Below are 52,110 nucleotides of genomic sequence, written 5' to 3' on the forward strand. Positions count from 1 at the left end.
CTACCTCCACTTCATAGTATGCCCTAACCTCACACTTACAGTTAACTGAAATAAATAAATTTTCCAAAAGCAAAGTGAAGCTTGACGAACAAAGAGGCAGCTTTTTTTTATTGATTATTGTTTGGAATTGAGCATAAAGCAAAACAGCGGGTTATCTGCGCTCTGCCCATCACGGGTATCGAAACCCGGTTTCTATCGGTATGAGTTTGCATACATACCGCTGTGTCACCGGGGGACAAAGAGGCAGTAAAACGTCGATAAATTCCTTACTGAACGAATCAAATTTGTCATTCATTTATGAAATGAATTAGTGGTGTATTTATACAATAATTATTGGTAAAACAAACAGGTTAACAGCTGATACATAGAAACGCGAGTGCGTTTTGATAACACTAAGTTCCAACAATGTAGATTAGCAACAAAATTATAACCTAATATTGTTGTTAGAAATCAAGGTAGTGGTAAAAAAATCTCCCCAAATAAAAAATATATATAAATAAAACTAAATTTTTTTCGGGCAATAGCTTTTCATTGGGTTACAAGTGACAATGAAGCTGTTCTTTTTATAGTTATCTGGATTATAAAGGTCGTTTATTTTCTAACCTTATCAAAATGTGTGAATTCCTACATTACATACTACATTTTTTGAAACACAGATTTAACAGAAAGTTACAACATGTCAAACATTTTTGTCATAGGTCGGTAACTATATTATTGCACTACTTGCTACTGTAATACTTATACTTTCTCTCTGAAGGTGGGTTATGCATATAGTACTTCCTGTAAATGACCACAGCTGGGTTGTACTGTTTGTCTAGCAAACGTAACTGATAAGGAAGCGCCTCTTTCTCATCATATTCAGCTTGCAATTAAGATCTTTAATTTCGTATAAAGGAAGCGTTGGTCATTAAAGGCCTCACGTTGGATATTTCAACGTTCTTTGAAGAATGTCAGCTACTTTGGTGAGAAAAACTCTCGACCTTGACCTTTGTACTAGCAATGAAAAATCAGGTAAGTCTAATAATCATTTTTATACCTAATTCACTGAACAGAGAAATCCTGAATTTGTGGTTGAAAAATGAATCTTTAATTTGAAAACTAAAAGGCATTGATCAAGCCCCAGAATGGCAAAAATCTTAACAAATTAATTAAATCAGTCATAGCGGAATGCGTATCATTTTAGTAAAAATAAGTAAGCTTGTGTCTATATATATGAAGCACATATAGATAAACCATGTCCTACGTATTTAATTTTGAGAGATTGACGGTGTTAGTCATACTATTACTACTAGTAGTGATAGGCCTATCAATGAACCGTGGGCAATCATTACCATAAAATTGAAACAACGTGCTTATTACACATCGTTTGCAATCGCAGCACTTTTCTTTAATTCTGCAATGATGTGCTGATGCTGTAAGTTTTAATTCATGCCGTGATCTCGCAAAGCATTAACGTAAAACTGAAATATTACTGTCAATTAGGTTTGAGTATAATTTTGACAAAACACGAATACGATAGGAATTTTATTATGACGACTTTTATTCAACATACTGTATCGTATGTTAATTATTTCATAATTACGTAAGGCCTAAATCAAATGTAGAACCTGCTGCTCAGTTCACTTTTGCACAAATATCCATGTAGACATTTCATTTGCAGTTGAATGTAAAATGTCAAAACAGCATAAAGTATTTCCAAACAGGCCATAAAATATTTATTCGAAACATTAAATTTCAAGCTAATTTAGTCCCCCACTGAGACAGCAGTAGGTCTTTGGATTTACAATGCTAAAATCAGAGGTTCGATTCCCCTCGGTGAACACAGCAGATAGCCCAATGTGGCTTTGTGATAAAAAAAAATGCAACACACACGTGTGCACAAGCTGGTCCAGCATGGCTAGGTGGTTAAGGCATTTGACTCATAATTTGCGGGTTGTGGATTCGAATCCCTGTTACACCAAACATACTCGTCCTTTCAGCCATGGGGGCATTATAATTCTACAATCATTCCCACTATTTCTTGTTAAAAGAGTAGCTCAACAGTTGGCACGGTGTGGTGATGACTAGCTGCCTTCCCTCTAGTCTTGCACTGCTAAATTAGGGACAGCTAGTGAGATAGCCCTGGAGTAGCTTTGCATGAAATTCAAAACCAAACTCAAGCTAATTTAAACATCAAAATTCATGTGTAGCCACCTGGCATGTTGTCCTCTCCTTTTTAAAAGTAAAAATAACATAATAAGAAGCATTCAAATGAATCATTTAATGATGGTTTATTGATCCCTTTCTGAACTTGTTGAAGTCCATATGGGATATGCTTAGGTATGGATCTTATACCAACCAAATCTTGTATATTCACAGTGTTGTTATCAACACAGTTTTAGGAACTGCTTGAACTGGTGCATTTCCTAACTATTTGGAATATGTATATTCCAAAAATAGTTATAGGCTAGTTATTACTAGCCCAACTTTGTGTACATAATCTATAGCAGTATCATTGGAAACTTAAAATATGTCTTTTCTGTACTGCATCTATTATGAGACATAAGTAATGTTTTGTCATTTTTATGCCATTTTCCACAACTGCAACTAGATTGTTACAATTGAACTTCTGAACCATGCTTTCCTCGCAGTCTGTTCAAAAACTGCAATTTTGGATGTTGGAAAGTGTTGCAAGCACCTTATTGTGTGTGGACAATGGATCTTAAATAGACTGAAAACAACAACAGAAAGATGGTTATCATACTTGTTCAAACTTATGGAATTTCAAACAGAAGAACCACAAGAAGTCATTTATAACTAAATGTAACATCATCAGTAATTCTAGCATAACCTCTATAGATGTTTCAACAACAAAATAGTTATTTAAACTGTAGGTATTAAAACTATTAGTATTAAGTATTGATATGTAATATGTGTTTTCATTTATAAGGTTATTAGAATGTATTTGGTAATTATTAGTTTTTAACATTTTGAAATAAATCAAGGCATGCAGATGATTATTTAATTACATGAATAAAAATTACATTTGACATTAAAACACTGCACTTTGAAAATGTAAATTTTAACATTAAGTATTTTAAAAAATTAATACAAGTAAATAGTTTAACCATTAAACGGCAGCCATCATCAGTTGATGGTTCTACCTTCAACATAACTTTTGATTATGGGTTAAGGAAGAAATATAATGGAATAAATTATGATTACCTCATCACATGCAAATGAATCAGTTATACAGTTGTAAATATTCTTGTGGCATAGTTGCACTTCTGTTGTCAAGAATAAGGTCTGCAAAAGAGTAATGAAAACACTGCTATCAAGTCATCTCTTAAGTAATGTCTGATTTTATGTTAAGAAAAAGAGAAAGGATTTAAAATGCTTTTAATGTTATTTAATCAATAATGTATGTTCCATTATTATTAATTACTTCCTGCCAATGATTCACAGGCTTCTGAATGCCACTTCTATAAAATTCTTGGGATTTAGAGGAAAAGAATGTAGAGAGGGTTGTTTTGACATCTTCGTGTGTTTGAAACTCTTTTCCATAGATAGTTCTGCATACTTCGGAATAGATGATGATCAGATGGGGCAAGGTCTGGAGAATAAGGAGGATGTGGAAGTTTTTTCCCAGACTAGCTTTTCAATCTTTGCAGATGTGATCCTTGCTGTATGGGGCCGTGCATTATCTTGGTGTAACACAAGACCTTTACGATTGATCAAAGCAGGCCTCTTTTCTTTAAGTGCAACATTCAAGCTCTCTAACTGTTGACAATAGAAATCTGATGTAATCGTTACATTGAGTAGCAGCAACTCAAAGTGGATAACACCAACAATATCCCACCAAACACTTAACAAGACTTCCCTAGGGTGGAGGTCCATTTTAGGCTGTGCTATAGCCAGTTTACCTGCACTGAGCTATTGTCTGCAGTGCTTAACGTTTTTATAAAATACCCATTTTTCATCTCTAGTCACTTGTTTGTCCAAAAAAGGTGAGTTACATTCACGAGAGTGCAGAAAAGTGCAAATGTCCACTCTTGCTCCAAGGTTAGCTTCTGTGAAGTCATGAAGGACCAATTTTTCAAATTTTGACACCTTTCCAAGCTGCTGCAGATGACGGTGATCTGTTGAATGGGTTGAATTAAGCTTCTGTGCTAGTTCAATTGTTGCAGCACAATCTTTATCAAGTGCAGCCAGCAGCAAGTCATCATTAAACTCAACAGGACGACCTGAACGTAGCACATCACTTAAGCTGTAGTCACTTGATCTGAACTTCTGAAACCACCTTTGACATTTTCTTTCATTGAGAGATTCAGCACCATAAATACCTTAAATGTTTCATGTAATTTCTGCTGCACTGTTGCCCCCTTTTTTAAACTTGTAAAGCTTTATATGCCTAAAGTGCTCCTCGGACTCTTCCATCTTCATAAGGATTTATTTGATTAATGATGTGAAAACATGGAGTTGGGTTAGTTTCTTATATTTCTCTGAGTATTTTTTTTTTACATGCCCTACTACGTATTTTAATCTTTAAAGCCTACAATAACAGAAATGATGATGCACTTTCTATATTAAGTTTTTGGACATTACTTATAGGATGACTTGAGATAATGAGTTGATTTGTACATGTTCTTCATGTGGTCTCATACTAACAACACTGATGTTTTAAGTGTGTATTATTAATGACTTCAGATGCCAACTGAACATTTGTGATTTTGTGGTCATAAATGTTGCACATAGCTTCCTTTCAAGAATGATCTCTAATTTCAAAACTTTTGCCAGTTTTTTTCACTGTAGTGCAAAATCATCATGCATCTGGCCATTAGGGAAGAATGAACAGTCTCGGATGAGTTAAACTGGCATGGAATGTTTCAGAACAGAATATTTCATTTTGATGATTCAACCCCTTGGCATTTCTGGTTGTCTGAGTGAAATGTCAAAGGATCACAAAATAGGGTTCCATCTTGTTCAAAATATCATTATAACCACTGGTTTTAAATATGATAAAAAAAAAAAAAGCTGAAACATTCCCACAACCATCCAGTCTCTGTGATTGTACAAAGACATTTTTATCATATAAAAGACATTTACTAAAGCTGCTACATTGTATGATTTTCACCGCGTTTCACCCAAAGAATTTATAATCTGTGCCTTGAGTGACATTCATGTGTCATTTTTCACAACTTTTAAATTGTCATTCTTTCAATCATGATCAGAGAAAATGAAGTTGGGAAATATGTACTAAAACTACTATCTAATGTGAATTTCGCTACATATCGGAAGTTTAAAAATTATGGGATAACATGAAAAAGTTAGAAAATAATAATAGGTGTTACAGTATTTCAGTTTTAAATTTACTGTACTGAAAAATGTGACTTATGTGCAAATCAACAGTAATTACACCTTCTGTGTGATGTGTGTGTGTGTAATATATAAAAGTCAAATGTGGAGTGGCTTTGATACCTGGCTAACCACTTTTAAAAGGTAAATAAAAGTGAGTTTGATAGTGTACCAAAAACAACCACTAATAAACTGAGCTTCTTGCAGAATGTTGAAAGAATAAAACTTGAGAAATAAGAAGTTTTATTTGTGATTGGTGATCTCTAGGTTAAAGTAATAAAGAATATATTTTGTTTCGTAAATAAAGAACTTTATATAGTATAATTTATTCTGCTTATGTATTTTTAATTATGTATATGGTACAATGGCGTGACTTAAAAATTAACAGATTTGTAAACTTATAACAACATTTATTAGAAGAATGTGGAATTTTTTCGACATACTGTATGCTAAAATTACAACAACATGAGTGGTTCTGGTATTCATTACTTTTTGGGTTTTAAAAACACAAACATAACAACATTCAGGAATTGTTAATGAAAGTTAACATTTTAAACTAGGACTAAGACAGTGTAACTAAGCACACTGATGAAAACCTGCCAAGTTCAAAATTCAGTTCTTCTAATTGATATTTCTGTTTTGTTGGTTTTTTGCCCACAATTTAATAGGGATAAACATTTCTTTATAACATTAAAGAAGTTTAAAAAGAAGAAAAATGCATAACCTTTTGGAAATTATTCATGTAGCTGTGAAGTATCCTGTAGTACATAGTTAAAATTGATGCTGCTTTGAAACCAGAAGAAATTTTGTCTCCAACTGCAATGCAAAGAACCTGAAAAATAAATCCATATTTTGATTCCATTTCAGATGCAGTCTGTTCAATTACTTGTTTTTTATCTGCAAGATTAGTGGTGATATGTGGGGTAGAATGCAGTCATTTAGTACAGCGAGTCCATTAATATTTTTTTCTAATTGTACTTTTGGGTTGTCATACCGTGTTTCTCCGAAAATAAGACAGGGCTTATATTAATTTTCACTCCAAAATATGACACTAGGGCTTATTTTCGGGGGGATGTCTTATTTTGATATATTAAAAAAATGAAGTTACAAAGTAAAACTATTAAACTAACCATTTAAAATAAACTATTATTAAACTATTAAACTAACTGATTAATACTTAAACAAACTAATTAACTAACTATTAAACTAATTAATAAATTATTATTTTTTTTATTTCTTTCCTCTTCCTGCCACTCTTAACTAGGGCTTATTTTAAGGGTAGGGCTTATATTAAAACTATCCCCAAAAATCACACTAGGTCTTATTTTATGGGTAGGTCTTATTATTGGAGAAACACGGTATTGGATAATCATACTTTTTTGTACTAATGTCTCTGCACATTTTTTTTGTGATGACTGCAAGTTGTTTTTGTTCTTTGTGCTAAAACTTAGTTGTGGTTTAAAATAAGCTTGTTCACATTTGAATGAATCCAAAAGATCTGAAGACATTAATGTATTTGGAGTGAAATATGAGCCATTATTAAACAAAGTTTTTCTAAAACTAAATGTGTAGCTTACTTGTAACTCTAGGTTCACTTTCATGGTGAGAATTTATGCCTTTTTTTAGTTTCAGTTTTTCAACAGATATTAAGTGTATTGGTGGCTCCACATTTTTAGAAAAATTGTTACAAACTGATATCCAAGTTGCTCGTTTTACAATATTTGGTAAAGAAGGAAGCTGCAAATGCTTGGTTCATCTAAAAGCTGTATATGTTTTGTCTTTTAAACAAGGTTCACAGACATAAATTGGAGGATATTCTGATTCACAAATAGAAATATCTAAAAATGTTTATATTTTAGAAATAATTTATTTGTTTTGATTTTTTTTCCTTTCTCCATTAAAGCAAGATGGTCACCAACTTGGATCAGAGCACGTTAAACGCCTTCCTTACATAGTTATTTTACAGAAGCATCTACATCGTTTTTCTTGTGAGAGTTAATTTTCCTTGAAATAGTTTGGTCACATCAATCAGAATATTTGTCCCCTCCTCCTTTTTAAGCCCTCATTAAGTACAACATACTATTAAACAAGTGTCACTTTCAGTAAATATTTTAATCTATTTCTGTGTGTGTTGAACACATGCAAATTTATAACAAAGTGCAAACATATCCCAATTTTGTTTATTGCACACTGGTCTCCAGCTATTGAGGATGATTAGTAATTAGTAACTTAAATGATAAAAGTATCTAACATTTTAACTCTAACAGATTGCCATAATGCTTTTAGATAGATGTTTATAACACACATTAAATTGGCAACAAATCCTGAAAAGTTAGATATCCAGTGTTGTTTGTTTTACACACAAATGTACAAGTGGAAGAACTAATTCACGTTATGATTATAAAATGTATTCTAAATAAACAATTGTAGGGTATAGAAGCAAAGCGTACGGTAATTATCATTATTAGTGTACCAAATAAATTGGCTTTTAAGGTATAAACTGTAAGACTGATTTGAAAATCTTTATTGGTTACAAAATATGGTCATACTTATTCAACTCAAAACATGATCTCATCAGAACTGCACAAAAATCTAGAAGATAAACTGATCTTACACTTGGCTTCAATTGCACATTTGTGCTTTTATTACATTAGTACTCAGTAATTTCCACTTTATTAATTGTGTGTACAATGATATAATAAACAGTACTTTCTTCAAACTTTGAACAATATTCCAATTTCAGCATTTCATACAGATGTAGAATGTTTGTTTTTTTGGTAAAACCTACTCACATGTATTCACACACTGAAATATCTTTAAGTTGCTTCTACATGTGTAAATTATCTACTGTTTTGTGTGTGTTTTGTTATTGTGATGATTATATTTACTTATTCAAATGTTTTTTATTAAGTGAAAGAAGAAACTTGTATGAGCTATACATTGTATCAAGTACATGTTTTCTGTTGATAAAAATGTCATTCTAACAATAGTTTTAAAGTATGTAAATCAATTGTTGCTGGAAATAGTTATAGTCTTTTTAATTTTCAAAGGACCTGAAAATAAAGAAATAAAAGATGCTTTGCCCACCACAAAGAAAGGTTTGAAAAAATTTCGTAAAAGAATGATCCAAGACAAGCAGAAAAATTTGAACAAAGGAATATCAATGGCTAAAGATAAGAAACTGAAGTGCATAATAGGTAGTAACAGGATTTGTTTTGGTACACTTATTGGGAACTTAATATTGTTTGTAAAGAACATTAATGGATTTGTAAATTAAAAATAATATTTAGTAGAAGAATGTGAAATTTTCTGGACATACTGTGTATTAAAATAACATGAGTGCATCTAGTATTCTCAATCTTTGAGGTACTAACAACACAAGCATAGCATTTGGGAATTTTTTAATGAAAATGAACATTTGAACTTTAACTTTGAGACAGTAAAACTGAGTACATTTATTCCTAATTATCATTTTCTTTATAGGAGATCTTTGAAATAGGAACTTAAAGTTAGTCAAGTGTCAAAGGAGTGCAATCATTATAACTGAGTTTAGGTGGGATCAGGGTTGTTTAAATAGTTTGTTTTAAAATTATATCTTTATTTACAGATATGTACTTGTTTAAAGGAAGTAGTACAGAGGATCACCAAGTAAATCTGGTGTATTTAAAAAAGACCTAGAAACTATAACAAACTAACTAAACTACTGTGGCAGGGGTTCAGTTTAGAGAGAGAGAAATCAGAAGAGTTCTCTCTCCAACTGGGGTGTTCAGGAACTTTGTAGTTCCTCTTCGTCCCCTTACATGAGAAATGTTTTAAAATATCCGTGGAATTTTTACTTTATTTTTAACATTTCAAAAAATGGAGTTGTGTATTTGTGAGTGAGAGGAAGGACGGGAGAACTGGACGAAAGCAGCGAAAGTGAAGTGAGCCAGACCTTGGCTCGAGGATGGAGTACCCTGGCGGCTGGCGAATTGATTTTTTAAAATTTACTGTAATTGATTAGATACCCTTGACTGGATAAATGGCCCTTTTCAGAATGAGGCTGGGACCTACAGGTCCGATGCCAGAGATTTTGCTGTGGGGGGGGAAACGGGAGTACCCCGAGAAAACCCACTTTCACGGCCTGGGCGCCGAATAATCTACCCAGACCGTGCCCGGAAGTAGCTGGGAAGAAAGAGAAAAAACAAACTGATGAACAATGTTGGTGGTATACGTGGAAACTGTTAGCTGCAGTCTTGTAGATCGGGTGGTAACTTCATCATGAACTTGTTTCCACACTTGAAGCCCATTGGTGCAAGTGAGAAACGTGGTCTTGGTGGTGGAACTACTGGCTGTTCTTCGGTGAGTTGTTCTTCGCTGGTCTGTGATGCTTTATTTCTTCTCGAGATTTTGGTTTGAGTTTTCTGCGTGGAGGTAGATTGTTTTTCAGTTTGTGCTGTCGCCCCGATGGTTATCTTCGTAATGGTTTGAGTCTGGCTGGTTGTTGAATTCTGTGGAACTAGGATTGAAATCTGGCAGGAACTGTCCTTTTTCTTTCTTGAACTACTGGAACTTGGCGTGTTGCTAACAATGGGTTTTGTCGTCTTCCGAGTCGGGTTGTCTGAATCCGTCTTCATGTTTCTTCTAATACGGTCTGGACTCGGCGGTATTTTGATATTTTCATGTTGGAAGATTTCCGTTGGTTGTTTGCGATATCTGGGTGCTTGGTTTGAACCATTCTTGAGTGATCGTCGATGTGGGCGTTCGGCTCTAAAATGAAATATATGATAATAACAGCCATCTTGTAAAATACAGTCGGCACTGTACTTCGATGTTGTCACTATCTTCATGAAGTGTGTGGGATGATTACTGTTCTTAGAATAAATTCGATGAACTGCGTATACCTTGGCTTGTATTTGGGGTTCTATGGTTTGTCTAATTTCTTCTGGTTGAATTGATGGGTCGACGCCCCTGAGGAATACAGAATAAAGATTCACTGGACTTTTGGTAGGGGAACAACTTACTTTAAATTCAGTGTTCCATAGCTGGCACAGATAGGTTTGGTCTGCAGTAGTGGCTGGTTGGATGAGGATTCCTCCCCGGCGTAAAATACAGGTCCTGGACGGTTTGATGGTTGCCCCAGGCTTGGCTCGGGCGATCAACGTTGCGACTTGGTACGGCGTGAGGTTCAGCGGTAAGCCGTCGACGATTACAGGCGGCACTAACGGCCTGACTGGCGAGGATGAACGTTTTGTTCTGAATAGCATATTGGCACGTCGTTTAATATACTAACCTTTATTAGGGGGTAAGTATGAAACTATAACACTTCTGGATAGTTCCTTATAAAGGGTCATTTTTACTCTTGAAGAATTACAGGCAACTATTTAATAGCATTTGTTTCTGGGTTGTTCTGAAGTCTGAGTTACTAGGGATACATAACACTCGTAACTTTCATTGCTGATATTGACATAAATCATGCATAAGACATGCCCGCCACTGCAGGTATATGCAATAAATTCAGAAGAATCCACAAATTTTTAATTTTCACTGTGCTAAAAATATTTCAGATGTTTTGCACATTTGCATGATGGGTAACCACCAGCAGAAAACTAGTAAATAATAATAATTAATGTTTCCACTACTAATTGTGTCTTTATTTACAGATACCATTAAATTCCCATTTGATCTTACTAATCCAAAGGAGAACATTCTACAATGTATTTATCATCCTCTTATTTGTAATGAGACTCTGCAAACCTTTTAATGTGTGAAATCTTACTATTTTTTCTAACTTTGGTGGGGATGGACATAAAGAAACCTTTTATATATTTGTAAAAACGGCTTGTTTGGGTTGAGAAAATATTTTACATAGAAGAGCGAACAACTTTTCAACCTTCTTCGATCATCGTCAGGTTCACAAAGAAAGAGGTAACTGACTGAAAACTGACCAGAAGCTGACCACATGTTTGGAAGTGGTTGTGTAACTGAGTGTCGGAATATAGAGGGCGGTGTTAGATGTTTGAATATATAATTTTATTTATTTTATTATAGGTATAAAGGCATTCCTTTGTATTGGTTTATTTTGGGTTTAAGTTGTTGTATAAGTTAGGCTTCTTTAATTTTGCATTTGTTTATGTTTGTTTCTTTATTTAGTATTTGAGTGTTTTCTATGGTTATGTTGTGTTTATTTGACTTGCAGTGTTCGAAAACGTGTGAAGGTGAATTTTTATGTTCTTTGAATCTGGTTTCCATTTTTCTACTTGTTTCTCCAATATAGAAGTCGTGGCAGTTATCACATTGTATTTTATAAATAATGTTGGTGTGGTGTTTGTCAGTGTAGTTTTTTACGTAGAAAAGGTCTCAGTTTTGTGCCTGGTTTTGAATAAATTTGGTATTAACTGGAATGTCATATTTTGTTACTAGTTTTTGCCAAGTGTTGGTTATTTGTCTGCTGATGTCGGGAATATATGGTATGCAGCAGTATATGGTTTCGTGATTTTTTGATTCGTGAGATATATTTACTTTTGTTGGTTGATTTTGCTTTCTGTCTAGGTGTGTGTGTATAATGTTTTCTTCAGTTTGTGGAGGAAACTTGTTGATGAAGTGTTTTATTTTGTTTAATTCATCGTTAATTTTATCTGGTGAACATAGTTCTATGGTTGTGTTTATTTGGTTTCTTAGAATGTTGAGTTTTTGTTTTGTTTCATGTGCTGAGTCCCAAGGAATGTATAGTCCAGTATGGGTGATTTTTGTCGTGTTTTTTCTGTTGTTTGCATCTTAGTTTTCATAGTTTTTTGTTCTGGCAGATCTTTTTGTCTCTGTCGTTCTAAGTATTGATTTGGTTTATGTTTCATTGTCCATGTTGAACACAAAATACAAAGAACTACATGACTTACAAAAACAAAAAAATGAACATAGACCATCAACTGGCATGCTGCATTATACCAGAGATTTACGGATCTAGTCAGGAGACTTGTGATACTTTCTACAAAAACAAGAAAACAACCAAAACCAACCAACAGATAGAAGACAACTTAGATAATTTTATTGACATCCAACAGCCAAACTTCCCAGGTAAAATTAAAAATTTATATTTTCCAGAAACGCCTAAAAACAACATCTTAGACAATTTTTTCAAAGACTTTTCTCACAAAACCATCAACATAATTTCACAAAACAGAAAGCTAAAAAACAATCTTACAAAAAGAGACATTAATTCTATTAAAATCCTAAAACAAGACAAAAACATAAAAATTCTAAAAGCAGATAAAGGTAACGCTATAGTCATAATGAATACAAATGAATACATCCAAAAAATGAAGAACATCCTATCAGACACGAACAAATTTAAACCAATACACACAAATCCAACAAAGACGCACGAGACGCAACTGAACAAATTACTACTAAAAATGAAAAAAGCCAACACAATTTCACAAACACTTTATTCTTACCTACGTAAAACCGACTCACGCACACCACAAATATACGGTATCCCCAAACCTCATAAACCAGATTGTACATTACGACCAATAATGTCCACATATGAATCGTTTAATAGCAATCTTGGTAAATACATAGCATGGGCATTCTCTAAATATGTAACATCAACCAGCTCATTCATCAAAGACTCTTTTAATTTCAAGTCTAATCTAAATCAACTTAATCATAAAGCCTTAATGGCCAGTTTCGATGTTATATCCCTCTTTACAGAAGTTCCAATCACTGAAGCCTGCAAGATAGCCTTAGAACTCTATATCCGAGAGCCTAACCCAACTATAGACATTCCCAGCAACCCTCGTAGAATTCACCACGATAAAGACAAACTTCATGTTCAACAGTCACAACTATATACAAACAAATGGCCTAAGCATGGGCAACCCAGTATCACCAGTTCTAGCCAATATTTTTATGACACAAGTTGAAACACAAGCAATTAACACAGCATTACATCCACCACTATACTGGTACAGATGCGTATGTAAATGACACGGTTGCGGGATTCAAATCTACAGAACACGTACTTAATTTTTTTCAATCACATTAACTCTGTACATCCCAACATTAACTTCACATGTGAACAGGAAGAAAGCAATCAAATATCATTTCTTAACCTCAAAATTACAAGAACCGACACACATTTTAAAACAGAAATCCACCAAAAAATCACCTATACTGGACTACACATTCCTTGGGACTCAGCACATGAAACAAAACAAAAACTCAACTTACTAAGAAACCAAATAAACTATGCTCACCAGATAAAATTAACAATGAATTAGACAAAATAAAACAATACTTCATCAACATCAATAAGTTTCCTCCACAAACTGAAGAAAACATTATACACACACACCTAGACAGAAAGCAAAATCAACCAACAAAAGTAAATATATCCCACGAATCAAAAAATCACGAAACCATATACTGCTGCATACCATATATTCCCGACATCAGCAGACAAATAACCAACATTTGGCAAAATCTAATAACAAAATATGACATTCCAGTTAATACCAAATTTATTCAAAAACCAGGCACAAAACTGAGGTCTATACTATGTAAAAACTACACTGACAAACACCACACCAACAGTATTTATAAAATACAATGTGATAACTGCCACGACTTCTATGTTGGAGGAACAAGTAGAAAAATGGAAACCAGATTCAAAGAACATAAAAATTCACCTTCACACGTTTTCGAACACTGCAAGTCAAATAAACACAACATAACTCAAATACTAAATGAAGAAACAAACATAAACAAACGCAAAATTAAAGAAGCCTAACTTATACAAGAACTTAAACCCAAAATAAATCAATATAAAGGAATGCCTTTATATCTATATTAATATAATAAAATAAATAAAATTATATATTCAAACATCTAAAACTGCCCTTTACATTCTGACACTCAGTTACACAACCCCTTCCAAACATGTGGTCAGCTTTCGGTCAGTTACTTCTTTCTTTGTGAACCTGACGATGACTGAAAAAGGTTGAAACATTGTTTGCTTTTCTATGTAAAATATTTTCTCAACCCAAACGAGTCGTTTTTGCAAATATATTTTTCTACAAGTGGGTTTTTGGGACATCACTTAAAGAAACCTTTTGAAAACAACTATGCCATTGTCAAGTGTGTTCTGCACTTTGAGGTCAAGGGTGAATTGATCAAATAATTTTATTAATAATTATTGCAGAGAAATTAAGAGAAAATCAACAAGGAGATATGGTACAGGAAAATATTAAACTGCTGAAAAGATTTGGAGAAATGAAGACAAAAGCTGATACAACGAAGCAGGTGAGTTTAAGCCTTTCTTTTTAGTTTTCACTACTTCTCTGGACATAGTTAAAGCTCTTTTTGCACACAACTATGTAGTAAGAAAATAATTAGCTTTTAAAATTAGAAATTGTAATTATTGCAGTTTCCCAAGCAAATAATATTTAGAACATTTAACTTTAAAAACAAGTGGAATTTAATTCTTTATATTCTTAGGGGAATTAATAGACTGAACTTGGTTACAATATTTAAAATAAATTCATTCAACAAGAACCATTCAAATTTCTTAACTATAAAATTTTGTAGTGAATTAGCCCCTAGTGGCACAGGGGACAAGTCCTGAAAGCTTCTAATGCTACAAACCAGGTTTCTATATTCATAGTGGGCACAGCACAGATGACTGTGGTTAAGCAGAAAGTAACAAGATAGTGAATTAGTTGTTTTTGTATGGGTTGTGCATTTTGCTAATTTTATTTTTAAAAAAATTGTAGCTAAAGAAAAATTGGACTAAATGTTATAATTCTGAGTTGTACAGTGGTGAGTAGTTGAGATGGTTACTACAGTAAGTGAAATTTAATTTCTGCATTAATTGGATAAAAATAAATTTCCAAAATTTCTGTTTAGATATAAGAACATTTTATAATGAACATTTGAAGGTAAGCATAACACAATCTAATTTGCTGTGAGCTAACTATTAGTATTACATTTTTTGTTAATTATTGTGTTTGAGCAAGTGATTTTGTTACATTTGTTTCATGCGGGTGATAAATGTTTCTCTCCAGTTACAATTTTAAGCTCTTTTGATTTGATGAGAGCAGGAGAAAGTTAATATACAATCAGTAATATATACATTTATCTTTTGATAGAAATCGATAAGGTCAGAGGGATCGTATATTTTTCACTGTTTACTTCTTTAAACATGTAGAAGATTTTCTTCAGTAATTAAGGTAATTGTTTTCATTACTTAGATCTTAGGAAGAATGTCTAAAAATCAACCTCCAACCCAGAAGGAAGAACAGTCTACTGTGTTTACTGACAAGGATTTTGAGTTATTTGAAAGAGAATATATGTTAATAAAACCCAAGAAGGAGTCTTTTTTTGATTGAATGTACTAAGTTTTAAATATTCAAGTGAAACATTTGTGAACTGAAATCTTGTTTTTCAAAATGTCAGTTTTAGATACAGGTGACACCCTCAGTCAAAAGGAATCACACTCAAAACTGAAAATGATTGTCATTGGCATGTGTATTCTGCACTTTGCGGTCAAGGGTCAATTTAAAGAGTAAAGTTCACTTCATGCTATTTGATCAGATAAATGTAACCCAAAACTTTCCAAAGAGTGTCTTCCCTTTAGTCTATTAGTTTATAATTAGAGACTGTAGCTCCCATGAATAGGTTTATACAAAGGTGTTCAAACAAACCTAGATTAAAAAAAAAAGGTTTTTGCCAGTAACATTTTCAAAGGGAAATTGATGAACTTTATTTCAGAAATATTACACTACAGAATGGTGTTTTATTATTATAATTATTGTTAAGATTATAGGCAAAGATCTCTCAGCATTGCCTACTGCTTTTAAGGTTACTTGTATAATCTAATATTTGGTTGATTGTTACAGTTATAACATTCACATCTGATAAGATAAGCATGTTAAGTGGTACGTTGCAGCTTGAACCTTGGTCCACTATACACCTGTGTGTGATGTCTAATTATGACACTCTTGTCGTGTAATTAGTAATGTGGATGAATGGATTAATGAGACCCCAATGTTGCTCTCTACTGTTTATCAAAATCACAGCCAAGGGAACAGGCTTTGATAAAATTAGTGGAGTTATTTGGTAAAACCAAATTTCTGATCATGTTTTAAAACTTTGATTTCAATACAAAGTTTTTTAACTTAAGATAATGGCAAAGAAGATTTACTGGATATATCTTTTTCAGTTTTAAAACTGATACTTAGGAAAACGTGTAATATTGTTATTTTTTGGTCAATTAGGCTATGACTCGTAACATTTTGTATGTCAGTGATATAATTTACAGATATCTGTGTATTTGAATTAATTGACAAAATATGCTTTAAAAGTTTTGGAAATGTTATGAACCTACATTTTGTCTCTCTCTTAAAGATATATAAACATGCATAAATTTGGTCAGCAGAACATCCTAAACTAGAAATGAGAAACATTGAATTTTTTGTAATAAAAGAAAATGTTATAATTGATAGATTGTTTTTCTTCTCAAAAAGTATCAGTGTTGTAAGAAATTCTTTTTGTCATAATATAATAGAAATATAGAAGAAAGATGTAGAAATGTATCAAAGTATCAGTATAGTGAGAAATTTGTTGTTTAATAGAAATGTACAGAAGAAGTGTATCGAAGTATCAGTCTAGTGAGAAATTTGCTTAATACAAATATACAGTAGAAATGTATCGAAGCATCAGTCTAGTGAGAAATTGCTTGTTTCTCATACAAGCAAACCCTAAGGATTTTTATAGAATGAGTATAACGACACATTATTGAAGGTATTCTAACAACAGATAGCCCATTTTTAAATAAAAACATTATGTCCAACATAAGAAAAATACAAGTCAGATTTTGTTCATCAGTTTTCAAACTCGAGATGACCGAAGGTTAACATCCTTTTTACTTTGTACTCATTCTCCTCTTTGAACACAAACTTCAAAAGTAGAACCCTTGTAGTTTCAGAGCAGTATACGGACAAATTCTGGAAAAAAAAAGAAAAGTCAGTTTTAATTAATCTCTGTTCAGCCATGATACACTTTGAATATATGAGACAGTATACAACCAGTAAAAATGTTCATATTACAAATAAATTGAATATGGTAGTGTACCAATCAGTAACGATTAGCTAAAGAGAAAATGGGTTAGAAGGAAGCCTCTATATCAGTTACAAGTTAGAAAAGAAAATGTTAAATAACAGTTTCTTCATTTAGTTTTATGATACCAAAAAGTTACACAATAGATTATTGTCACTGTGTATCATGCAGGATAACTGATAATGGGAGAATTGCCCACACACTAAGTGGCATTTCTCACTTCTCTTACAACACTAGAAGAACCCAGGTTTCAAAACCCATGCTGGTCAGGGTAAAGGTTACGTATTATGTAGTTTTGTACTTAATTACAAACAACAACTCACTTTTATAGATATAAGCAGGAATGCAAAAGTTACATCGCACCCCCCAAAGAATGTAAATTAACACCCTTCAACAGAAATGATACTTCGTACTCAGACAGGATTAGGAACCACAGCTTAGTTGGAAATGTAGTATAATTTTTGAAGCTACTCTTCTAAGAAAATATATATTCATACAATGTTCTTGTTACCATTAAATTATTTTAATGCATGATATTTTGTTAAGTGTTTAACATAAAATTTGCATGATTTTTTGGTTGTATATTTACACCTTTATATACATACTTGGTGAGTGAAATATTATTTGTTTTAATTTTATAGCTTTGGTGGAATAGTTAAAGATTGGTTGACAATTGCATGCCTTTCAACATAATAAATTACATAACAGATGAAGTTCAAATAACAGAATGAATTAATGTACACATTTAGCATATTTTTCTAACCGTATGTTAAGCATGATATTGTGTTAAGTACAAATAAAGAACATATATACAGATTATTATATTTTTGAATTTTGCCCAAAGCTACACGAGGACTAGCCGTCCCTAATTTAGCAATGTAAGCCAAGAGGAAAGGCAGCTAGTCATCGCCACCCACTCGTGGGCTACTATTTTACCAATGAATAGTGGGATTGACCGTTATGTTATAATGTCCCCACAGTTGAAAGAGCGAGCATGTTTGGTGCGACTGGAATTCGAACCCACGATCCTCATATTACGAGTCGAACGCCTTAACCCACTTGGCCAAATTATTATGAAACAAGCCTAAAGATAACTTAATGTGTTGGAAAAAAACAAACCTTGGTAATTTATTCTCCCATCGTTATCCACGTCGGTGACTTTAATTAACTCGTCGAGCTTTTTATCTGATACTGGTTCCCCTATCATCTCCATGGCAATACGTAGTTCATCCTGCAAGAGGTAGTAGTTATAAATATGCAAAGCAATAAATTTTAAATAATATATCAATAGTATTTACTTTGTATACGAGCAATATCACGAGCTTAAGACCTACTAACACTGCATTTTCCGTTTGATGAGAAAATCGGGAAGTAATTCCTGTATTAATAAAAATGTTTTATGCTTCAAAAGGACAAGTTATACTGAAGTTAAAAACGATACGAGACATTTGTCATTGATACTCATGTTAGACCTACTTTAAAACCACACAAACAAACAGTCATGTACAGAAATGTCATTAGGACCTATGTTAATTGGACTTAAAGTATTAGGTTGTCCAGAAATAAATGTGGGAATTCTCACGATGGCATTTAGAAGCTGAATATTGGGTAACTTATCGTTGGTTGGTTGGTTTAATCCCACGTATGTCGCTTACAAGGTGCCTTAATTGTCTGCTCTTTCGACTCTATTCAGAGTAAGTTTCACAACCCCCAAGGCACAACATGGACAAGAAGAGCTTTCGTCTGATTTTCCTCTGCGACTTCAAATTTGGATGAAAAGCAACCGAAACTATATGGAACATCAACCAGGCGTTCAGCCATGGATCTGTTACTGAACGTACAGTTCAGCGTTGGTTCCAAAGGTTTCAACATGTAGATGAAAGTCTTGAAGTCCACGAAAGTTGTTGAAGGAAGACATCCTTAGATAAAAACACATTAAGGGAAGCAGTTGAGACAGACACTCGCACAACAGTACATGAGTTTGCAGAAAAGCTAGGCACAAGCAAATCAAGCATTGCCAACCACCTGAGTGCGATTGGAAAGACAAAAAAAGTTGGATAAGTGGGTTCCACATGAACTGACTGAAGATCAATGAAATTGGCGTTATGAAACTTGTCAAGGATGATGCTCCAAAATTTGAACGAATTGGGAATCGAGGTTCTGCTTCATCCACCTTATTCCCCAGACCTTTCACCTACAGATTTTCATTTTTCAAGCACTTTGACAACTTTTTAAACAATAAACACTTTCAAAACCAAGCAGCTGTAGAAGAAACTTTCAGGGAGTTCATTGACCACAGAGACTCTGATTTCTACATCAGGGACATAAACAGCATCGTTACATGTTGGCAAAAGTGTGTTGAAGGAAATGGTGCTTACTTTGATTAATGCATGTTTTACAACACTGGTTTATACTTTTCCAAACTTCGCAGTTAAAAAAATGACATTTATTTCTCGACAACCTAATAGTGTCTTGACTAAATGTGACTAAAACCAACTTTCATTGTTTGCTTCAGGCATTTCGCACAAAACTACCTGAGAACTATCTGCATCAGCCGTCCTTACTTTAGAAATGATAAGCTGTAGAGAATGCAATTACCAGAAGTAACCATCATCAACTCATGGGTCGCTCTTATCCTATTCCAAAATGGGATTTTACCGTCACTCTAAAGCGCACCAACGGCCCTAGAATATGGAGTCTATTTTTGTAACAACAGGTTAGAACCATAAATATTGAGACTGACAGCCAAAGTACACTATCCGCGAGGCCTAACTTCATGCAGTCCCTCTTAATACGCACTGTATTTTCAATATTCTTAATTTTACGTGTTTTTTATGCATTGGCATATTCTTGAGTAATTTTTTTTCATTTATTCATTAATAAAAATTTAATCTTCCAACTTTATTTTAACATAATTTTAATGTAAACCTAGAGACATTATTATTAAATTTTATTCAGGGATTTGCAACTATCGCATTAATTCCTTTTTATTGTTCTATCAGTAAGATCGTACAAACCTCTTATTTGTTAATAAGAAGTTTGTATGATCTTATACCATGGCGTATTTATCTCTTTCTGTGTTTTTCCCCGTGGGTCAGCGATAAAACTCGGGGGTGGATTCTCCGAGGTAGACCCAGCAGATAGCTTAATGTGGCTTTGCGCTAAAAAAAAAAAGCAAACAAATAACTATGTGACTAAATTGATCGAGTGTGTGTGTACATATATATATACCGAGAGACAGATTACGATTTTACTTTCTTTTTATAAATTTTATCTGGTTGTGGGGTTAACTAACACAGTCTGAAATGCCCACAAAGCGATTATAGAAATGGATTCATAAACCATTTGCTTTAGCACTAATGTCCTTTGTAAATGGCGTGGCATGGCCAGGGGATTAACGCACTTGACTCGTAATCATAGGGTCGCGGGATCGAATACCCGTCGTACCAAACATGTTTGTTTTTTCAATAATTGGGCGTTATAATGTGACGGTCAATCCACTATTCGTTGGTAAAAGAGTAACACGAGAAGTGGCGGTGGGTGGTGATGACTAGCTGCCTTTCCCTCTAGTTTTACTGCTAAATTAGGGACGACTAGCACAGATAGCTCTCGTATAGCTTTGCGCGAAATTCAAAAAACAAATATATAAATCGATTGAAGAGTCACCTGACATGACCCTACATTTCTCCATACTGATACAGAGATCCATTGACACGAAGATTGTTTCTCAGAATATTTAAGTTACGCAACACATCATATTGTTAAAATAAGTTTCGCCTGTTTGAAACGATACATCAGATCAATTTCTAATCATATGAAATAATTCACAAAATTTACGTATTAGAAATGATGGTGGATATTAAATTTCATTTTATATTTATAACCACTGCGGTATAAGATGGCATCTCATGTTTGCTACCCTCTCAATTGATATCTAAAGTTTTCGAAATTTCTGTTATCTTTCAGTTCAATATGGATGCAGAGAATCGCTCAAAAAGAAAAAAAAAAACAGAGCAAAAACATACAACTTTTCCCTACTTTACATGCACACAAACGTGCTCCACTAATTGCTCGTTAAGCGCATTTTCTTGCAGGTGATTTTAATCCTGATTTCCCGAAACAGACAACTAACTGCCTTTTCTGTCAATGAAATTATGTATCAGCACGTGGTCTTTGTGTTCAAATTATACTGGTTCAGAGTCACGTGTGCGAGGTGCGTATGGTGAGCAACTTGGCTTTGTTTAAGTTATTGTATTATGGCACTTACTAAGCTTTCCCTTGTAAGGCAGATTCTGTAAATTTTCTAGCTTTTATTCAGATTAAATTTTGTAAAACTGTTACAGAGGTTTTAATTTTGACTTTGTTAGAGATGTATTAAGTAGTTTTTCGTTTAATTTAGAGTTTGCTTTAGTTTCAATGCGATGTCATTTCAACAGCGTAATTTTATTTTTCGTGTAGCTGACAGAGGTGTGTTTGTGGAGGGCAGAACTGAAAAGAATAAAACCGTCATGTACCTTTTAAGCATTGACTTCTTCTTTATGATATATTTGGTCAGAGTTAGGAGAAACATAAACCTATACTCTGTAGCGTAATATTCGTTAGACCCATTGTTTAGCGAAAAGTAACAACTTGCTTGAAAGAAAAGTCATGAAACAGAAAATATTCTACCACTATCGCCCCCTAGTGACACAGTGGTATTTCTGCGGATTCACACTTCTAGAACACGGGTTTCGATACCTGTGGTGGGCAGAGCATTGTGTGGCTTTGTGCTTAATTCCAAATAATCAGTATCAATCAAACTCACCACTATATTGACTAATATATCAGTACTTGTCGAGAATATTTAACTTCACATTATTATTTATAACCACCACTATATATCACAATTATATCGTTAATCGCTGTGAACATGCCATTTCATATTAGGTTCGGTGTGTCTTGTAGGGTGTTCAACTCACAACATACTGGTTGCTGAATCGAGACCCCCACCGCGAGTATAGCGGTAAGTCTACGGATTTACAACACTAAAATCATGGGTTCGATTCCCCTCGGTGGGCTCAGCAGATGACCCGAGGTGGCTTTGCTGTAAATAAAAAAAGACACACGCTGAATCGAGACTCATAGACGAACATGCTGGCCATTTCGGCTATGGAGACAATATAATTCAATTATACTGTTCGTTTGTAAAAATTGGCGATAGATGGTGTTAATTAGCTGTCTTTCCTATAGTTTACCACTTCAAACTTAGGATTGGCTAAAGAAGACGGCCCTTGAGTAGCTTAGTGCGAAATCCAACAAACAAATACAATTTTAAGTAATTAATTAACAGCTAAAACTAAATTGTACAACTGAATAATAATGACATTTAGTTTTCTACGTACTCTCGTTATAAAACCGTTTCTGTCTTTATCGAACACTCGAAACGCTGCAAGAAGATCTTCCATGACGTCATCTTCTGTTGATGTTTGATGTTTTGCCATCCAAGCCATAAATTCTTCCTCGTTGATCATTCCGTCATCTAACGTTGTGATACAAAGAAATTAAGGTTAAAGATGAATGAAACTTTTATGAAAAAAAGAATACCAAATAATACTATAATTTACATATGTGGATAAGATTCACAACTCGTTCACTGACCAAACTTATTCACCACTAGAACCTTACAGAAGTGATTAACGTGCCTGACAAAAAATAAATGATCCAAGTTTAAGTTTTTGAAATGGTAATATCGGTAGGAACACGACGTAGGAATTAGGTTTTAAATTAAAATTATTATTTATTTTTCAGTTTTATTTTATTTTTTAGTTAAGATATATTGAGTAATAATTTTACAAACAAAACTTGAAACCTCATGCAACAGCTATATCTTTCAAAATAATGAATCCACTTCGAATAATACACAAATAACTCACGGGTGTCATCACAACCGGTGGTTTTGTAGTATCCCTACTTTTACATACGTGACACATAGAACAACAGTAAGTTATATTATTATATTAAATTTCTGGAGAACACACCCTCTATATTGAGCTGCCTTTGACAGCACAGAAGCTATCTGCAGCATTTCCTTATGCTTTCAATTACTTTTAAAATCCACATGTGTAGTCAAGCAGCACCACTTTGCAACTCCTTCCTTCACCCCTGTAATTGATAAGTCAAATTAATGCTAATCACAAGCGACCAGTTCACCATTCATGTTGAATTAAGAAATCATTCAAACTTAAATATTAATAATTCCTCTTTTTCAAGTTAAATAATATTTAAAGAAGGAACATAACTGAAACCGCTCTTTCTTACCTAAAGAGCTATGGTTATTTTTTATCAATTATCTCTCCCGCCAAAAATTGGCAGAGGTTACGTTTTCGCCCCTGTGTGTGTATTTGTCAGCAAGATTTCTCGAAACCAGCTAAACGGATTTGGACGAGTGTTGGTATACATTTGGACCAACTTAGAAGCGATCCATTTTTGGAGGGTTAAATCAAGAAAAAAAATTCCTATCCGTTAATATAAGTACCAATTTTGAGACAATTTTTGCTCTGTAACTCAGTCAAAAATGACCAGATTTTGATGAAACTTAATGGACATGTAGAGCGTATTATTTGTTATTGTACTGCCCAAAATGGTTCGTGTCTGTTAATAACGACAGACATACGGACACATTTTCGTATTTTTTGAGAGCCAAATATGAACAACACTTGGCGATGGAGGTATGCGCGTTACCGAGTACTCTCTAGTTTTTGTATCTTTTGGGGGAAAATGTTGAAAACAAAAGAAATAAACATTTTAATCACACACACGCACACAGTTATGCCTCATTATCTATTTGTTTTAACTTTCTGAATTAATATGAAATCAAAGCATAAGAAGGATAGACTTACATCTGATAAATAAATAAGTTTGTTCCTCGTAAACGATAAACATTTTACCAGTTAATAACTTAACAAATATGCTTTGAAATTATCTCAGATAGTGAGATAATACTGAGATAATAGTTCAATCACACAACAGCAGTCTGTTTATCACAATACTGAGATAATAACTCAATCATACTATAGTAGTCTGTTTATCACAATACTGAGATAATAACTAAATCACACCATAGCAATCTGTTTATCACAATACTGAGATAATAACTCAATCATACCATAGCAGTCTGTTTATTACAATACTGAGATAATAGCACAATCACACAATAGCAGCCTGTTTATCTCAATACAAAGAAAATAGCTCAATCATATCAAAGCAGTCTGTTTATCTCAATACAAAGAAAATAGCTCAATCATATCAAAGCAGTCTGTTTATCACAATACTGAGATAATAGCACAATCACACAATAGCAGTCTGTTTATCACAATACTGAGATCATAACTCAATCATATCAGAGCAGTCTGTTTCTCACAATACTGAGATAATAGCACAATCACACAATAGCAGTCTGTTTATCACAATACTGAGATCATAACTCAATCATATAAGAGCAGTCTGTTTCTCACAATACTGAGATAATAGCTCAATCTAACCATAGCAGTCTGTTTATCACAATACTGAGATAATAGCTCAATCATAACATAGCAGTCTGTTTATTACAATACTGAGTTAATAGCACAATCACACAATGGCAGTCTGTTTATCACAATACTGAGATCATAACTCAATCATATCAGAGCAGTCTGTTTATCACAATACTGAGATAATAGCTCAATGTAACCATAGCAGTCTGTTTATCACAATACTGAGATCATAACTCAATCATATCAGAGCAGTCGGTTTATCACAATTCTGTGATAATAGCTCAATCATACCATATAGTCTGTTTATCACAATACTGGTTTATTTTGCTGCAGTTCATTACTTGTGGAGCTCACAAATAAAATCTGGAATAGTTTTATGTTTATGCCTTTAAGAACGCTAAATGTAAAAAAACTAACCCTCAAAAAATATAATAAAAAAATTATACGTCAGGTGTGTAGTGTTGAGTAGTAATTAATGGATAATTGCAATATTGGTTGTATTTGTGTTTACATTTTATGTATGTGATTAATAGCGTCACAAAGTTACAAAAAGTTTGGTGTATATATGTATATTTTAGATTGTGTGTTAACAGTGGTAGTGGGTCACAACGATAATTCTACGGTTAAGAGCGATCTGCAAGTTAGAAGAGTATAAAGATGCATATTTATGAAAATCTAGTTTTAAGTGCATTTAGTCAACTACTATCGTCTGCTGCCATCTATAGGGAAATATTTGAATTGATAGATTAGCAGTGTGTGTTATTATCCGACTGATGCCAACATCTATAGTTTTGTACCTGGTTTTAAGGTTCACTTTACTTTCAGAAGTTTTACCTTATTCGACAGTTTTGGTATGTTTATAGTTGCATTTACGCGTAAATTACCTCGCCTGTTCACTTGGTGGAGCACATGTCGTATCATACCGTCACTCAACAGAATTCCGAGACTCTCTGACATAGATTTCAACTCGCTGGCGTTCACTCTACCATCATGGTTTTTATCCATAAGTACAAAAGCTGCCTTCAGTTCTATTACAAAAAGAAAAAACAACAAGTACTGAAATTCAAAATAAGTTTTAATACATTCCTCAATAAAGGGAAAAATAAGAAGAAATAAATTTAAAAAAACTGAAGCCTAACGTGAAAAGTTTGCAAAAAAAAAAAGGTTATAAAATTCTCATTTTAGTCTTAATAACCAAGTTAAACCATAGATTATGCAAATCCACTTACTAAAACACTTCGAATTACGAATAGATTATTAACGTTTGCTTCGAATTTCGCGCAAAGCTACACGAGGGCTATCTGCGCTAGCCGTTCCTAATTTTGTAGTGCAAGGCTAGAGGGAAGGTAGCTAGTCATTACCACCCACCGCCAACTCTCGGGCTACTCTTTTACCGACGAATAGTGGGATTGACCGTCACCGTCTGCGCTAGCCCTCCTTGATTTAACAGCGAAAGACTAGAGGGATGCTTTCTCTTCGGCTAGTCATCAGTACTCACCGCCAACATTGGAGCTACTTTGTGACTAAATAATAGTAGAAATGTCCATCACATCATAACGCCCCCACGGCTGAAAGGGCGAGCATATTTGGTATGACGGGGAATCGAACCTGCGACCCTCGGATTATGAGTCGATGCCTTAACCACGTGGCGATGCCGAGCCAATTATTAACGTAAGTAAGATAATAGCCTAATTAAAAACTACAGTTAAAAATAAAAATATAACATGCACAAGAAAAACAACTGTTATTCATAATTATATATATGGTAATAATAGAGTCAAAACATTGTTACCTAATTATTATGTGCTATGATATTTATAAGTCTAGACTCAAAGCTGTCTTTTAAACCCTTCTTAAATAAAGTATTTAACCAATGGCTCAGCGCTAAGTCTGTAAGCTTGTGACACTAAAAATTGGATTTCGATTCCCCTGATGGGCATAGCACTAATTGCTTATTGTTCAGCTATGGACTTAAAATCATCCAAAACCAAACTTAACCCGAGTAAACTAACAAACTAACAAACACACTATGTAAGTTTATTAAGTGAACATCAAACACAAATAATTTAATATAATTCTCTCTTCATTATATTTCATCACAGTGAACAAATGTGTAACATGTGTCTGTCTCTTGATATCACCAAATACAAATACATTAATATTAAGCTAAGCTTTTATTAACCCAAATGGATTATGAAATGTCCGGTGTTAAGCATAAATCTCTACTCATCACCAATATCTAACATTCCTAAGAATTATCATTGAGCCAATTCACCAGAGGTCTTTACTTAGGCTAACGTTCTTTTTTTTTCTCAGTTTATTGTTAAGCGCTAAGCTTCACAATGGACTACTTGTGGTGTGTCCACAACGAGCACCCAAACCTGATTTTTTTTTTAGTTACATGCCTTAATACTCATTTCTGAACCATTAAGGGTAAAATATTTGTCTTATTGATTTGTAATCATGTACAAATCTACACAATGGGCTGTCTGTGATCTGCCCACCACAAGTGTCGTAATCTGGTTTCTTGCGTTGAAAATCCGCAGACTAATTTGTTCTGCTACTGAGGCTCCCCTCAGGAGAGGGGGCATGACGAAAGAAAAAAAATGTGATTTTTCAACCTGAACTATACCTAATTCGTTGAATAGTTTAAGTGTTATATTCAATATTTTTCATTATTTGGTATTTTTATTCTGAAGAACACTGAATATAACACTTGAACCATAAGAAAATGAAAAACGTGTATTAAATTTAGACAATGTTTTATATTCTTTGGAAAAATAAATCTGCGCCATCGTTATTCAGACTCGATTATATATATCAACAAATAAATAAACACGATGTAATCCTGAGGTACGTATAATAATAAATAATTATATTGTCCTACAATGTGTTGATAACAACCTATTTAACACACAACAGCTGCTAAGCAGCACGAATATTCCTTAATGATTTTACAGAGTTAACAACCAACAAGAAGAAACATTCAACAACATAGCCACTAAGCAACACAAATATTCCTCAATTAACAATTTGACAAAGTTAGTAACAAACAATATAACCACTAAGCAACACAAATATTCCTCAATTAACGATTTGACAAAGTTAGTAACAAACAATATAACCACTAAGCAACACAAATGCTCATTAATTAACGATTTCGTAGAGTTAAAAATCACTACGATGAAACATTCAACAATGTAACTCAGTAAACATTCAATAAGGAATTACAAACTTAAATACCAAGCATCACGTAGATTCCTTGGGTAGTGAAGTTATTTGGCACAAATTTGAATAACACTACAGCGGTAAATAAACTATTTTGAAAGCTATAAAATCATGTTTGTATATAAATACAACATTAAAACAATTCTAAACAGATATAATAGTTTAACGTTAAATCATGTTTTTTGTTTATTTGTTTTCTTTGAATTTTCAAGTGACAATAAAACGATTACGTGTCACATTACATTTTTCCTTATTCTATGACGTAACCGTATTTAAATTGAAAATAAACAACACATTATTTAACTTTTAACCATTGTGGAATACTCTGAAATAATTAAACCTAGATGAAGAAGTGCTCGTGCCTTTTGGTGATATTTTGGGATTTTTGCAACTCCATATACGGGTATTTTCAAAGATAAGTAAGACCTGTATTTGTAGGGTCATTACTGCTGCTCTAGTTAAAATGTTATACAACTATAAACCACATGCAGATAAGTAGGTACCGATTATTAGAAAAATAGCTTAACCTGTTTGTTTTCTTGAGTTTAAAAACAAGCAGTTACAAAACAACGTGGGTAGGCATTCATAATTTTACTTGTAGTTTTTGATAGATATGTTTCACATCTTTTTTTAATTCTGTAATATTTATTTTATATTGGGGTTCAAATATTTAAACTACTTTATCTAACGTTTATACCCTGTCAAGGCTTGACAGTTTCCAGCCGTGAAGAGGTCAGTCTTGTTGGCGGTTTTCCAAAGTTTTTTTTACCATCCTTTCTCTCTCCATCATATGAATGGAAAACGTGCAGCACGCGATATTACAGTAGTTTGTAAATGGTAAGGAAGTCACGCTTTTGTTCGAATATTTTCGAGCTAAAATTTGAATATCCCCAAAGATCAGATAGAAATTGCGTGTACGTGTAAACTGGCAGCGCATTATACAGTTATGTTTTTAAAAATAAAATGGTCACGTGCTCTAATTCTGCGAAACACGCATACGTAGAAGATGTACTTGGTGTACTTGCAGCCCTCTATGGAGAATGATTTATCATGATTACTTTTGATTGTCCCTTTAGTGAATTTCTGGTTTTTTGAACAAGTTCAGATTCACTACGATCAGGATTAATGCAGGAAATCTACTTCCTTCTTGTACGAACGAAGTGCAGGACAAGTGAACTCTCGACTTTCAAATTGGTCATTCATATTAATATTGCGATAGACTCTAATAAAAATATTGAAATTACGAGGTACGCTTTTCCTTACTCTGTTTGATTTTCTCGTGCTCGCGTGATGACGATAAGTTATTTGAAGTCTCAGTTGCGTCAGGTGTCTCATTAAAACAAAGATGTCCAATATAACAAGTTTTTGTAACTCTTCTATAAGATATACAACTTCCAGAGACTTGTACCGTTATGTCGCCGCAGAATTACCATCTCGGAATATACTTGAGAAGAAGGTTGAAATAAGCGTGCTTGAAATAATGTCTAACTTCTTAATTCGAAAACATGTTGGACAAGTTACACCTGAAACGAAGATAGTTTGTCAAGAGCGGGTTGCAGGAAGCCACTGGTTAACATCAGAAAGAGGCAGACAGTTGGAGATCATTGGATACGTTACGATGAAAGAGGAAATCTCAAGTCTAGTCTTAATTGGAAATACTGAAAGAAGGAGAGACCGTGGAAAACAGGCCATGATGTATGTCAAGAGTTTACCCAAATGGATGAATGTATCGACTTTGGAAATATTCTGTGCCTCAAGGAGAAGAGATCTGTATAAGTCTATGGTTACCAACATCTTGGATATGGCGCATAAAGAGAAAATAGGTCAACATCTACTTAAAATCAAGAAATGTTATACAAAGACTTCAACAAATTCATAAAAACCACTTCCTAAAGTATTTTTCTATAGTTGGTTGCTATCACAGTTCCAGGGATTTATTTCATGCTAATAGCTAATTTTCTTCAGTTAAATGGTGAATACACGCCATACAAACTTTCTTTTAATTTAAGGCCCGACATGGCCAGGTGAGTTAAGGCGTTCGACTTGTAATCTGCAGGTTCGAATCTCTGTCGCACCAAACATGCTTGCCCTTTCAACCGTGGGGGCGTTATAATGTTACGGTCAATCCCACTATTCGTTGGTAAAAGAGTAGCCCAAGAGTTGGCGGTGGGTGGTGATGACTAGCTGCTTTCCCTCTAGTCTTACACTGCTAAATTAGGGGCAGATAGCACAGATAGCCCTCGTGTAGCTTTGCGCGAAATTCAAAAACAAGTTACGAAATTATTTGCTAAATTTTACAACACCGTTGTTCTTAGTGGTATATGATCATTGGAGGCTGGAAAGCGAACTTCGTGAAATATATTCTATTCATTATTCATTGTGAAATGTTATTAATAATGTTTAATGATAACATTCACTTAGTTTATTATCTAAGTATAATTAGTTGTTTTTTTCTGCTCATCACGGGTGTCGAAACCCAATTTTAGCGTTGTAAGCTTGTAGATTTACCGCTGAGCCACTTGAGAGCAGTGGACTTGAGAACCATTATCTACCCATATTTTGAAATGTACTTTATAATGTCGTGTCAGTTTCATCTCTTTGGTTAGCAAACGGTAAAGATGAATCTGATACAAATATCCGCCGCTATGTAGGTTATATATCACCAGGTGTTTTCGGTGTTGTTTCTCAGTGATAAATTTTACAGTTTTTATTTTGTAATTATACACTAGTTAAATTTTTTCTGTTCTAGTAAACAATTAAATTATTTATTATTCTTAACTTTGTTCAACACAAACTGTAGCATATGATGAGACATTTTTATAAATGTAAATAAATTAACAATCTATGTCAGCAGAATATTGTCTCACGTGTGGAAAACTGCGCAGCATTTCACACAAAGGACGACATCTACATGATGATGACAACATGAATGGTCAAAACATTGTGATAAAGTTAAACGAAATTAGAAATAAATAATCCACTCAAAAACTGTACTTGTGAACTTGTATTTAAAACGACAGTTTATTAATCGGGAGGGCTAGTATATAACAATTGAGCTTAAACTGGTAATTCAACGGACATCTAGGCCTATAACACAATAGTTTGACCAATACTACACATAAACTCGACCTTTTTGAAATCTTGTAGTTTCACTTAAATAAAAACCAATGTGTGTCACATTACATTTGATTTTTTTCGAAACAGGAGTTATAAAAGCTAACATGCATTTATTTAGAAAGAATAGTTCGAACACTGCCCATTTTTATTTTAATGACAGGGTACAAGAGGGCCAAGGGCATAAAATTGAAAATGAAAGTAAAAATATTGATTCTATTTTTGATTAAAATCATTTCTGAATTTAAACTGGTAATTCAACGGACAGCTAGGCTGATACAACATGACAGTTTGACCAGTACTGCATATTTGTCTACCGGGACATTGTTTTATTTGTTTTCGGAATTTCGCGCAAAGCTACACGAGAGCTATCTGCGCTAGCCGCTCCTAATTTAGCAGTGTAATACTAGAGGGAAGGCAGCTAGTCATCACAACCCACTGCCAACTCTTGGGCTACTCTTTTACCAACGAATAGTGGGATTGACCGTAACATTATAACGCTCCCCCGACAAAAAGGGCGAGCATGTTTGATGCGACGAGGGTTCGAACCCGTGACCCTTGGATTACGAATCGAACGCCTTAACCCACCTGGCCATGCCGGGCCTTACAGGGACATTTAGAACACACTTGACGTGACCTTACCTAACACGACTTGAACTGAACTTGCTTCAAACATTAAAGCCAAGAACGTGGTCTGACACATTTTAACCTATACAATGCTGTTGAAAGATTTCTACATAGAGAAGAAACAGCGCTTGAATTTTTACGTGTAGTATGTAACGTGCTAGTTTACCATTCAAAGTCTTTTCATGTTTTTTTATATGATGAGTATTAATGAATAATAAAATAAAATATATGCTATTAGTGTGATGCAATTATCCACAATCTTTTCATATTTGTTCAGCTGCAATCTAAATATCCTGGTAGATCGCACGCTATAGTGGCACCGCGAATTGTTTAGTACGTAACGAACTTCTCGTAGCGCTAAGTAATTCATTACAATACGATTTCTCTATTCACAAAACTGAAATAACTGACAAATACCTGATAGAAACAAAAAAAAACACTAAAAAACAAATTCACTAACTCTTTTACAACAGACTCAAAAATCAGTCTAACCTAACTAAGGTCCTGTAATGTTGAACTAGTTTCCCAAACTCTAAAGAAAAAAAAAATTATAGGCGTTAACCCACGCGCTTCCCGTGGCCTCCAACTCTTTCATATTCTAACAAAATCAAACAAATAAACACACAAATTAATACAAAAGTCTAAATAGCCTACAACAATATTAAAGTACAGTTGTTATATATACTCTTTCAGAGATAACAATAATTCTAAAATAATACCGTGTATTCATATTTCACATTTCTTACCTTGTATTTGCGATTCTGTTAAAGATGCTACATGGGCTTCCTGGAGAAACAGAAAACACTGAATTATTGTTCACTAAGAAAATACAAACTATTAAAACTTAACACGCTAACTTTTTTAAAACTTGACTTTAGGTTCTTACTGTATATTTTCTAAGTTGGGTAATAAAAGAAATACCTGATTCATATAATCAAGTTTATAATTAATCGCATAACGGGATTAATTATACCCCCACCCAACACGGTATCGCGTCACGAACCTTGGTTGTTCCGATTCATAGCTTAGTATTTTAACCCCACTAGGACACGCTAGGCCCACCAACAAACTTAACATACTCTGGGTAGACTCTAAAAAATAACGTTTTACATATAAATGAAAGTTTATGTCGCCTAAGAAATTTTGTGCCAAACAAACGCCAAAAAAGAAACAAAGCAAACAAATAAACAAAAAAGTATATCATTTTTCATTTTAACAGTAAAAATTTGGGATTCGATTCCCTGTGACGGACAGATTGGTTTAATTTCGCTCAAAGCTGCATGAGACCTATCTGCGCTAGCCCTCCTTGATTTAACAGTGAAAGAATAGAGGGATGAATAGTAGAAATGGCCGTAACATCATAACGCCCCCACGGCTGAAAGGGCGAGCATGTTTGGTGTGACGGGGTTGCGATCTCGCGACACTCAGACTGCAAGTCGAGCGTCACCTGTCCATGTTGGGCATAGTAACGGACAGCGCACAAAAGGTCAATGTTGCTTTGTAAAATGAAAGAAACATTTTAACAAAGAAGTTCAGTTGTAACAGTTTATGTTTAGTGCTACACTTCAAGTTACTTAACTACTTTAAATAGATTTACATTTTTAAGTGTGCAGCTCATTAAATGAGTACGAAACGTAATTTTTACTAAGCAGTGACAGATTTTTTGTTCTTTCCTCAACGAACATAGAGACAAAAGGGTGTCGTCGGGTCAGTAAAACATGAGAACAACTGCTCTAGAGTAATGCTATGGTGGTTACATAATAATTAGTTATATAGTAATGTTATGGTGGTTACGTAACAACTAGCTGTATAGTAATGTTATGATGGTTACGTAACAATCAGCTATATACCAACGTTATGGTGGTTACATAACAATTAACTATAGAGTAATGTTATGATGGTTACGTAACAATTAGCTATATAGCTGTGACTCATATTATTGAAAAATGGTCGTTTTTAAATAAAACTACAGTTTAATGGTTAAAAGGAATGTTAATTTTTGAAGTGAAAGGCCTCCCTGGAGGGACAGAGGTAAACCTATGGACTTAAAACGATAAAATCTGAGGTTGGATTCCCCGTGGTGAACGTAACAGTTAACCTAGTGTGGCTTTGCTATAAAAAAACAAAGTGAAAGTTACTCAAACACGAATTGACTAATGTTTCTATTTGTTTCTAACAACAAGGCACATGCAGGTTACCATATTTATTAATAACAGTATGTGTCACTTGACTGAAACAGTTTCACGAGTTTAACTTGTACGATGGCCCGGCATGCCCAAGCGTGTTAAGCGTGCGACTCGTAATCTGAGGGTCGCGGGTTCGCATCCCCGTCGCGCCAAACATGCTCGCCCTTTCAGCCGTGGGGGCGTTATAATGTGACGGTCAATCCCACTATTCGTTGGTAAAAGAGTAGCCCAAGAGTTGGCGGTGGGTGGTGATGACTAGCTGCTTTCCCTCTAGTCTTACACTGCTAAATTAGGGACGGATAGCGCAGATAGCCCACGTGTAGCTTTGTGCGAAATTTCAAAAACAAACAAAACAATGTTCCGGTAGACATATATGCAGTACTGGTCAAACTGTCATGTTGTATCAGTCTAGCTGACCGTTGAATTACCAGTTTAAATTCAGGAATGATTTTAATAAAAAATAGAATCAATATTTTTACAGATAGCCCTCGAATAGCTTTGTGCGAAATTCAAAAACAAACAAAACACTCTTGTACGACTTTTGAAAACGGCGATATAAAATGAGTAAACATTTTCCAGCGTGACTTGAACGTCTGATTATTGAAATTCAAGCTCGTGATTCATTTAATAAAATCAATATTCGTTTTCAGTGGAAATCCACAAACGTTCTTTAGTTTTGATTTATTTAGTTACTTTTAGTTTATTGTTCTGTCCAAAACGTCGAACTCAGTTGCTGTAGGTCTTATGTTACAGTTTCGTAAACAGTGGCCCAAAATGGCTGACTGATTATATAAAGTATTTTGCGCATGCTCTTTAATTCTTCAATCTAAACAATGTAACCACCATCAAGTCTGAACGTACTTTAGTACTGAAAGCAGTCAACAATTTAGTTGAGCTTACTACATTTAACGTAGGATAAATAGCAATTTATAATAATCATGTCTCAGGTTCCGTGAATCATATCTCAGGTTCCGTGCTGCCCTCTGAACTAATTCTGCCATCTCGATCATGTTCAATATGAACACAGAAAATGTCTATTGGAGCTTTGGGGTGGAGATGAAGAACGAGGCTGGACAGACTCACGGATGTGCGTATAGAATAAGGGTGATGTTATTTCAGTTCTCTGGGTCATCTTTCTCTTGAACACAACCGCTGATTTTGAGATGTGGTTGGACGTTCGTCAAGTTTTTGTGTGTTTTGTTTTGTTTTATTCATGTTTGTTATAATACTCAGAACGTCTCCGTGTAATTTATTTTTGGATATTTTAAACCCAAACACTCCTCTATAGAATATTTTTTCGTCATACAGAAGTTGCTAGGCGCTAGAATGGACGAGTGAAGGATGAAAAACAAGACATAAAATGATACGTTCTATTACGTTGTTGTGTTGTGGAAATAGACCTGTCTGTGGTCCCTTAAAACGGCATAAACCAATTTCTTCTTTGAACAGGATATCTGCTGTTCACGAAAGGAACATTTTATTTACTTTTAAGTTTATTTCAACACAAAATATTGACCGTGGTTGATTGTTATTGGCTGTTACGATGAAACGTCACACTATGGCAAGATGTACGATCAAACACTTTTTTTATAACTGACCCAAGATGGTTTACCTATAGGCAGAGTAAATGTATTGTGCTAAGTTGAAGAAAGTCTTTCAACATCGGGGCGGTTTTCACCTAATCTCTTTAAATGTTGAAATTCCACTTAATTCACTAAATACATGTCACTAATTTGTACGATGCTTATAATAGCGGAGCACAGGCCTAATCCCGTTAGGGGTTCGATTATTTTACAAACACCAAGCGTGTAACACCACTTACACTTCTTTTGTTACTGTAGGCCGTCGTGTTTTGCATAGCGGCTTTCAACAGCAAAATTTCAGTTAAAAAGGTTCTATACATTCCTGTCTCTTTCTGTAGCGACCCGGCGTGGTCAGGTGGTTAGGGCGCTCGACTCGTAATCTGAAGGTTACGAATTTGAATACCCTAACTCCAAACATGCTTGCCCTTTCAGCCATGAGGGCGTTAAAATGTGACGATCAATTCCCACTATTCGTTAGTAAAAGAGTAGCTTAAGAAATGGCGGTGAGTGGTGATGACTAGCCGCCTTCTCTCTAGTGTTACACTGCTAAATTAGAAACGGCTAGTATAAATAGCCCTCGTGTAGCTTTACGCGAAATTTAAAAATGAAACAAACAAACCCTTCCTACAAGTAAAAGTACCACAGTAAAAGAGAACGTTTAAAACCCTTTTCATCCTTCCCGCCATTTTATCATATCACTGTATATATACCGTACAGCAAGACAGTAGTTTGTACCACTGCGTGTGTGTATATATATACATATATACCGCACAACAAAACAGTGGTTTGTACCACTGTATATGGCCCGGCTTGGCCAAGCGTGTTAAGGCGTGCGACTCGTAATCTGAGTGTCGCGGGTTCGCATCCCCTTCGCGCCAAACATGCTCGCCCTTTCAGCCGTGGAGGCGTTATAAGTGATGGTCAACCCCACTATTCGTTGGTAAAAGAGTTGGCTGCGGGTGGTGATGATTAGCTGCTTTCCCTTTAGCCTTACACTGTTAAATTAGGGACGGCTAGCACAGATAGCCCTCGAGTAGCTTTGTGCGAAATTCAAAAAACAAACAAACAAACCACTGTATATATACTGCACAACAAAGTAATGGTGTGTACAACTGTTTATATACCGTACAACAACAGAGGTTTGTACCACTGTATACATACCGTACAACAAGACAGTGATCTGTACCACTGTATACATACCGTACAACAAGACAGTGATTTGTACCACTGTATACATACCGTACAACAAGACAGTGAGTTGTACCACTGTATACATACCGTACAACAAGACAGTGATCTGTACCTCTGTATACATACCGTACAACAAGACAGTGAGTTGTACCACTGCATACATACCGTACAACAAGACAGTGATCTGTACCTCTGTATACATACCGTACAACAAGACAGTGATCTGTACCTCTGTATACATACCGTACAACAAGACAGTGATCTGTACCTCTGTATACATACCGTACAACAAGACAGTGATTTGTACTACTGTACACATAACTCACAAGCTGATTTAATATTTACCGCCCACGTGAATGTACCATACTGTAACAAAAGAGGGTTTGAGGATATCCGGATATCGTTAGTGATTTTTTTCTTCTTTTTTTGAAGTCACGCGCAGGTTGTTAGTTTAGAACTACAGATGAAATGCAGAACCCATGAACTTTTCAAACACACTTTTATAAACTATTTATGTACTAAATATGTAATAAAAACATTATTATTATTATCATTCCATTTAATCCACTAATTCTTGCTCAGGTCTCCTGAATATTTTACTCACCTTGTTTGGCCAGTAATTCACACGTATTTGTTTAAACACTCTACCAGTTGTTAATGGTGTGAAAATAAGTCTAGGGCGAAAAAGAATATATTCAAGCTCTAACTCTGTAGTCCAACTACCACAGGCAATGATAGCCAAACTGGCAAGTCTCGAAAAGTTGGGAAATGTATGTGTGTGTGTGTCGTAATATTTACATATACTCAAATTTTCACGTTTTGTAAAGCCGCAGTATAGCAGCTCGTAGAACGACTATGAAGTATTGCGAGTTTTTTTATCAAGTACAAACTTTTAGGTTATAGCTCTGTCCCTTAACTGTTTTGAGATATAATTACAGCCGCGGCTATTGAGGATTTCCTCTTGTTTAATAAATAAAACAAAGTTTTTTTGCAGCTTTATTACCACACTTGATTACCACGTGAGATTTAAACTTAAGACAGAGAGGAAATACACTGTTGATAAGTGTGTGTAACCGAAGGCTAGCTAGACTGTTACCTAAATTATTACTAATCACCCTCGTCGACCTGACAGAGCTGATAAGAACTAATGAGACACGAAACCAACGTCCCCGTCCAGACACGGTTGGGTTGTGTAATGAAGTGTGAGCTAATATATTGCACATTACAGCTTGTTAGTGCATGGGAGGTGTAAAAACTTTACGAAGTAAATACCCAATATATTGTGGGTAAAAAGGATACTCAACTCATATTCACATAGGAAAGCGATATATCAAAATACACTGAATTTGTTTATGCAACATAATTTATTACTGACACATTTTAATTGATGGGCCTAAACATCTACTTATGTTCTAAGAACACAATCACGAGAATCCTTAAGAATTAACATAATTCTGAAGCTGTGTATCCTAGTAAGATATTTTAAATGGGTTTTTAAAAACTACGACTTAATACAAGCCTGTAATTAGCTCAATCAAAAGTGGTGTTATTAAACATCAGTAGCTCAAAGTTTGTGTGATTTATTCTTAAGTTATGGACAAAAATTAAATATTGGTTTTATTGTATACTTTTCACTGAAGAGGCTGGCTTAGTTAAACCTCAGATCACGCCCGGCCAGAAAATCGTTGAGAGTTTGTTTATGAATTTTGCGCAAAGCTACACGAATGCTATCTGTGCTAGTCGTCCCTAATTTAGCGGTGTAAAACTAGAAGGAAGGCAACTAGTGTTTGTTCGTTTATTTGTTTTTTAAAAGTAAAGCCATATCGAACTATCTGCTGTGTCCACCGAGGGGAATCGAACCCTGATCATTACCACCCACTGCCAACTCTTAGACTACTCTTTTACCAACGAACTGTGGGATTGGTCGTGACGTTGCAACGCCCTCACGGCTGATAAGCCGAGCATGTTTGGTGTAACAGGGATTCGAACTCGCGACCCTGAGAATGTAAGTCAAGTGTCCCTAACCATCTGGCCATGCTGGACCCTCATTATGAGATTTTGAAAGCAAGTAGTGACGCAGAAATATTCTTCAAGTGAATGGTTTGTTTGTTTCGAATTTGGCGCACGAATGCATAAGTATTACCTACGTTATAGCTCTTGGTGTAGCTTTACTACCAATGTATTTGTGAGAAACAAAGACAAACAAATTATCAACCACTATATCACAATGTATTAAAACTGCAACGAAATTTTATCAGAGTAGAGTAATAAATTCGCTGAAATATGGTTCGTGGAGCTGTCAACTCGATTACAGTTTGAGAAAACATTAGAGTAAAACTGTTGTTAAGAACATTGTAGTTTTACGTTTATTTGATTGTCAGTCTAATTAAACTAAAATTAAATTAATTGTACTTTATATAATATATATATTTCAACGTGTTTTTATTTCTGAATTGCATATACTTCGATGCTTTATTTTTATTTTTGCATAATTCTCACCATTATGAATTTCCTGTTACTAAATTGACCAACTGTTGTGTTATAGTACTGGCATCAGCGGGTGTGCTTACATCAGAGAAATGCTGTCTTTCACAAAGTAGCGACTCATCTTCTACACAAACTGTCACGTTTCTGAGGTCGGTACTTCAATTGCATAGAGGAAATCAGGAAGTCCAGTTACCCCACTGTGTGCTGTGACGTCAGAACCCTGCAATTTCAAAAGTTACAAAATGATACAGCAAAACCGTAATAAAAAAAGGAAAGAAAAAACAACAACAAGCAATCATTTGAATCTCTCCACAAAAACTATAAAAAATTATGATGATTGAAATCTTATCTTTTTGATTTTTGTGTTTTATTTATAATTTTGTTAAAACCTTAGTTGGTATTATTTTGCCTTTAATTGTTAACCCTAAAAGTCAACTTTTTGTTCTGAACTCGGACCCTGGTATTTAAAATTGTAAACTTAAAGAAAGTGTTACTTAAATATTGTATGATAAGATATTTGTGCTAATAAGGAATGATAAAGAAAACGTATATTGTATTATTTTATTAAAAACCAAAAGTTTAACAACGGTAATAAAAAATGTGTTAATTTTTTGGGTTAAAGTTATCAGAATTACAAAGTAAGAAATAAGTAAAAACGTGTTTCTAGCACCTGTTATTAGTGCTAAAAATTACTGTTCATTGACTAATCAAATAGGTCGGTCGAGGGACTGGCATGACCAGCTGGTTAGGGCTCTCGACTCGTAATCTGAGGGTCGCAAATTCGATTCCGTGTTACACCAAAGATGCTCGCACTTTCAGCCATGGTGGCGTTATAATGTTACGGTCAATACCACTATTCTTTGTAAATGAGTAGCTCAGAAGTTGACAGCGAATGGTGATGATTAGGGACAGCTAGCGGAGAGAGCCCTAATGTAGCTTTGCGCGAAATTCAAAAACAAAACAAACAACACTTAGGGGTATCTAAAATCCAACATACCCAAATACCCACTACGAAGAAGCAACTTATGGTTATCTTTATCACGTATGCAGTAACATTAAAATAAGTAATTTTTGTACTATTTTCTCGCGAAATAATTTAGAGAGCTGTGTAGGAGTTAATGTTTCCTATGTTGTCTTGTAAATTTTGATCATATTAGCCACTACTGCTCCACTATTATTGCATGTTAGACCCCCAGCATGGTTCGTGCGTTGCCAAACTTTGGTTTCAATATTGTTGAAGTGTTTCTTCACCCACGTTAATTTTGATTGTACATTAGTCTTAAGGATTCTTTTAATGCATTCTGCAGAAGTTGACCCGGAAGGGTCAGATGCAAATTTGACTTTTCACCCCTCGACTGTTATTTTAATTGAGACTTGCACTTTTTTTTCCTATTTATCCTTTTATTTTGAGGGGTATGTCCATGAATGTCGTCCTATGGCTGATGTAAGTGAAGCTCTGGAATAGGGTGATTTTTTATTTGATTTCAGGTATTCTATTACTTGATTGTGTAGTATTTAGGCTTAAGAATAAGTGTGTAATGTGTAAAACAACAGGTATAAGGTGCTGTTTAGCTATTTTTGTTAAAAGTGTGAACCCGTCTATATTTTCATGGGCCTTCTGTGGTGTTGTATAAAATGTAAGAATGTATTTTTATTGCTCCACAGATGGGATTTGTTTTAGTTTCAAGTATGGTTATTATTTATCTTTCCATGATTTGATTTTTGTTTTGTTGTACGTTTGAATTGTTAGGTTGTTTCTGGATTGGTTTTGTTGGCTTTTAGTGGTTGTGATCGTGCTCCCTCTGTGCAAGCGTATGTTGTAGTCTGTACGAGTGTATTGTGTGTTACCGGTGTTAATAATATTGGTGTTTTTTTGTTAGTCTTTATTTCCGAATGGTATGTATGTGTTTAGTTTGCTTTTAATTATCTAGTACGTTGTAGATTTTAGTTTTGATGTCCATATATTTAGAATATCTTTTATAATAAGTTAGCTGTGTGTTGCTGATGGTAGTTACAGCAAAGAGGGTTACTGTGATGTTTCGGACGTTCTCAGTTGTGGTTCACATCACACACAACGTAGGACAGATTTATACGCTGCAGGAACGAGTTAGTATCTTTAACATGTAACACTGTGTTAAAACCAGGGCTTGTGTTTTCGCTTTTGCTACCGAAATCTGAGATACTACGGGTATTATATGATACTTTGATCATGTTGATTGGTGTGTTGTTGTTTTTTTGTCGTTGTTTTACTTCAAATAATGTGTTCCATTTTTGCGTATGTTCTTTTCGCAGTTTCTCATCATCGATGATTAGACCTGGTAGGATTGGGTGCACGTGACCTTTCCATCCCCTCTGGTAGATGGTTGCTGTTTCATAAGATTACAAATTTAAATTCTGCATGAGAACCAGAATATCCCACGCTTAACCTGACCATTTTCAGGACAATGCCCATGTAGGTACTTACATTTATACACTTGTAAGTAAATACATTTTATCTTTATTCGGCGTTACGAAGTTTGCATCTGGCGAATAGTTTTGTGTATGTGCCGTATATTGGGATTTCAATGAATTGGTAAGGAGTATTTATGAGTTTCGAGCCATTCTCCGCCTATTGTTACTAAGTGATGGGTCAACAATGTTTTATTATTATTATTATTTCGTCAGTACCTCTCACGTTGTCAACGAAATTACATTACGTTACAGTCTCGGTGAAGTGGTTAAGCCGTAAACAGTATCTTATAGCATACACACAAGCAACTGTTTATAACATTAATAAATGTTGTTGCAGGTCCCGTGCTGACACTGGAACTACGTTCTCCATCGTCGATTTACTTAATTTATTGGCCGTGATTACACATTGTGACTTGATATCGTATCTTGCGCTGTAACAGCTTTGGGAAAAGACGAAAATTTCAATTTTAGATCACCCAACTTAAAAACCTTCACCAGACACTTCACTGTGTAAATACGTCGGCTCCCAATACCGTATTAAGTAAAGCCACAAAAGTTCGTACGACCTGTATTAAATATATTTTACAAACCAGTGATCAAATAAGGTTGCTGAAATTCCAGTTTCTTCACGTTTCCAATGTAAACAGCCATTGATTTCGAGGTATGGTTGGTAGCTTGTGAACTTTCAACTCGTGAGGCTTTATTAATTTAAAATCCTTTATTATATTTTGATTGATGTCAGGAGGCACGCCCATCTTCATAGATTGATGTCAGGAGGCACGCCCATCTTCATAGATTTGATGTCAGGAGACACGCCCATCTTCATAGATTGATGTCAGGAGGTACGCCCATCTTCATAGATTTGATGTCAGGAGGTACGCCCATCTTCATAGATTTGATGTCAGGAGACACGCCCATCTTCATAGATTTGATGTCAGGAGACACGCCCATCTTCATAGATTGTCGTCAGGAGGCACGCCCATCTTCATAGATTGTCGTCAGGAGGCACGCCCATCTTCATAGATTGATGTCAGGATGCACGCCCATCTTCATAGACATTATTTTTTGAGGGATTAGAAGTTTCTCTTTCTTAATCATAACATCTACTTTGAGGTTGTTTTTTCGAACTGACCTGCTGTGCAAAGTTTTCGTTTCATCGAGGGGGTTTAAGTTATTGTATTATTTGGATCTATATCTCGCTCTAGCAATCTTTTTTCCTTTTCCTTCTAAAAAGTACTGTGACATTTTCCTTCAGTCATCAGTCATCCTGGCAAAATGTCGAATAGTCAATTATTCGACGTGAAACAAATACATAGTTACATGGCACCATTCCTTGCACTTTTGAGTGCCTTAACCACCTGATCATGCCGGTCCCCTCTATTAACAGAAAAAACCAAAACTTTACACTATTGTAAAGCCTATAGAGGTATAGGGCTAATCACAGTCACACGATAGCCTTTAATTCTTATTCTCCTATTCCCTCTAATCTTATACTCCTAAATTAGGGACGGCAAGCGCAGATAGCCCTCGTATAGCTTTGTGCGAAATTCAAAACAAACTAATCTGCGAATAGCGAGAACGTGTAACATAAGAAAACTCATCGGGCAAGAGTTTATGAAATATAACATAACTAGATCAGCTGAATTAGCAGTTAATTTAAAAATCACAATTCCTGAGAAAGCACTATGTAAATTATATAAGTTATAATAAAGTTTTTTGATGGGTATGAAAACTAAATATCGCTCTTGTTGCCAGTGTGTGTGGATTAGTTTAAGTCGAAATAAAATCACTTTCGATAATCATTTGTATAAGTGATGTACACGCGCTTCAAATTATTTCGTTTAAATTTGTTTTTAAAGTACATAGCTGCAAGTCTCATGGTATATGAAATCATTTCAAAAACATAGTGCCAATTATGTTCAAAGAAACACACGTACACTGTGTCGTAGCAGTTTAACTAGTGAACATCGTAGTGGTCATTCGTCTCTGTAAACAGGTTCTTGAATAAATTAAAATGTCATTTCCTGTAAACATTTTCTCCAATCTTTTGTATAGTTAAATGTCATTTCTTTATAAGCAGTTTCTGCAGCCTTTTGTATTGTTAAAATCTCATTTCTTTATGAACAGTTTCTCCAATCTTTTGTATTGTTAAATGTCATTTCTTTATAAGCAGTTTCTGCAGCCTTTTGTATTGTTAAAATCTCATTTCTTTATGAACAGTTTCTCCAATCTTTTGTATTGTTAAATGTCATTTCTTTATAAGCAGTTTCTGCAGCCTTTTGTATTGTTAAAATCTCATTTCTTTATGAACAGTTTCTCCAATCTTTTGTATTGTTAAAAAGTCATTTTCATAGCAAGCACTTTCTCCAGTCTTTTGTATTGTTAAATGTCATTTCTTTTTAAGCAATTTCTGCAGTCTTTTGTATTATTAAAATGTCATTTTTATTGCAAGCACTTTCTCCAGTTTTTTTGTATTATTAAAGTATTATAATTTTTTATGAACAGTTTTACCAGTCTTTTGTATTGTTAAGTTTCATTTCTTTATAAGCAGTTTCTGAAACTATTTGTATTGTTAAAATATCATTTCTTTATGAACAGTTTCTCCAGTCTTTTTATTGTTAAAATGTAATTTCTCTGTAAGTAACTTCTCCAGTTATGCGTGTGTGTTGTTAAAATGTTATGTAAGCAGTTTATCCATACTCGTGTACTGTTAAAATATTATGCTAAACCAAAACTAATACGAAAGAATTAAATAAATTCGTCTCCATACAATAAAAACAGTGAGTTGTTATATTATTTTAAGATACCCAAAGTTACGCATAACCTAAGAAAATAAACTAAGTTTTATCAAAACAAAATATTTATTTTCACTGGAAATTAACTTACGCGTAGAAGACAAGCAAAACACACTTGACATACATCAATACCCTGGAGTACGGCTATTTTACGACAGTGAACGTACATATCAAGTTTGTTTTGTTTTCGTAATTAAGCTCGAGAAATGCTAATCTTCGTACCTAGTCATTATCGTTTCCGTAAAGTATTGCTTCAGTTTTACAAGTGAAGTAATCTGTGAGTGGAACAATCTGGTTTCGGTAGGTAAACTATCAGTTACGAAAATAAGCATACTTCTCAAAACACGTGAAGGTTGAGACTAAATGGGAAACACACAATAAAAGTGTAGTAGCGTGATTTTCAAATACTACAATTTCTTCAGTTATTGCTGTGAGCATAAAATCAGAAATTATTTTGAAGAAAGACCGAAAACTTTCGGAAACATAATGTATGTATATATATATATATATATAACAACTGTTATGGCTGAACGTCTTTCCTAAGGTGCTGAAGTTGCTTCCTCAGCTCAAAAAAAAAACACGAAACATTCACACCATGACAATTGATGCTGTAACAAATAATCTTCCAACTAATACCATGTTTATTTTCTCTGTATTGAGCGAAACGCGTCGTCGTCAGCATTGGTTATGACGGACATAGTTCGGTTGAAATACTATTATTTACGCTTCTTGAAATTCCTGGAAATAATTGAATAGAGGATATTGTGTTAAGAAAATTTAATATGGCATAAATATCAATGTCTTATGACACAAGGGGAACTTTCGTTAAATATTGTATCAATACATTAAAAAAAAATGTCGAAAGCCCATGGAAGCAGAACCAAAATTTTATCATCTTGTGATAATTTTAACAATCCTGCGGTGATCAGAAAATAAAGCGATCAATAATGGTGTAGTGGACATGACAATGGAAACACAGTTTTGAACACCTCGTTATAACACTAGAAAGATGTTGAAAAATTTCAACACCTCGTGAAAAAAGGTACAATGTGATTAAAACAATGTTTCAACACCACGTGATAACACTAACAAAGTGATGAATACATTTTCCAATACCTTGTGATGACACCAACAAAATAATGAAACATTTTACAACACCTTGTGATAACACTAACAAAGTGATAAAGACTTCTTTCAACAACTTATAATGATAACCTCGTTGTATTTGTTTGTTTGGAATTAAGTACAAAGCTATTGAAACTCGGTTTATAGCGGTGTTTGTTTGTTTGTATTGGAATTTCGCACAAAGCTACTCGAGGGCTATCTGTGCTAGCCGTCCCTAATTTAGCAGTGTAAGACTAGAGGGAAGGCAACTAGTCATCACCACCCACCGCCAACTCTTGGGCTACTCTTTTACCAACGAATAGTGGGATTGACCGTCACATTATAGTGCCCCCACCGCTGGGAGGGCGAGCATGTTTGGCGCGATGCGGATGCGAACCCGCGACCCTCAGATTACGAGTCGCACGCCTTAACGCGCTTGGCCATGTCGGGCCGGCGGTGTGAGTTCATATACATTGGGGAGCGGGGGGCAACCTCGTTGTAAAAACAGAACAATGTAACCCTAATTTTGAATATAACACAAAGAAATGTTATGAAGCCACAATACTGAACACCTTTTGATATCGTATAAAGTACTTTCCCACAACAGACTGGATACAGTGAATGGCAAGATACATTCGAACAGCGACATCTGCCTTTATTGTTATTATTTTTTTCTCCACGTGTGATGCCTTTAGGTAGAAATTAAGTCTCATAGTCAATGCATCTCTACCGTTGTTTTGGGTCCAATTTTGATAGACACCACTTTAAGTCAGGATACCTCCAACTGTACAATATTAATATGGTAGCGATTATAAAAGCGAAATTGGTGAGTTAAACTACAAGAAAAGGCAAGAAATATGTGCATGTCTCATAGTTGTGTCTAACTTCTTATGTTATAAGAAATATCTCATATTTTTATTAGTGTATAAAGCATAATACACTGGCAGGAGTTTAAAATCTGTTTGTTCTGTTAATTAAATTTCGGACAAAGTTAGCTCCTAAAAATTATCTGTATTAGCTGTCCTTTATTTAGGAGTGCTAGTCTAAAGAGCAGGTTGCCTGTCAACACCAATCACCATCAAATCTTGAACTACTCTGCTTTAATAGTGGGCTTGACCATCACATTATAAAACCCTCCCTTCCCACGTCTGAAAAAATGAGTATACGTGATGATGGGATTCCATTACAAAGAATCGAACCCCGAATTTTAAAGTTCTAAGTTCGTAAGATTATTAATGATCCACTGGAAGGATATTCTAGAATCTCGTGTGAAAAGTAGTTTACGTGTGTATTACCTTAAGAAATGTAAGAATTTAAAATTATAAATCAAAGCGAATCCTACGACTCAAATTTTAATCCAAATGGAACTGTATTTAATAAAGATATCTCAACAATCAGAAAAGTCCAGGGAATATTGAAGGGCCAGTGGCTCATTGACTAAGAAGAGTATGTTAAGGGAGGTTATGTGGATTTTGGTGCATTATAGTGCACAGAGTAATATTGTTTTATTTTGTCTTTTGAATTTCGCGCAAAGCTGCACGAGGGCTATCTGCGCTAGCCGTCCCTAATTACACTCTTTTATGATTTATGTTATGTATAACATGTATAAAGCTGGCATTTTTTCGCATTTTATTTGTATAACACAATTAATTGGAGAGACTTAATATTTATTGTTTCCGATAGCGAAATAAATGAAGGCTTCCAGATAATTACGGTGTATATTAAGAATGGTGAAAGTATTCGTTGTTGTTGTTGTTTTTTTTGAATTGCGCCCAAAGCTACACGAGGACTATCTGCGCTAGCCGTCCCTAATTTAACAGTGTAAGACAAGAGGGAAGGCAGCTAGTCATCACCACCCACCGCCAACTCTCGGGCTACTCTTTTACCAACGAATAGTGAAATTTACCGTCACGTTATAATGCCCCCACGGCTGAAAAGTCGAGCATGTTTGATGCGACCGGGATTCAAACCCGCGATCCTCAGATTACGAGTCGAACGCCTTAACCCACTTAATCATGCTGGGCCGAGTGTTCGTTGTTTCGTAACTGTGCTCAACCTCCAATCACATAATTAGACATGGACGCCCATCCGTACCGACGTTTTATTTCATTTTACTAGCCCATTTTTAGAAATGTTGATAATTGGCATAAGAGCACTCCGCAGTTCGGGTACTTTTATTTGGCGCTCTGCGAGAGTGAAGTCAAATCCCAATAATAGGTTAAAAAATGGAAGCCTAGAAGCATCTCTTTTGTCTATTAGTTCAAAATTAAGAACGATTTAAGGTAAATAGCTCTTGTATAGTTTCGCGCGAAAATTCTGATCAGAGAAAGTTATAGTTTCTCGGAATGAGTCAGACAAGGTGTTGGTATTACTAAAGGTATAATTTTTCGGGCTGCTGTTCTTGCCTTTATCATATGTACTCTTATTTTAACAATGTTTCCCCAGTGTCTTCGTCAGGTGTTATATCAGACATTTTTTTATGCGTGACATCCAGAAAGATTTCGGTGGAGTTATCAAGATTCGATTCCCGAATCTGTAGTTAGAGTGCTCGTGTTTGGGATCACAGGCTCGGCGGTTCGAATCCTGGTAATTTCACTAAAAGCTTTCTAATTTTGCCGCATAACAAAATGTCTGATAAAACAACTGAAGATTAGTTTCCTTGTTTTTAAATTTCGCGTGAAGCTACACGAGGGCTATTTGTGCTAGCCGTCCCTAATTTAAAAGAGTAAGACCTAAAGGGAAGGCAACTAGTCCATCACCAATCACCGTCAACTCTGGGCTACTCTTTTACCAATGATACATTTTAACCCCCGACGGCTGAAAGGGCGAGCGTGTTTGGTATGACGGGGATTCCAATCCGCAACGCTCAGTTTGCGAGTCGAATGCCCTAACCACCTGGCCATAAAACACCTGATGAAGATCGGAGACTTCACTGGTGAAAACGTTGTGAAAATAACAGTACACATAATAAAGATAAGAACAATAGTGCGAAAAAAATAATACCTTTGGTAAAACAAAGTATTCTTTAGTTTTACAAGACTGTGCTCAATTATTTAACTGACACAATATATGATGGCTCTTTCCAAACGTTAAGAAGCAATGACCTGTAGCTTATGATTCTGTAATCCTAAAAACTGGCAAAAAATAGTTTTTGAAATCAAATTATAAATTACTGTTTTATGTGTTATGCCTCAAAATTGCCATACACCCTCTTCGATGGCACAATAGTAGTTTGCGGACTCATACCGCAAGAAACCGGGTTTCGATATCCATGGTGGGCAGAGCACAAATAGCCTATTGTGAAACTTTATGCATACCTACTGACAAACAAAGACTCGGAATTAAAATATTATAAACTATTTTTTGATTTTTAATTATACGATACCATTCACTCTCTTACCCTGATCGTACCTTACCTGTGATCTTTTCCACTGCAGTGTCCCTCTTCAACAGATTACCAAGTTCCGCAATTTTGTTATTTGTATTTAGAGTATGAATGTCAATGGACACAATCAACAGATTGATTAAAATCGAGGATTTCTACAAAAATATTCACAATTTCTTTAATCACCCTGATGGCTGTTTTCACTGATAAACAAATATCCTTACCGTTACCAACGAAACTACGACCAAGACTTTTCTCTCTTTTTTCTTCTGATTCACTGATTAACTTTTAGTATAGTTTGAATATTATTTATTTCATGGTGAGGTTTAGATTAACGACGTGTCTAAACGCAGATATTTGTTAAGCTGGATAGAACAGCGACAATAATTCAGCACACGAAAATCTGATCTCCGCGAGCAAAAACAAAGAATGACTCGTCGCACGAAGGAAAAAGTAACTAGTGTAGTGGATACCGCTGACTTGGCTAATTTCCAACTGTTGTTTTTTCTCCGTATACTGCTTTTGTAAATTCGTGGCCTCTGCTGGTCTTGACTCAGTAAAAACCTTTCATAGCGTAAAACATTAAATAATCATTAATCTTATTAACAGAAAATCACATTTCAAGACAACCTCTTGAATAATCAACACCACATTATTCGAATTTCGAAAGTTACGACCAAATAACCAACGCACTCAATCTAACGACTTTCTACGGATATCTAATATTCATATCTTAACTGAAATAAGCTTTCTATGCTTACTTTAAAATCGGTTTGCTTTTTTGTTGTAACTGTCTTTTTTGTTTTGTTTTTTCAGAATACTGAAAAAAATTTAAACTCGAAAACCATAAACAATTTAAATAACTTTACAGAAGATTTGTTTAACCACCAAACACAGGGACGTATCTAATTAATGTTTAGATAACATTTATTTAACCACCAAACCCAGGGACGTATCTAATTAATACTAAGAGAACATTCATTTAACCACCAAACTCAGCAGTGGCGGCGCCAGGATATTTTCGTTGGGGGGGGGGACCGAGGTAAACTGTGGAGAGACTTTTCAAAATGCCATCAATATGAAGTATAGATGGTAAATTATAATAATGTAACTGCCAAGGTACATTTCAGAAAGGTGTGATATTTTGAACTGCGTTTTCAATGCAGTTGTCATTGGAAACTCATACTCTAGTTAATAATTCACTATTACAAATTAGAAATAATCTGTTTATGAATGTGTTTGTGTGTTTGTGTTTTTCTAATAGCAAAGCCACATCGGGCTATCTGCTCAGCCCACCGAGGGGAATCGAACCCCTGATTTTAGCGTTGTAAATCCGCTGTTTATGAAAATAAGCGTATATGTAAAAGAGGAAGCTCACCTAAATTCCACCCAAGATAATACATAATAATAAAGAAAATCAAGATTAGCTTAGATTGAACATTTGATATACCATTAAGAGTAAAGCTACAAATCAAAAGAAATATAACATAAAGACGCAGTTTACATAGCAGAAACGAATTATCCCATGTGAAGTTAATACACTCTGAGGAAAAGTAAGGTCACTATCAAACTAACTATCTTTCATCATGTTGTGTTTATAGTCAATATTACTTCAAAACAATGTGCCTGGTTCTGGTGATTGGCAGCAAACGTGTCTATAACAGTATCAATATCGAGTTGTTTTGCCCTCCTGGAGTTTACTGATATGATAGCAAGGTTTCTGGTGCGGTTGTTACTACTGCTGTTGTGCAAGTACGTCTTGAGAAGCTTCAGACATGAAAAACTTCTCTCACAGACAGCAAAAGTGACAGGCAGGGTCACAGCGATACATACAAGTTTGTGGAAATCCATGAAGGCATCCTTGTATGGCTCCAGCATGGTTGCAAGCTCCAATGGTGTGGATACTTCCTGCCCCTTGTCTTTCTTCCTGGGAATTAGCCGGTTCAACTAGTGGACCTCCACTGCGATGTCATCCTCTGCCACACCATAGTTTGCTGCCATTCCTAAGAGTGCTTGCTTATCCAGAAATGTGGAGTGTTTGGGGTTCAATGCAGTTGCACCCATCAGAACACTGCAGGCATCAGAGGAGAATCTTCTATTCAGCTCGTTGAGGATTCTGTCTCTGATGGCATAGAAGGTGCGTCTCGTGACATCCAGAACACATCCGTGAACTACTGTCAGAGAAAGTGTTTATCTTTAACCACATAGTACAAGTACTTAATTAGAGGGTAGTGATAATGTAAAATTACAGGGCTAATTAAGGAACACAAACACATCTTTGATAGGGCATATTGTAAAACTGGGGAACTAGTGGGAGTGAGCGGGGGTGTGTGGCGTGCAGCTGGCATCTAGATCTCGATCGGTCAGAGCCGATCGTTAGCCGTACGCAGAGCGTACACCATGGTCAGCGGATCGATGATCATACGCTTAAGACGTTCGAGGCGGGAATCGCGCGCTCGAACAAAGCAAACCCACGGCCTGGATATTGAATGGTCATAGTAGCACCAAAACAAAATGTCTAAATTGCAGTTGACCTTCACAGAAAGGCTGGTTTCTTCATAAGTCCACATTATTCATACAGGCCAAACTGTGATTGTGATATTGTTCTTATTATCATAAGTGTGACAAGCACCTGTTACAATAATGTAACTACTACATTACACTAAATTAGGCACTTCTAAATAGCCCAATGACAATTTCAAAATTCATTCTAGAATTGTTTAGAAACATTATTTGGTCAATTATCATGTAAGGTTATTATCTATTCATAAGTATAACATTAATTGAATTGTAAGTCACAATTTTAAGTGCATGCCACAATCATTAGTACAATTTTAGATGGCTGATACACAATGCAAAATGATTTCACAGAGGACACAACACCAGCTAAATGCTTCATAGTTTTAACCTATACACAATACACTTACACATGCATGCTATGTTTTACTTTCCAATAAAAGATAAATGAAATTAATGGGTAAATACCTGTGAAACCTTTGGTTTATCAAGTAAAATCCC

The 52,110-nt window shown here is 34.8% G+C and overlaps 2 protein-coding genes across 5 annotated transcripts; one reads left to right on the plus strand and one right to left on the minus strand.

Moving 5' to 3' along the window:
* Positions 1-529: 529 nt before the first annotated feature.
* On the plus strand, positions 530-16,814 carry LOC143254426 (uncharacterized). Of its 2 annotated transcripts, none has more exons than XM_076509580.1 (4): positions 530-1,011; positions 8,385-8,531; positions 14,516-14,616; positions 15,564-16,814. In XM_076509580.1, the coding sequence occupies exons 1-4, from the start codon at positions 948-950 to the stop codon at positions 15,699-15,701; spliced, it is 450 nt and encodes a 149-aa protein (XP_076365695.1). In that variant the 5' UTR covers positions 530-947; the 3' UTR covers positions 15,702-16,814. The 2 variants fall into 2 exon arrangements, with proteins under 2 accessions (XP_076365695.1, XP_076365694.1); XM_076509579.1 differs by having other exon boundaries at positions 545-1,011; positions 8,367-8,531.
* A 141-nt stretch (positions 16,815-16,955) lies between these two features.
* On the minus strand, positions 16,956-49,915 carry LOC143254427 (calcium-binding protein E63-1-like). 3 transcript variants are annotated; one of them, XM_076509583.1, is made up of 7 exons: positions 49,124-49,915; positions 39,441-39,577; positions 32,657-32,696; positions 25,826-25,969; positions 22,812-22,948; positions 18,550-18,661; positions 16,956-17,318 (listed from the first exon to the last, which is right to left on the minus strand). In XM_076509583.1, the coding sequence occupies exons 4-7, from the start codon at positions 25,944-25,946 to the stop codon at positions 17,296-17,298; spliced, it is 393 nt and encodes a 130-aa protein (XP_076365698.1). In that variant the 5' UTR covers positions 25,947-25,969; positions 32,657-32,696; positions 39,441-39,577; positions 49,124-49,915; the 3' UTR covers positions 16,956-17,295. The 3 variants fall into 3 exon arrangements, with proteins under 3 accessions (XP_076365698.1, XP_076365697.1, XP_076365696.1); XM_076509582.1 differs by lacking the exon at positions 49,124-49,915 and having other exon boundaries at positions 39,403-39,543; XM_076509581.1 differs by lacking the exon at positions 49,124-49,915 and having other exon boundaries at positions 39,370-39,509.
* Positions 49,916-52,110: the final 2,195 nt, after the last annotated feature.

Source organism: Tachypleus tridentatus, chromosome 6 (assembly GCF_004210375.1).
Source record: "Tachypleus tridentatus isolate NWPU-2018 chromosome 6, ASM421037v1, whole genome shotgun sequence".
Classification (NCBI taxonomy): domain Eukaryota; kingdom Metazoa; phylum Arthropoda; class Merostomata; order Xiphosura; family Limulidae; genus Tachypleus; species Tachypleus tridentatus.

Coding starts and splice junctions, on each gene's coding strand:
- LOC143254426 (XM_076509579.1), top strand. CDS start 948: ATGTCAGCTACTTTGGTGAGAAAAACTCTCGACCTTGACCTTTGTACT. Junction 1,012..8,366: donor TACTAGCAATGAAAAATCAG/GTAAGTCTAATA, acceptor AAATAGTTATAG/TCTTTTTAATTTTCAAAGGA. Junction 8,532..14,515: donor GAAACTGAAGTGCATAATAG/GTAGTAACAGGA, acceptor TAATTATTGCAG/AGAAATTAAGAGAAAATCAA.
- LOC143254427 (XM_076509581.1), bottom strand. Junction 25,970..32,656: donor AACAGAATCGCAAATACAAG/GTAAGAAATGTG, acceptor TTTTTGTAATAG/AACTGAAGGCAGCTTTTGTA. Junction 18,662..22,811: donor GAAACGGTTTTATAACGAGA/GTACGTAGAAAA, acceptor TACCTCTTGCAG/GATGAACTACGTATTGCCAT.